This window comes from Serinus canaria, chromosome 21, assembly GCF_022539315.1.
Source record: "Serinus canaria isolate serCan28SL12 chromosome 21, serCan2020, whole genome shotgun sequence".
NCBI lineage: Eukaryota > Metazoa > Chordata > Aves > Passeriformes > Fringillidae > Serinus > Serinus canaria.
The window spans coordinates 197,470-268,362 of NC_066334.1; the positions used below are offsets into that span (position 1 = coordinate 197,470).

The window sequence follows — 70,893 nt, forward strand, 5'->3', positions numbered from 1 at the left end:
GAGCATCATCAGGAAAATGCTCCTCATTTGGGAGTGTTTTTCTCAGCTGCTGCTCATGGTGGTGTACGTGCTCACTGCATTGGCATGGCAAACTGGTGTGAGATATACTGGGGATGCGCATGTATCTGAATCTCATATCCTGTGCACAGCTCAGTGCCTTCACATCCTGAGAGGTGATGACTGGGACAAGAAACAAGTAGATCTCAACAAGGAGCTGTGATTAAGACAGCTTTACCACAAGTGAGGCCTAGACAGATACAGTAGGGCCAGAAGTTGGTAAAACTATTACGCAGAGTTTAGGTAAAATTATCTGAAGACAGTGCTAAGACAAGTAAGATTTTGCTTGTCTTAACACACAAAACAGAGAAGAAAAGGAGAAGAAAAGATTTCCCCTGTGAAAGTCTCAATTGGTTCAATTTCTAGTGACAGTCAAAGAGTTAAAGTGATATGTTGGGAGTTATGAGTGTTTATCTAAAAGAAAAGTGGCAGGTGAAACAGATAAAATAACACAGTTTGTACAGCAATGCAATATGTTTGAATTATCCAAGGATCAGAATAGGAATTTGGAAGGTAATATTGGACAGAAGAAAATGAGAGATGGAGACAGAAATAGGATGTGGCAAAACCAGCTTGAGGTGGCTTTCCCATTGGTTACTGCAAAGGGAAAAAAAAAGGAGTTGGTATCATTTAGGACCACTGTGAATTTGTCTGTTAGAGGGGCTTTTTATTATACTTTTAGAGTTAAGCTCAGGGTCTCTGCTGTATCAGGATGCAGAACAGACCCTCCTGAGCTGGGTTTGGCTTGAAAAACATGCGCAGAGTCTGTCACTGTGCTCAGAACATCCCTGAACAGCCCTTGTTCTCAGATGACCTGTGAAACACCCAGTGCCTTTCCTGACTGAGTGCTGCATTCTTTGCTTCCTTCTTGGTGTGCTCAGTGAGTGCTCAGTCCCATGGCAGAATTGGGTTCCCCCCAGATCTCTGGTGGGCTGAGCACTTCTTCAGCATTGCTCTGCTTTCCATCTGCCCAATCAGGTGCTTCTGCTCTTGCCTCCATAGCACGAGAAGGTTTTCTTCATGGGGAAGCATGTGGGTGAAAGAGTGTTGGCACCAGGGGAAGATGCATGGGATGCAGCTGGGAAAGTGCTCTGCTAGGAGAGCTTGGGCACTTCCAAAGAGCTGCTCTTAAACTGTGGCAGAACCATGCAGGAGGATTTAAAATAGATGTGTCTCACTGCCCTCACTCTTAATTGCCTTCTACAACTTTGTCTTCACCTGCTCTTCTGGAACCATCCCCACTAGCCTAGAGATCAGCTTTTCCTGGGCTGCTTGCTTGGTTCTGGGACGTTTCCAGCTCATGCTGGCTGAGAAACTCAGAGAGTGCTTGGGGAAGTTGCAACACCTGCACCATTGCCTCTGCCTGGAGCCTTCTGCCTGGACAGCTCTGAAATCTCTCCCTCCACAGCCAGATCTTCATCCTTACCTCTGCTCCCATAAATGGTATGTTGTTGCCTCCAGCATCTTCATCTGACAAAGCCCTTGGATGGCAGCTCACAGCTGTGATGTTGGAAGATGCTTTCCCATTCCATAAGTGCCTTTTCTTATCATGGCACTTATGATTTTGCACTTTGGCACTTACCAAGACCAGGACTGTGTTCCAGCCTTTGTGAGGTTTACAGGTACAGTGACAGACACCAGCTTTCTCTAACCAAGAGAAGGTAAAAGAAAACAATTTAGGCCAATGAGTAATTGATGTCTTGACTTCCTGAACCTGCAGGCTCCCCAGAGCAGGGGCTCCAAGGTCACCATAACCCCAGTGACATTTCTTATCAGCCTGACATTTCCTAGCTATGTCACATGGAAAATTGAGAGGATGAAGTGACTTTACTGAGAAAAAATGTCACAAAGGACTGATTTAATTTGCATCTAGCTCAGCTCTGAGGCCCTCCCAGATATGCTAGGTTCCTTGATGGAAATTAAATGGTGGCATATGTTTCAGCTGGTCAGGTAGCAGAGTACTCACCCCAGGCCAGGTCTCAGATGAGCTATCTGCAGGGCTTCCACTGCTGCTTCTTTACTCTGGTTGTTCAGCCTTTTCCCATGGTGATTTCAAAGTTCACTTTTCTTCATAGCATCCTGGAGGTCTGGTCTGTCCCACTCTTCCCTTGTGGTCCCAGACCCCTTGAGAGTGTAATCGTTCCGTGAGGTTGCCCAGAGAAGCTTTGGCTGCCCCATCCCTGGAAGTGTTCAAGGCTAGTTTGGATGGGGCTTGGAGCAACTTGGTCTAGTGGAAGGTCTCCCTGTCATGGCAGAGGGTGGAACTGGATGAGCTTTAAGATCTCTTCCTGTCCAAAACACGTTGTAATTCTGTGATCTTCATGGTGTCCTTGAAAGTGGCTGCAGGCAGACCATCACTTTGTATTGGCCTCATAGAGGTTGTCTGTGCAACATCTTAAAGCTCTGTTACCCCGGTGATTCTGAGATGCCACACGAATACTAATGTTCCTTTTTATTTTTCCTCCAGAATTCCATGTTTTTTCACACTTCAAATTAAGCTACATAGTATCAACAGTGCCTAGACCCTCTGCTCTGTTCTGAACATATTCTATATTTCTGTGGTCATTCTTGTACATCTTGTTTTACAGGCTAGGCCTCTATAACCCTGCTACATTAAATTTTCTGCAACAACTTCCTTCCTGGACAGTAGCTTAACAAGAAATTCTGAAGTACAACAGGATGCCTGGACTGTCTTTTTTCAGAAGCAGCCTGAAAATTCCCTTTTGAAAGTTCTAATTCTTGGGTTCACAAGCTATTTGCTGATAAACTTCTATACACCATCTTCCTGTCCTTCAGAAAGGTGGAGATTTTGAGGTTATAAATTTGATGATGTCAGGTGCTGCTCTCCTGGGTGTCTTTGGTGGAAGCTGTAGATATGAGGGAAGATGCAGCAGCACTTCTGGTTCCTACATCCTTTCCTGGCCACAGCAATTTTTCTGACAGTTCCTTGGCATGTTGTGGGGTCGTGCATCTCTTGTATCTTAACCAATGATGTATCCAAAACAAAGATGTACATGAAGGTAGTTGAAATGATCTTGCAGACCAAAAGATGGGAGCTAGAGAAGCCGATGGCTTCTCAGATTATGCTGTAGTGAAGAAGTCACAGTCCATTGTGCTCTGACTTGGTGAGCAAACAGCAGGTACATCATTGTGGCAGAGGTTTATATAGCTCTATGAGATTACCTATGGGCACCTAGGGATGATAAGATAGGTGAGAGGTGACCAGCCATAATAGTTTCAGTTCCTATACTATAGTATAGTCACCAATGAAGACAGGTTGGCTGCTCTGCCACCCTGCTTGATAGTCTTCCTTTGGAAAGGGCTTGAGGTGGTGGTGAGACTTTCTCATGGGCTGTGTTTGGCTACCCCCAGCTCAAGAACCTGAGACACCTGAAGAGACAGGCTATTGCATTTTCCCACCTCTTCTTATTAAGCCTTGCTGTAATAGCCTCACAACCCTCTGGGTAAAGAATTTCTTCCTAACACCCAATCTAATCTCACCTCTTTTAGCTTAAAATAGTTTCCCATGGTCCCATCACTATCTGCCCATGTAAATTATGGGAGCAAAGCTGTGACAATGCAACAACTGTCCTAGACCAGAGCCAAGAGGGACAAGTAGGCTCAACAGCCACTGAGGGGTTTGGGGCGGGTTATTTTTTTGCACTGCTGAGCAAATGACTCTAATGAGGCTTGAAATTTGTGATTTCATTTGTGGTGATGAAGAGCTGGAAGGAGAGGATTCTGGTGGATCATTTAGGTCCTTTGGACCAAACATCTAGCATTGAGGTGCTGCCAGAGCAGTCTGGGGATCCACAATGGTATGGAGCTCACCTAGGCATGCACTCCTTGCATGTGCACTTGAGAAAATACTGATGGTCAGATCTGGGATGGGAGAAGGAATGTGTTGCCAGGTCTGGAAGCCAGCCTAGGAGAGATCATAGCTCCTGAGGACTGAACACAGGCACAAGGACGGGACTTGCATGTGGCTGCATCTCTGGATCCCTGGTAAGGAGCTTGGTGGCTTGGTGGCTGCAGAAACATCCTGGGCATACCTGTGAGGGATGAGAAGGGCTAAGCCTGGTGCAGGTGCTGCTCGAGCTCCAGGTGTGGTCCAGCCTAAACGCTGTGATGCAGGGCCTAATCCTCAGCCCAGCTCCTGCCCCTTTCTCCCCTCCACCCACATTGAGTGTTACAACTCAGTCCAAGGTAGGTTGCACAATTTATTTTCCTGTGCTTAAAGCAGGATTTTGGCAGTCAGGGTTGGGAGGCCTCTCTGAGGAGCGCTGGCTGGGTGCCCTCCTTTTGTCACGGTATCATGCTGCTGTCAAAGGCTCTGCTTCTGCTGGATGTCTGTCCTTCAGCATGGCCTTGTGCTGCAGCCTAGTGCTGCTGATGGACACACTGCATGGCCAAGGCACCACTGACATCTTCAGCAAGTGCAGGTGGAAGTGATGGTCACCCCAGTGTGGGTTCTCCTGTGCCAGACTGACGTGAGGCCCACCATGCCCAATTACAAGTGGCACGATGTGTGTGGTATGGCAACTCTAAGGAGAACTGAGCCTCTTCTTTACCTGCCCATGCAGTAAGACACCATTCTGTCCTGGAAGTATCTCTTTGATAGTCCTAGACACTTCTTTCCTACTGTCTCCATCACCTTGCTTCCCTACAGCCAGCTGGTAAAGTCATGTGGATAAAGGGAGAGAAGGAGATGCAGGAGAATTACTGTGCTCATTGCTGAAGGAATATGCAAAGGGATTTGCTGTAATGTTCACTAATGATGTGAAGGAGGGAAAGGATGTGAGTGCTAACTTATGCTCCATCAGCATCATTAATGTTACCCACAGTGATTTAATTAGTTTGCAAGGAGCAGTGGGTGAGGCTGAACATGCCCAGGGAGGGAGAATGAGATAGTTGGGAGTGATGGAAGTGTCCTTGCCTAGTAAAAGGCATAGGCATGATGTGGTCAAAACAGCTGGAGAAAAATACCAGCTCTGCACATGTGCTTGGCTGTGCCGGGCTTGGACTGGATCCGGGATGGAGAGTTGGAAATATGAAGCCCAGAGTTTGAAATAGCTGAGGCTGAAGGTACATGCCACCTAGATGGATTTTCCAGTAGAAAAGGCAAAGAAAAACAAAGAAGCAGATCATGGTGGTAAAGTTGTGAGTTTTGGGAATGGGAAAAAAATAATGACTTTACCCTTTGGGACAGGGTGGAGAGGACTTGGAGGTGATGTTCTATTTTTGCTATGATGATCTCGAGTTGGCAGTGGGACATCCAGAAAGGTTTATGAGGGGGAGAGTCTGGGTGGAGATGTCAGCCTCAGTGAGTTCTCAGAGGAGGGATGAGCTTACTAAGGAGAAAGTGTTGGGGGACTGAGGATGAGAACCTAGTTCTGGGCCTGTGGGGCTGGAATGGGGCTGAGCATGTGGCAGGATGCAGTGCTGGGGAGAGTCATAGTGTGATGTGGTCTGATGCATGTGGGATGCAGGGGACAGGCAGAGTAGGTAGAGGGCTTTGGAAGACGAGAACACAGATATCTTACTCTGTCTGTGGTCACAGAGAAGCTAGTGTCTCCATACACCTTGTTTCAGGAGAATAGTGAGGCATCTTTTTTTTCACTGGAGACAATTCCTTACCTGAGGCTGAAGCTGGAGTGGGGAAAAGAAGTGCTGGAGGAGTGGGATCCACCAGGGGAAGAGAGAAGCTGTTGGAAGTAAGGGTTTTTCAAAGGGTCAGTCATCATTTTCTCCCATCCTACCATGGTCTCTCTGCAACAAGTTGAACTTAACAAAATATCCCTCAAGCTCTGCCACCACAGAGGCCAAAGGGAAAGAAGACATTGGTTTTACCAGGAGCCTATGAAAAGGTGAGCTTTGAGAGCACACAAATGGAGAGCTACAGCTAAGAAAGGAGGTGAGGCAGGGTGTACAGCTGAACCCAGCAGCAGCACCTGCTGAAGCAAGAAGCTTTAGGGAACAGTGAGAAAAGGATGCAGCCAATGCTTCTGGCTTGGAGGAAGCAAAGGGACAAGCAAAATGCACTTTGTGGGCAGCTTGGAGCATACCTGGGTATCAGGCACTGCATCCACTCCAAATCCAGCAAACTGCATCACAGCGATGGAGGCAAAAGGCAGCAGGTCCCTGACCTGGCATCTATGGTCAGTTCTTGCCCCCTCCCAGCTCAAATGCACCTCGAGCCCACTGGCAGGATGCTTCCAGCAGCACACAAGGTAGCTGTGGCTCCTTGGCTGTGGGCAAGACAGGGGAGCACTGTTCTAAGCAGATGGATATTGATATTGATGCCCTTTCCACAGAAGGAAGTCAGACTTACTGAGATCTAAAATAAGTTGCTTCTTAAGCCAGTGGTGTGTCAAGTGGTTAAGGCAGAAGCAAGCTGTACTTCCACTGATGGGAAAGCAGGGATGCCGTCTGTGGTCCAAACAGCAGCATCTCGCGAGGAGAGACTCGAGGAGGGACAAAGAGAGCTTTAGTGTTCTCTTTGCATTGTCAGGAGGCACCATGTGGGCACCTCTCTTCCCAGCTAAGGGCTCTTGGGAGGAGACCAGCAAGGATGAGGTGTCTGCAGCACATTATGGTTTTACACAGCCCAGTGGAGCTGATTTCAGGACAGGAAAACCCCATGGCTTGTTCAGCACAAACTTATTATTTACTAGACAAAGTAAATATGAAAACACATTTCTAAACCCCCCTGTGGTGTTGGAACTTAGTTTTGAGAAGAACCAGAGCTCTGCAGAGCCAAACTAACCCTGGGTGGCATTTGCAGGGTTTAGCTTTCATTGCAGCCTGAAAAATCCCATGTGCGGAGATTATCTCCATGCTGATTTGAATTGTCTTGTTCAGCTCTGGCCCTCATCCTAGATGGACAAGGAGCAGAAGACTTGGCCAATGGCCTGAGGTCTGTGACCTCCTCTGCATGAACTGGAAAGGGAAGAACTTGTCTCTAAGGTATTTGAGGATTTGCAGCCTTGGGGGGCTGATGAGATGGAACCATGGGAGGCAAATCCTAGTTTTACCCCTCCCCCCCCAGCGATTTAATGCTGTACCTTTGGCCAACTGAGCCAAATGAGAGAGGCAAACCTTTCTCTGGTTAGGCGATCTCTGGTTTGTACTGAAATGGATCAACCCACAGTGCTCCACCTCAGGACCCACCTAGGGTGTCCCTCCCCATCATCTGTCACATTTTGCTGGAAGTTTATTTGAACTGGTGCTGAGCAGGCAGGAGAGAGGCAGCTGGGGTATTCTGGGGTTTGCCCTAATGCAAACCTCCCTCACCCTGCACTGCTTCAAGTCACTTGTCAGCAGATGGTGTCTGGAAACCTTCCAGTGACCACAGGCTCTGCCCCAGCCCATTGCCGCCATGGCACAGATGGGGTTTCACATATGCCTGTGCATTCCCCCAACCTCTTCCCTCTCAAGGAAGAGCAAGAAGACTGCAAGTTTTGCAGAAACCCCCTCCTTCAGCTGGGAGGGTAATGGCCACAGCTTAGTTTTCCTGGACCATGCAGGGAGCTCCCTCCTAAATAGGAGGGCTCAGCAATACTGAGCCTCACCTGTTGGCTTGAGGTGTCATTTTGAGGTTTTCCTCTGCTTCCCTTTTACTTCTTGACTCATATACCGGTGGGTGAGGGAGAGAGGAACTGGTTCACTTTCCACCTTCCCTCATAGTGTCCCTCTGCTTATTAGTTCTCCAAATATTTCATACTACAGCCCAACAGCAAGGACTCTGCACTAACCCAGTCCTAGGCAGAGGGAAGCCAGAGCAGGCAGGACAGCGCCTTATCTTCATGGCAGTGTCCCAGGGAGAAGGACTGCCATGGGGCCCTGTTGCACTAAATCTCTGTGATTTCAGGGCACGCATGGCAGCATTCCTCTGGCTGAGTCCTTCTCTTGTGGCTTCCTAGGGGTGACACAGCAACAGTGGCAGAGCACCAGCACTCCTCCACCCTCAATTGCTCCACTTTATACTTTTGCTTTTCTCAGCATTCATCAGGATAGGGACTGTCCCCCAGTGTTTTCCTGAGTGAGGAGAACAGGTGCATGGAGAAGAAAGAGGAGACCTGTTGTGGAATGCCTGCGAGGTGGGGGCAATTATGGGACAGAGGAGAAGAATTCTACTTGGTTTTTCTCCCACCAGTTCTTAGCTCCATTAAATGTCAGTGGATTGCAGGTATCACTGCCCTTCACTGTCTCCAGTGGAGAAGAGATAGGGGGAAGGGAGCATGGTGGGACCATCATGTCCTCCAATAGCCCTAGGCAGCCACTGAGGAGCTTCTGTAAATCAGAGCAGTCCTGGAGCTGCTCCAAAATCCATCCATTCCCAGGACGCCTTTGAGCATCCCACAACAAGGGGGTGCAGGAGTGTCTCACATTGCCCTCATGAACTAATCACCCTGGCTGGACTCCACGTGGAACTTAACTCTTGGAGGACAGTGCCAGACTGTCACCACCTGCCTGTCCCTTGCCATGCACCTGGCTGCACAGGCTGGCTGTGCTCCTTCCCTTCCTGAGGCTTAGCCAGGCCAGTGCCTCTCCAGGATACTCAGCATGTGCCTTTAAACAAACAAAAATAACTACAATAGAAGATTTCAAATGCTGTACTACCCTTGCCTTAAACACTTCTTGTCTGCAGCACTCCAAAAGCAGCAGGAGCCGATCCAACAGGAGCTGGCATCACATAGATCCCCAAACAGCCAGAGAGCAAACATGTCTGCCGGCACAGGACACCAAGGGGCTCTGGCTTCAGCAATACATACAGCAAAGCAGACAAAACAAAATAAAAAAAGCCAACAATGATCAGGTCTTTTAAACTTTAAATATTTTTTTCTTTAAAATCTGTTTTTCTCTGTGGTTCTGTCTCTGTAAAGAGCTGTGCTCTCCCTGCAGCATCTGGGTCACTTCCTCAGTCCTGGCTGTGGGGCAAGGGAGAAGCAGGGTCACTTAAAGAGGATACAGGTGGGTGCCCTCCCCTATTCATCACCGGCATGTGTGGATCTCCACCACCCGATGGCAGGGTTTGCACTTGACGGAGCAGCACCAGTGGAATTTGCAGCTGCACCTTTCCACAATCTCCACTTCGTCCGTGTGAAAGCCACGGCCGCAACACATCAGCTCACAGCCATCAATAGCCTTGGAGGTCTTGTTGCACTGCCGCCCACTGGTGCCCAGGACCCCATTCTTGAGGTCATGGTCACAGAAGTCGGGACTGGAGTCTAGGTAGACGAGGTCCTCGTCTGTATGTGGCTTGAACTGGGAGTTTTTGGGCACCAGCACTTTGGTGGATCCAATCTCGCTCTGTTCAACCTCTGTGGCACCATCGAATTTCTCCTTCAGGACGTTGCCCACTTTGCGGAAGGGGGGCATGGCTTTCCAGCATGTCTTGAACTCACATGAGCCTGACACACCATGACACTTACATTCCACCCGCATGTTGTTCAGGATCGCCTGGAGGAAGAGACAAAAGGAACAAGATGGGATGATCAGTGCGGGCTGCACATAGCAGGGAGGGCGCAGTGGATAGGGCCTGGGAGGACTATGCAGAAAACACTGCTTGGTGGGTATGGGATTAAAAGAAGCCCAAATGGCTCAAGCCATGGCTGCAGAGCCTGGCTGGGATGCTGCAGAGTGGTGCCAGCTGCCAAGGTTCTCTCCATGCCATTACCTTCCTCCCTGCCTCGTTGTTGTGGAGGTTCATTAATGCTCTGTTGGAAGAGGCCCCTTTGCTCCTCTCACGGATGTCGACGAAGGACTGCGAGAAGGCCACACCATAGGCGATGTTATCGGAGCAGCCCGACCACTGGAAGCCTGAGGCAGAGAGCACAGATGAGACAGGTACTGCCACCCTGTAGTGCTTGAACTCTCCAGCCCTGCTCTTCCTAAAATCCAGCTGGCCTGCCCTCTCTGTCTTTCTGCCTACTAGTCTGCGCCACATGGGAACAGGGGAAGCTAGGGAGTGTGGCCCTGGGGAACACATGGACAAGATGTTTTCAGTCCAGTGGGTGATGCACCCCAGGTGTCTTTCTGAGGCAGTCACGTGGACTAACCAGTGCTTTTTTTTTTTTTAACTTTTCCTTCTTTTCTGGATGGCTACAGAGAGTGGGTTTGAATAGCAAATTGAGTGGGTATTTTGGCTACTTTGTGTCCCCATGCAGCTGCAGCTGCTCGCTGTTCAGACACTCACCCTGTGGGCTGCCCCCCTGCACTGTGCGGTCACATCCACACTTGTCCAGCTCGCCACTGCTGCAGGCGCGGGTCACGGCAAAGGCCACCCCTGCTGAAGAGATGGCATAGACGAACGCTGCCTCTCGTGTCCCTGCAATGGCACAAACCATGGTGGGAAAGGTGGCAGAAAGTCTGAGGCAACGTGAGCGGCAATTCTGGAGGCAATGCAGCCCGGTGGCCAAAGGCTCTTGGTAGACTGCCACGTGTCTCTTCTCTCCCCTTCCCTCTTAACTCTGGTGTGGCACATAAACTCCCCTGAAAAGCTGGTCTGAAAGATGGCTCTTGGCAAAACGTGCTATACAGAGCTATCAGGCTAAACTCTTTGCTCTGTCACTTCCTCCTAAGATAGAGGCAGCACATCGGACCCTCACTGTCCCCACCTCCAGTGATGCTGTTTGCTTATTGCCAAGCCAGGACCTGACTCATCAGAAATCCCTGGGTGCTGGGAGATGTTCTGCAGAAGTGACAGCCCATTCTTGCAATAGTGAAGAAGCTGGGAACTGGAACAACATTAAAAACACGAATGATGGATGAATGATAAAACCTGGCAATAGGAGAGACAGAGGCTGCACTGCCAGTGTGGGCAGAGCTCTCCAGAGCTTGTAACGGAAGACTGTCTTGCCTTGTGCTTGCAGGGCAGCTCTGCCATGAAATCTTTCCTGCATCCAGATTAGCTGTCTGCTTTCCACATCCAGGAACGTTCTCTGGAGCTGCAGATCCTTGCCATCCGTCACAGGGTTGTGCAGCTCGCAATGCCTCCCAAACTACCCTGCAAATCCCTGTTCTGCTCCCACAGCACTCACAGAACTTCACTAGTGTCCAGGGTGCAGTGCAGTCCCAGGTTTTGTGTCTACCTATGTGGTGCCATATGGTTGAGAAAAACTTGTTTGAGAAGTTGGGGGCATCCCTGGGCATGAACACAGAGAGTAGGAGGGGCAGGGATAAGCTTTAGCAACACACAATGCCCACTATCCTCTGAGGCTGGTTGAGGGCACAAACCCTCCATTTCTGAGCAAGGAGGGCTGGTATTTGGGGTGGTCCCATGTTTGGTACGGAGGGGCGATGTGAGCAGACATCGCTCAGCTTGCCAGTCATAGAGAGGGCAGCTACTTTGGTGGTCGCATCCCAGACTTTGGTGGCCCAGCTGGCAGTGGCTGGGGAGGACCCAGCCAGTGTGGGACTGAACTGCCTCCAAGTTAATCGAGGTTAATAGTAGGATCATGTTGGTCGGTTTGTGCTGTGGCTGCCTAAAAAGAGACGACTTTTAGTTTCTGGTATTTCTGGTATTTCCAGTCCCTGAACCTTCACAAGAAGAGATCTTCACCCCTGCATTGAGGGGAGGAAAGTCAAAAAAGGAGCCAGGGGGATGCTTTGGTCTAGGGGTCCTAGGATGGGAGGTGAGATAGTGCCTGAGGGGAGGCAAGGGATGCTTCAGTGATCTTAAGGGGTTGCAGAGGGGTTTTCCCCTCTGTATCCTCACTACAGTTCTCACAGGATTACAGTCATGTGCTTCTGGGAAGTCAGGGTGCAGCTGGGGGCTGGGGGCTGCCCTGGCCATATCCAGCCCTGAAGGCTGGTAGCAGGGGATGATGCTGCCACATGTTCTTCCCATGCCAGGCGGCACTGAGCCACATCCTCCTGATGGTGCCCCCATTGATGCTCTGCTCAAGAGTGGCCATGTGCCAGCCTGGCAGCAGCCACTGCTTCAGCACTGCCCAGAAAGAGACTGAGTAAATGACCCACGGCTTTATGGAGTATAGGTTTGGTGGGGAAGAGATGAGAGCAGGGTGACCTTAGGACCTTTGTTCAAACTTGGCATGTCCTTTACAATGGGTGTGGAAAAGGTTCAGGAGAGCTGAGGAGCAGCAGAAGTCTGAATATGCTGTACCCAACATACTGAATAGAGCTTTACTGAAGTGCACAGGGACCCATCCACCCCAAGATCCAACACTGGATGGGACATTCCTGACCCTCCCCAGGCACCAGCTCAGGGGCAAGCAGGCAAAATCCCACCTGCAGCCCACCAGACTGCTTTTATAGCCATTCCCCCAGCAGCATCACCCCAGACACATCCTTCCAGCTCACCTTGTGTCACCACCTTGCCGAAGACAGGCAGGGTATCCAGTGTGGAGCAGTTCCAGCGGCGGTTGCGGAATTGGTATTGGCATTCCTCAATGGCCAGCTGGGCTCCACGTCGCACCGAGTCCATCACCTCCAGGTTTCTCTTGCACATCTGCACCTGGCGCTGGATCAAGCCCTTCAGCTTCTCACAGGTCTCCTCCTCAGAGATGCTCCCCACTGAAGACAGCTTTGCCAGGTACCTGCCAAGACACCAGCACAACAGGTTAGGAGGCAAGGGCTGGGGGAGCCCATATTCATCTGGGACCCATGTTCAGCCTTCCAGAAAGCAAGGAGACTGAACCTCTTACCCCCTCCATAGCTGAGACCTTCTGCCCATCTGGGGTCACCTTTAAATGTACCACAGCAGAGACTCTACAGGATGCATTTCTGGCTGACAGAGAACAAGCCCAAGCAAAACAACCATCCCTCTGCAGCCTAGTCCCTGTCTCTTGGGGAGTCCAGCTGTTGGCTCCCCTTTGCCTCTGTTGCCTGCAAGGAAGATATTTTCAGCGCTGTCTGAATGTGCCTGGTCAGGTCTCCTGAGTATCGGCATATCCAAGTGCTACTAGGAAAAGCCAGAGTTCTCCAAGTCAGCCAAAACAAGCAGGACAGGCACTTGGCTGCCAGCTCCATCTGCCACAGCGCTCCCACAGCGTGGCTGTGTGCTCATAACTGGCAAACATTGCCCCCCAAACCACTTCCCTCCTGGAGGCTGCTTTTAGCTGCTCCAGACCCCAACAGGCAGGCATGGCCTCTGGGAGCTGCCAGGTTTCCTGTCACTTGGGATTCAAGCAGGGTTTGAAGCAGGGAAGCAGAATCAGGAGCCTGCCAGGGCAAAATTGCACAGGCTGGGCACTTACCTCCACCAGCCCAGCTTGTGAATAGGGCCATGAGGTCTTTGCTGATCTGGAAAAGACTGGTCCTTCGTGGAGGGGACTATGTGTTTTGCTTTCCATAGCGCCAACCTCAGCAGGTAAGAGTCACAGAGCTGCTCTTGGGTGTCAGTATTAGGGGAATGAGGGAGCAAACACCTTGAAGAGCAAGCATCTCAATACCTCTCAGTATTTCCTTGTCCAGTGTGTGGGTATGATGGTCCCTGCTGCACATCCTAGTAACTTAACCTCCCACCCCTTGTGTTGTGGGCATGGTGTCCATGCTTGCCCATTTCCCAGTTCTATCCTCCTGCCCCAACCTCTGGAGCAGAGAAGGAGCTTAAGATAGACCCAGTCAGATTTTCCAGTGAGGCTCTGCGATAATCCAATATCCTCTACAATTATTAGTGACGGTTGGCAGATGTGTATATGAGACTCCCTCTTTCCTGTGGCTGCTGATAGCCACTTCAGATGACACTGCCATAGTGGAGCCCTGACCTGCTGTGGACATGGAGGGTCCCCTGCATGGGACAGGTGTAACTCACACTTGCACCCATCCACTAACCACACTGAGCTTTAGTGTCCTTGGGAGCTGCATTGTCGCACACTGCTACCTTCTCTGCACCAAGAGCTGCAAGTACTGAGCTTTTTGGAAACTTCATTCCTTGACTGCATTTCCCAGCCCTACAGAACTTGTGGGTTTGTCTGTGTGTTTTTTTAACTCCTCCCAAGTTGCAACATCCTGCAAAGGATTTTTCTTTTGAAGCCCTGCTTGTCTCTGAGAAGTGACTGTGCAAAAGTGGCTCCTGCTCCCTGCCTGTTCCCATGTGTCCCAGGAGCCAGATCTGCTGACTTCAGCCACAAAATAGAGTTGTCACAGCCTCTTCCTCCCATTAACCCTGCCAGTCTGCCCCAGGAGGAGAAAACAAGATTTTCTCTTCTGTGCATCAGCAGAATTATTCACCAGCTTGGTTTTATGCTCACATCTGGGGGGGCTGTGGGAGCCAGGGAGAAAGCTGTCTTGGCTCACGGTGTCCGTGGAGAGTCTGCATGGCGAGATGTCAAAAGTATTCAGTTTTCCCTGTGTGTGATCATGGAGGCAATGCTTCTCTGACAGTGGGAAGAGGCAGGCTGTTGGGGTTTCAGAGTCAAGTGCTGTTAGAGCCTTTATACCAGCAAATCATCTTTGCCCAAGGCTTCCTGCTCCTCCAAGGGGACAGCCCTCTTTGCAGAAGACAGGACCTGATGTACACAGGTGGCTTGAAAAACCCACTGTGGCCAAACTCAGGACTGTCACCTTTCTGCTGGCCCCCACACCATGCAATGTGTATCCCCAACCCTGCGGTGCAGTCCCAGACATGGAGTGCAACTATTGCTGTTCTCAAATCTTGCTGCACTTGGCTGACCTGGGGTGAAGGCACCAAACCACTTCTGGGAGCTTTGAGGATGTTGAATGCTGAGCACACACAGGGTACCTGTAACAGCTGTCCCCTCCCAGGTCCAGCCATCATTCCAGTTTGGGCATGGGGAAGATGACACACAACAGAGTGGCAAGATTCAGCTCAAGACAGTGTGGGTTACTGATCAGCTTTGAGCCTGGAAGCCAAGAAAATCAGAATCTATCTCCAGTACCAACCCCTTGTGATGATTTGGCTTCCCCCTCTGCCTGGCATTCCCCCATCATGCCAGTCAAGCAGCTCCTTCAAAGCCAGTGAGACTGGTCCTACAGATGAGTCAGTCCCTGCTTTGAGTGCAGACACATTGGTGGAAGAGTTCTGTGACACAGATGTGGCATACACATTATTATCAGCTCTCCTTGGGATGGGGCATCATCTCCTTTTTTAATACATTCCCCAGCTTGAGATTCTCTGGGCAATGTGCAGTAATAAATTCAAAGCATGCTTAATGGAAAGTGTGACAAAAGCCTTTTAAGCTTATCCAAGGAGATGCACTTGATAAGGGGCCTTCCCAACTCACATTTAATGCTATTTAGAATTATAAAACAAAGGCCAAGGATGCTTCAAAGATAGGTACAGCTCTCAAGACCAGGTCTGGTAATTTGTTTTGCAATGCAGACAAATAAGATGAAACTATACAGAACAGTGCTCTGGCCTCTCTCCCTCTTGACAGATCCTGTGTCCTATCACCCCTCCTTGGTCTATGTTTACCAGCCCCTCTGTGGAGATGAAGAAAACTGTGCCTAAAATGCTGTGGCCCCATCATGCTACTAGTTTGTTACTCATCCAGGAGAACTATCACTGCTTTCCAAAAGACAAGTTTTTTGATGGGTGAGGACGCTCCCATCCTGATCCCTGATTCAGGATCCAGAGGCTGAGGCAAGGATTTAAGGAAGGACCTTGGCTGAAGGACCTTAGCTTTGAGGCTCTCACACAGCAGCTCATCACACCACGTTCAGGAGCACCAGGTAGGAATATCTTATCCCCTTCCCCTCTCTGGGGCAGATGAAGAGTTAGGTAAGAACTGGGAAACACACTCTGTCAGCACTCAAAGGTGCTTCCATCTCATGTTTCTCAGGGCTGTGGAGCACCAAGGCTGTCAGGAATCAAACACATCTGCAGCATCCCACGGTCTCCATGGAAACCTGACTGTAGCGCTTTGTCTGGTCGTTAACAAGAACTTTGCTCCAAACTTTGTTTCCCTGGGCTGAAGTGGTAGAATCTGCAGCCAAAGCCTTTGTCTACCTGCACAGAGAGCTACACAGGCACAGCAGGAGGAAGGCAACAAACAGCTCCTGCCCTCTACAAAGTCTCAATGCAGATCCTCCATCATGACATCACATCTTGATTGCTATGCAGAGCTCTAGATTATAATTTAAGTCTCACATGCAGCCTCAAAACAGCCCTGTTTGTGGAAAACAAACCCAAACAATGGCGTATTTTCTTCCTTTTCCAAGACTGGGCAAAGAATGTTTCAAGAGGAGAGCTGCTGCCCACACCATTTTTTAAAGTTCTGTCTTCTTGCTTCATCATGGCCTTGTATACTTCTTTTCTCCTGTCTTTAAATCCAGGTAAGTCATTTGCACCACAGACTCCCTCTTAAAAGTCATTGATTTAGGAGAAAATTGACTGAAAGCCCTTTCTTTTTTTTCCATCTGAAGTACTGAGATCAGGACTGAAGCCCATAATTTAAGCAGCTGCAGCTGATGCACTCTGCAAGATGGCAAGTAAGTAAATCTCAAATCCAGGTAGGTTTGGAAAGGTGGGGGATGTCAGAAATTCCTGCTTAAATAAAAATTATGATAATACTTTCATGAGGAAGAATAATTAGTGAAATGACAAAGAGACATTGAAGGAGCCATAGCATGTGGTAGATAGAGCCAGGAGGAGAGGAGAGAAGATTCCCTGCCATGGAAAGGTGTGGAAATTTCAGTCATTGACAAATACTCAGTTGAGGTGGGTCAGAGGAGATAGATACCTTGGGGAAAGCAGAGATCTCAAGTGATTCTTTTTTCCAAACAAATGAGTTTCAAGTGTGAACTCTTTGTATTGTCTCATTTTGGGAATATTTTCCTGAAGATGATAACCTTGAGACCCAGGCCACTGGCATCCCTGATAAACTACTCAATAGATGTTCTGAAATCAGGCTGAGAAGCTTCACCCTGCTCAGCGAATACTCAACCTTCCCACAAGGTTGAGTGGCCAAGCCTTAAATTGTAAAGATGATTTAGCTCTGCTCCTGTCTGAGAGGCAGCAAGCACCTCCATGCTTGTGGAGGGGTCAGCAAGAACATCTCTGTGCCTCCTGAGGGTGCAGGGACAGTCATCGGTCAGCACTTGGGATTGTCCTAAGAATTAAGACAGCTCATGCAGGCAAGCTTCTTCTGGGGAAGAACTAAAGGCTTGTTTATAATGTGAAAAATCCATGGAAAAACCCCATGCATCCCTGCATGCATCTATCTGTCTCCATAGATATATCCATACAGGGAAAGTTACTGAGCAGTGTTATGGCTCCTTACAAGGAACCATCCTGCAGATATGGAGAAGTGTTTTGTCTTTGCCTTGTTGCTTTCTCCAAGCAAGAAGGGTGAGTGAAGCCATGGAAAGATGTCTCAGTCTGGCAGGCCAGATGATGCTCTATGCAGGCCATACAGCTCCCATGATTTCTCATGGTGTCCCACATTGGGCTTAGTGCCAGTCTCCGATTCCAACAGCTCCAGGCCAGTAGGACCCACCACATCCATGGTTCCTCAAGCCTGCCAGCTTGGGAATGTTCCTGTAGGATTTGCAAGAGACCTGCAAGGTTGCCCTTGTCCAGCTGCTGGCTCTGTAGCAGACTTTGCCCTCCCAGGGACCAGGCATCCATCCCCTGGGATTAGACATCCTGCCTTTCTAAGTGTAAACCATGATTTACAAGTCATCATCTGAGAACCTGTCTGGTCGCTTCCTTGGAGGAAATACAGCGTCTGTCTCAGTCCTTCCTGTCACAGTTAGGGTACCATCTCTTGGCTGAAACCTGCTTTTCACACCTACTCTTCACCTCCAATTACCAGCTGTGGAGAGAGCCACCCAGGAGGAGGCAGTGCTATGCCTATACCTCCAACCCTCAGCTCAAGGGTGAGCCTACACTTCCTGTCCCCCCTCCCTTGGACCCTGAATCTCACACCATGCGCACGCAGCAAACACCCATGCCCCAGCCACTGGTGGTGGCTCACCTCCCTCCTCACAAGTCTTTGGGGACAGCAAGATGGCCAGCTGCTGGTCCTGAGCCAGTGCTGCTTTTTGGCTTTCTGAGCATGCAGGGGCAAAATCTCCACTTTTTAAAGGGGGAGAGCCGGATGGAAGCTGGGAAGAGCCTGAACAGCATCTGTTTTGGAAATCTGCTTTAAATGTGTAGGAAATTTCCTTTACTTCCTTTATAAGACAATAGAAGCGACTCCAGGATTCAGGTACAACACCTAGGCCTTGTTGCAAGGGGAGGCAAGTGTAGGCTGACTTCTGCCGTGCTTCAGGCTAGACCTCATTGCAGAAAATCTGATGAGTTTAAAGTTTTGGTCAGAATTTGCAAGTACGTGACAAAAAAAGCCTTCTACAGTATTAGTTTGATCTCACCCAACTTTCAACAGACCCCAGGCTGCTCTCCATTGGCCAACAGACTCAATTACTTTCCCCCAAGTAATTTCATGAAAGCACAATACTGGCTCCAGTTCTGCTGAGCCAGCCAGATCCTGCAAGGCAGCTTCCTTGCTGTGAAGTGCAACAGCCCATGGCAGCAGCTCCAAGTGAGCCTGGAGGATGCTGCCAGGGGTCACCCACAGGTGTCGGGGACAGACACCTCTGGGTAGGTAAGGCAGAGGTTACCTGCACTGAATATGCAGAACAGAGTCTACCATTCAAGCAGCCTTGGATGACTGCAAGTTTTCAAGCTTTAAGAAAAAAAAAATCACTAATTATTGTAAGAGCCAGTGTCATTGTACTTATAAGGAAATACAGAAGAATCTCCTAGAAACTGTCAACCTCCAGGATTGCTCAGCAATTTCATCATTTTAAGAAAGTGGCTGTAATGCATTTCTCTAAATCTACAAGGATGAATTAATCAAGCAGACAGTAGCTCTCAGCAAACTAACATAACCACTTTTTTGCTTCAGTGCAAAAGTCCAGTTTTTATTCATGGAGTCACATCAAGCCATTGCAAAAAAGAAATCTGCCTCTTGCTGTTGCTCATATTTGTAGCTTAACCAGTTCTTCACAGCCTGGCATGCAAAGTGGTTTTATCTCCTTCCTGTCCATCCTCCCTAGAGTTAGGTTCTGCTGTGAAAGACAGGGGTGTAATTTTACTTGAGGCTTTCTTAGGAAAGGGCATCTTAAGAAATGCCCATCATCACTGAGGAGCTAGAGAGCACGGGGCCCTCCTACACCCTGGCAAACACAGCCCTGAAGGGTGTCTGCCAGACAGGACCATTGCTCAGAGACAAGCCAAACTTGTTTGGAAGTCCAGTGCCAGGACTAATGTGTGCAACCTTCAGGGTGCAACCCACAACCAGTCCATTTTCATCGCTGAGATAAAATTAGCTGGTATTGTCAGAAGTGGTAAGACCTACAAATAAATAAAAATTAAAATATATTTCCAGCAGTTTCAATTTCCCACCTCACAGCCTTGGAAACAGGTTCCATAGGTTCATGCACCAACTTTGTGGATCTGACAGGATCCCCAGAGCAATGCAAAGGAGCCCTGAACATCTCAGAAGTGGAGAGCCCTTTGTCCAACCCACAGCACCCCTCAAAGTAAGGAAATTCCTCATCAAACCCAAATGGTGCAACCCACCACCCTGGCTGCTGGGTCCAGCTCAGATGTAACCGGGGAACCTTCCTGACACTGTCCTCACAGCAAAAATTAGGAGCATGGAGAAGGGAGTGTAGCTTGGCAGGAATAGCTCTGTGTTAGAGCCAGCAGCACCTGCCAAATCTGTGCCATCGCTGCATGGCATCTGAAGGGAAAATACTGGACCGGTTCCTCACCACATGGAAGACGGAGCATTGCAATGACAATGCAAAGAATATTGTACAAAATTAAACTATGCCAGGCTCCAGGTGAAGTGATCTCTCCCCACTCTCAAAGCTGTAGAGACTCACCTGAAAAAAATAAAGCCTGGTTTAAAACCAGAGGGATGCAAATGCAGGACCCAGGCATACTTCCTCTCAAATCTTCTGCATTGCATAATGGCCCAAACAAAATGAGCGTTCCAGCTGCTCTTGCAACATCCCTACTCCTAAGCTGGCAGAGATGGGCACAGAGAATTGGGCCCCCGTCTGAAAGCACTGTGTGATGTTCTGATGGAAGGAGGCCAGGGAAATCCAAACTCCTTTTATCCCTTCCTGACCAGCCCTTGAAAGTGGTTAGAAAGCAGCTGCTTAGCCAGGCATGTTTGGACCTTCACAATGTCTTCAAGCTTTCCCAGAGCACTCATATAATTATTTTTTTTTTTAAGGTTTTAAAAGCCCATCTGTGCTTCTGGCCCTTTAAGCCAAGTTCCAAGCCCAGACGGAGATTTTAAATCCCTGTAAAGAATGGGTAGACAGAGCTGCTGGTGGTACACCCTGCTCTAAAATGGCATGACCATATCTCAGACCAAGCATGTCCATATGGAAAGCCTCCTCCAGAGCCAGTTTTAGCTACAAGAAAATGGAGAGAGGCTGTAATGATTCTCAGATAGTTTGATAACCAGGGGTCTCACCCCTAAAGGACCCTACCCTGTTGTATCTGATGTTTTCTGTTTCTGTCCTCTCATCAGTCAAACCTCTGAACAGCTAGAGAGCAAGGCTGTGGGCCCCAGTGCCTCATGCATTTAGTGGATGCTTACATCCATAACCCACTTTGCACATTTTCTAGTTCACTTTTTCATGTGGACTTCCTTCTCTCCAAAATAAGTAAAAAAAATGAATAACTAAGTAACTAAACAACTGGACTAAAACCAAAGCCTGGCACTCCTGTGCCAGCTGTGGAATGATGCTTGTTTGGCTAGAAGTCTCTATAAAACACCCTCAGCATCAGGATGAGTTTGGAGCAGAAGAGGCCTTGCTTCCAAATTCAACCACATCACTGCACATGTGGGTTCAAGAGTCTACGAAGTGCAAGTTGCTTTGAAAAGCAACTCATCTGCTTCCCCTGTAAAAAGCATAGCCCTGGACTCCTTAAGAGATAAAGCAGAAGCCAGAGGGACCTTCCTGTGCACAGCCAACAAGATGTAAAAGGCTCTGTCTACAGCCCTTTATTTAATTTACAAACCTCTGCCTGAAGAGGCAGGAGGCAAATCAGAGCCTCCAAACGCAGAAGGAAGAGCAAGCCTGAGGCTTTCACAAGAAGTGGGAACAGAATATCTCTTCAGATTTGGAGAACAGAGGCTTTCTGGATAGGCAACAAGGCAAGCAGCAACTCCCCAGACTCAGAACACTGATAAAAACCACCTGAGGTTTGCTTCCTAACCAGGGAGAAAGTAGGTTGGTTTGTTTAATGAAAAGATTTGGGAAATCTCTTCCAGCTCAATGGCCACTCAATGTAGCAGAGTGATCCCTTTGAGAGATCCCTACATCACCTCCTTTTTATACTGGATGGGGCAGCTCATTGCATGGCCAAAACAAGCACTTTCCCCACAAAGCCAGGCCTACAGAAACACTTAGCTCAAGCATTGCAAGCAGCGTATCTCCAAGCACTGGGGGAATGCGAGTCTGTACAGGTCTAAAGAAGCTTTAGAGCTTTAGGAGGAGAGAAAAAAAAAAAGCTCACAACTGAGCTTAATCTCTAATCCAGCAGGTTTCTGGAAAAGCAAACTTCACTGCATGCTGCCAGTCCATGCACACACCTCTGTGCAGAACTATGTGCCTGGCAAGGCTGGATCCATCCCGTGTGCTGGGCATAAGCTGGCAGTGCCCTGGGATAACGCCGAGCATGCCGAGCCCACACACGTGAAGACATACAAGGCACACTCATTCCTCGAATATCTGATAATTCCTGGGATCCTTCTAACTCTGTTTATTGCCTCTGGCAGTCTTTGTTTCTGATGTGAGAAGATAAACAATGGGAATCGTCTTAATCCTAAAGGCAAAGAATAAAAAGCACTGTGCGGGGGATGATCCTTTTATCATGATACATTTGCAACATCAAAAAAAGTTGACCCCCTTCCTTTGAAACGGACTGAAATGTATCTGCTTTTCCTCCCCTGTTGGCAGGAATGAGCCCTCCGCTCTTTGCTGCCGAGCCCCCCGCGCCCACCCTTGCTCTGCCAGCACGGACGGCTGCACACAGCCCTCCCTGACTAGTGCGGCGAACCACTACTCCGCCTCGCCTCCCAAATCCTATTCCAGCTGCGTGTGGCGCCGGGGACCGAGGAGAGTCCCACCTCTGCACATCCGTGCGGAGCAGCTTGCCGACCTCACTCATGAAACCCCCACTCTCCGCCGTGCCTGTCCCAGGGCAGCCGAAGCTGCTCCTCTCCAGAGATCTGCCATCATCTCACAGAGCTTCCTCAGCAGGACTTTTCTTCCTGCAGGAAAAACACTCCCACAGTTCCCAATATACCTTCACCAGAAGCATGACAGCTTAAAAGACCACCTTGATAGCTGCTATGATCCACCCACCAGTTGCTAGAGACGTGCGGCATGCAAATCGCTCCATCTGGCAAAGAAGGAGGGGAGAAGGACTAAGCACTTAACGCATCCCAGGCAGCCACCTTTTCTCACAGGCAGGACACTCGGAGAGTGCCGCTGACCTGGCACTTTCCCCAGGCATGGGGGAGCATCCTCCAAAAACCACCTACATTCCACAGCCTCCAGCAAGTCAAAATGCAAAGGCAGGAGCTGTATCCGGATGCAGAGAGGACTCCTTGCACAGGGGATGTGTGCTCACCTGAGCACCTGTGTTTGGGATACACGACACTCAGGATCTTTCATGGTGACAATCCCGGGAACTCCTTAACTTGTGTGGTGTACTTGCCCCTGCCGAGAGAAATCCATGAAGGTGAGATGGAGGCGGCCCACGCTCCTAGCCGGAGAGCGGGTCTGCTGGGTGCGTGCAGGGGAACTAATTAGTTCCCGTCAGCCGGCAACACGGGCAGCGGGGGAAGCACCATCTCCCACCAAAGCAGATTTATTAGGAAGAACCGATGCCTTCGTTCAAAGTTAGGTGGGAAAGTGTTTTCATGCTACATCCCCTCTGACCCGGGAAGGGGGAAGGGGGGGGGGGTGTCCTCTTCAGAAAGTAGTCCCACCGCCTTGGCAAACACGTAGGAATTTTCCAGAACGATTTCCGCCCCTGTTTACCTAACACATTATTTCAGTGTTTGTTCAGCGGGTTCCCGATGTCATCGGACTCCTCTGCGGCGTGCAACAGCCCCCCGACACCCGTCCTCCTACCGGGAATGGGGCGCCGAGGCGTGGGCAGCCCTGCTCGCTGCAGATCCCCGGGCCCAGCACGTTTGGCCGCCCCAGCTCTGCCAAATTCTCCCCTGGACCGCTGGCCCTCTCGTGGCATCTCGCCAACACCCAGGCTCCACTCCGACCCGACGCCCCGACCTCCACCCGTGATCCGGGTGTAATCCGGATTCATAACTTAAGGACAAAAAATGGGTCAGGGGCTAGATAACCAGCCCCATTCCCATCAGCCGCGATAACACACCGCCACTGAGCGGCTGGGGAGAGTCGGTATCCCCTGCCGCCCACCTGCCTGCGGATGAGGGCTGCAACCCCACCGCCACGGCGGCAAGGGTCAGCGGGGACGGGACGGACGCGATGGCGACGGGCGCCCTATGGCCCGCCGGGGACCCGAGTAGCATCGCTGCAGGAGGTCGCGCCCGGTGCTGCCCAACCTCGCGGCACCTGCTCCACGCCCCCGGGGCTACCAACAGGTTGCGGCGAGTCCATGTTCCCCCTCTCGCTCCGCGGCTACTCACAGCCAGTTGCTGGCGTTGGCCGAGAAGGTGGCGAGGATGATGAGCAGCAAGGAGCGCAGAGAATACTCAGGGCTCATCCTGGAGGGCAGGCGGGGTGGGACTGCGCGGAGCCGGCGGCGGCAGCGCCCCCGCCGCCCCGCGCCCAGGGCAGCCGCCGCCGCAGGTGGGCGCGGGCAGGAGCGCCGGGCGCTGCCCGGCTGATGCTCCCGCGGCGGCCGCTGAGCCCGACTGTCAGCGCGGCCGGCCCGTCCCGGGATGGAGCGGCGGGGCCAGAGGCGGGCCGGGGGCGGAGGCAGCCCCGGGGGCCGCCCCGGCTCCGCCGCTCCCTGGGCGGGACTCACTGCTGGGGACATCCCCGGGGCGGGCCGGCGGCGGGGAGGGCACCGGAGGGGGCACCAGGGGGTCCGGCGGCAGAGAGGGCGTTAGGACTTTCTCCGGCGACGTGGAGTGCAGTGGGGAATCCACCAGCGCCCCCCACCTTGCTGCTGCACCCACCAAGCGGCACCTCTGGGTTGGTTTTCTGGGTGCCGGGAGAGACGAGGGAACCTCGCAGAGGGGAGGGGCGGGAGTTTCCGCATTTGATATTTTTGGGGTAATTTCCTAGTCGCTGTGAGGAAGCAGAGGCCTGAGATGTCCTGGCGCTGCCTGGAGTGCATCGCCCAGGCTGCCTTCTTCAACAAGCACCCCTTTGACTTGGAGTGATTTCCGAAATTCCAGTTTCTGAGGATTCACTGTGAATGCCAAAGTGCATTTGAAAATTTGCAACTAAGGAGAGGGGTCTGGGTGGCTTCTATCTGGGGTATCTCTCTGGGGTTTCTGTCAGGAGAACAGCATTTGGAGATGGAACAGGCATAAGTTTGCAAACCCTCTTGGCGTCTCAATATAAGGGCTGTCCTGTGGAGAGCTGCCAGACACAGTGGCTCGTGGCAGGCTCTAGAATGTGCAGATGGAGGGTGATGCTTGAACAAATATCAAAGCTTAAATTCACCTCTGGAAAAGTCAACTCTTGGGAAATCCCAAGAGCTCCTAAGAGGATGTCTTAACCACCCCGAGGCCAAGAGATGTGGTGGGGATCCCTATCTCTGCTCCATCTGCTATGCCTCTGTCTATCCATATGGGCATAAATGACTTAAAGCCAGGAGCAACATGAGCTGGCTGCCCGGTGTGAAATCCAAGATCCCAGGCAGCCACAATTGTGCACCAAATCTCCTTTTGACAATGTTGTTACTTAGGTCCATTACTAAAACCTCTTGCTACCACCTCTAAAATCTTGCCAAGCTGGTTTGGAGCTATTCGAGATTCCCTTTGTCTTTTCAGCTCTGTTTTTCTGTAGCTGGGGCACACTGATTCAAAGCACTTGTGCTAGGCTGCACATATGTCTAACTTTATTACACCTACTTTAAAATCTCTGCATTAGTTCCCTGTCAAAGTGAGGATTTAATTTCAAAGTGCTTTAACTTATATTCCAGCTCCTGACAGGCAGCAGCCCACCCTCACCTAGTCATTCATCTGGCTTTCACATCCTTGCTGATTATCCTGGGTGAAAATGGGATGCTGTCTGCTTTGCTGGTGACTTGGAGGTTGTTGCCGTGAGCCCTGTCTGGGTAATTCAGTGCAACTGGAGCTGATTAATCTGGCTCATCATTTGAGACAAAGCTGATGCCTTCTGGCTTCTAATTGCTCAGGGTGTTGAGTGAACTTGTCACAAAGGCAAGAACTAATTGACAGGCTAAGGGGAATGAGAGGTTAGAGGGCTGTGGCTGGCTGACCAGAGCCACATGGGTCTATGGGAATGTCATACTTCTGAGCCTCTCATGTGTTATTCCTCTCCAAGGTTAAACATCAGACAGAAGCCAGAAGGGTGGGCATGGATCCTGGGGTCCTATCTGGCATGGACATCTTCAGCCCACATAGCACTCTTGGCAAAAATGCTCCTGGTGCCAGAGCTGGTGGTGCTGCTGGCAGGCTCAGGGCACCCTGCTGCTCTTTTTGGGGTAGCTGTAGTGGCAGGATGGTGCAGTGGGTGCTTGACATTGATCTGGAGGACCTCTTGAGACTTCTCTTGGCCTGGATGAGGAGTTGTAGATCATGTCCACCTAATTCTGCAGCAGCTTCAGGTCCTGTTTCCATTGTAGCAGGTGGAACAGAGGGGACTGTCCTGACTTAATCAGCAGGAGAACAGGAAAGCCAGGCCATTGCAGCAGTCACAGTGTGCATTGGGGATAGAGTGTCACATGTACAGGATGCACTGAGGATAGAGTGTCCATGGACTCATGAGTGGTACTCCCATGCCACAGGGGAGACAGATCCAAACATCTCTGGAGTAAGTCACCCCGAAAGGAAGTGCTGTGTGAGCTGCCTGTGGAGATGATAACAGTGCACCAGGACAGGAGGGGTGTTTATTTTACAGTCTCTGGGGTGGAGGAGGTGATAAGTGTGAACAGAGGACAGAATATCGAAATGGGCACTCACTTCAAGGGTGTGGGTTCCTTGGTCATTTCAAAGATGCCCATGAAACACTGCTTGGTCATTACCTAGAGCTTTCTGGAAGCTGGGTTCTTTTGGCCTCTGATTCAGAAGGTGCTAAGGTGCTTTAAAAACCTAAAGCCCAGCTGATTTGGAAGAGAGGAAGGCCCAGATCCAGGGGAATGTTTAAGGGACACAGCAAGTCTCCTGGCCTGTGCATTGTTGCAGAGGCCTCTTGGCCAGCAGGGCCCCTCCTGTGTACTCCTCTCAGGACAGCAGCTGGTGATGAAGGCCCCTTGTCACTGCCAGTGTGGGTTGGAGCTCAGTGCCTGCTGACCACCCCAGGCTGCAAGGCATCTCTCTTTGTTACTGACTGTGTGTTGCTTTAATGATCATCTAACTCTCATTAGATAAGGAAACTCCCTTTGATGTGTAAATATTTCAGTGATGGGAAGAGGAATGAAATGCACCCCAAGGCTTGCTCAGGTAGGTATTTTTTTCAAAGAGAAATTACTATCACCCTTTGCAGGGAAGGCAAAGGGCAAGCAGTGGTAACAGGAAGAGATATTCAGCCCAGAGACAAATGTGAAAGCAACAAAGCAACAAAATTCTAGCCAGACTCTGGATATAAGTAATGGAAATAAAAACTACACTGAAGAGTAAGTGCAGGCAGGTTGCACTCTTCCTCAGTTTCTGGATCTGACCAGTGCTATCAGTCATGGAGGTTGTGAGAGTTATTTTACAGGTTCTTTTCGGATTTCTGATGCCCCATGGGCTTACCAAATGGGATTGAAAGGAGGGTACTCTACAAGTTAGAGAATAGTCTCTACCATGTGGTGGGGAGAAGAGCTGCAAGAAAAAGGAACTGAGAACTCATGGGTGAATCTGAGGCTGTGGAGTTTGCTCTGAATAGAAATAAATTCTATTTTGGATTTAATGGAATATAGCTATCAGACACTCTAGCAACAGTACAGGTATTAATCCTGTCCCGGAGAAAGGAGAAGTTGTTCTGGAAGCCTCCATGCCAGAAAATACAGGACAGTTTTACTCCTTTACAGAAACCTGTGTTTTTTCTGATGGAATTTGTTTCAAACTACCCAAACATTTCCGAGTGGCACTAATGACTGGTTAGAGTAGGGACTGTATGGGACTGCAGTTCACAATCAGAAGCAGCTTTGCAAACATGAAGGTTGCTCTGATAAAAGAGCTGTGTCCAGTCCATTGCAGTCAGGGAGCGAGCAGTTGCTGTAACCCATGCTTACCTGGGCAGTTCGACACATCACAGTGGCCACTGGAGCATCAAGACCAGCCTTTTTTTCAGCTGCAGCAGGATGCCTTTAGCCCTGTAGCTATTCCAGAGCCTGCTTGGGAATGTGCATTTATTTGTATGAGTCTTCAGAAGCAGGTGCTCAGTTAAAATAAATCTTCAGTGGCATCACCTGAAATCTGGCACTGAGGCTGGTAAGACTCACTCCTCCAATTTTATTGTCAAATAGGGCACTGAAAAGAAATACAGAGTGGCTTGGGATTTAGGGACTTTTGGATGTTGTCTCTGAACACACCATCAAAATTTCTCTGGGAAAAATGAGTGTCTATGGTGATCTTGTGGGTGCTGTCCATGAGGGAAGTGAAGACCATCCCCAAATATTGTGAATACCTTCAAACCATACAATTGCAGAAAGAGCCAACTTTTCCACTGCTCAAATAGATCTTTTTCACCGGTCTGTGAATGAACTGTCCTCTGGATTGTACTATTTTCAGAGGAGATTGTCATCACAGTTCCAGATTCTGGCATTTAAAATATATCCCAACTGATTTCCTCACTGACTTGGGTGCCATCCACACCAAGCAGTGTGTTGCACTGCTGAAACAAACCTTGATCCAGGTGCCGGACTGGCAGTGCACGTGTAGACAGCTGACACTGGAGTGACAGCTCACAACTACAACATTTGCCCTACTCATTCTGCCCAGGAAGAAAATGAGATTTCAGGCTGGTTAGATACATAACACCCTGATTCACTCCTTTCCAGTGGTCATTATACCTCCAGGCATTTAAGAACACTGAGACGTCATCCCCCACTGTGGGAGCTGGGAGAGACATGCTCAGCTGAGCAGGATGGAAGGAGGGATGGAAGCCACCAGGACTGTAAAGGGTCTTCCAGGCTAGGGATGGTCAGGAGAGAACAGGGCAGGGGTGAACACCGTGGACTGTTCATGACTTGTGGTGGAGTTATCTTCAGCTTATATTCACATTCAGCAGATGTGGCAGATGATGGAATCCTAGACTGGTTTGGGCTGGAAAGGACATTAAAGATAATCTCATTCCACCCTGTGCCATGGACAGAGACACCTTCCACTATCCCAGGTTGCTCTAAGCCCCATCCAACCTGGCCTTGAACACTTCCAGGGATGGGGCAGCCACAGCTTCTCTAGACAATCAGTTCCAGGCTTCACCACCCTTTTAGTAAAGAATTTCTACCTAATATCTTCTATCTCTTCTCCTTTAGTTTAAAACTGTTCCCCCTTGTCCTGTCACTATCTGCTGTGTTAAAAGGTATTCTTCCTCTTTTTTTAAGCCCCTGTAAGTACTGGAAGGCTGCAATGACTTTTCCCCAGAGCGATGAGACCTACAACCACCCCAGGTGGCGTTACCATTGCCAAGGTGCTCAGCCTAAATGATGTCCACATCTTTCTTCCTGTGTGTGACCAAGGAGGTCATAGGGCTATGTCTTGCTCCATCTCTCTCCTTGCACCACTCAATCCATTGGTGCTCTTGCTGTTGTGGTTTTGGCCCAGCCAACATGTACCTTGCAGACAGTGGCTAGGCAAAGAGCAACGGATATCTTGTCCCAAGCCATAGGAGAGGTTTATTTATAAGACCTGTTTATTTTAGGTCCCTGACTACTCCTTACCATTTCACTCTCGGTGCCACAATTCCCTTGTCTGCTTTGTCTTGTAATGCAGACATGGCCTTTTGGGGATACAAACCAGAGGTGTGAAGGAGCAGAAAAAAATCAGTGAAAAGACAGGTGCTGATTTGGATTATTTGGTCTACTGGTAGTGAATAAAATACTGATGGAGAAAATCTTCTAAATCTCTGGAAGCAAGTAAAACTATGGCTGGAAAGAAATTCCAAGCTTTGTCCCATGACAAGGGCTGACAGAGACAGAACTTGTCTGGGCCAGTGGAGAAGTCCAGGACCAAATTCTTCTGCTGCTTCTCATCCAAGGTTTCTGCTTGTCTGTGTGTAAATTCCTCCTCTTTCATTTGGCAAAGAGGATGAAGATTTGCATTGGCCAAACCATTTGAAAGCCATGTGAAATATCAATAAGGACAGAATTTTTCCTGTATTTGGCTATCAGATAAAAGTCAAGATACTGACCTTACAGCAGAGCATGGCTATGTTTGGAGGACATTAAGTTGCATTTCCCTGGCCTGACTGGTGAATGTTTTAAATGGGGACAGCATTCTCCCTCCACACCCATCTTCAAGAGGTCCCAGTGTTTCTGTTGAACCATCTCTTCCTTTGGCTCAGTTTGCATCCACCAAATGGAGGAAAGGGGAGGCTGAGATATGAGCAGCATCTTTGGGAGGTCTGTTCCTTTCGTGGAGATGTGTGTGAGCAAACTGCTGGCTGTACAACTTTTTCATGCTAGTGTCAGATAGATGATGCAGGTGTGTGGATAGGGAATTCCCTCCTGACTGGGAGGAAGAAGCAGATCTGGGCTTTGGGGGACAGGTTGCTGCACTCATAAGTTTGAGCCTGCTGCTTTGCCAAAATGCAATTGATAATTGAACCTGATTCCTGAACCAAGTCCTTGTTTCTCCTGAAACACATCAAGAGTGAAGTTCCTGCAGAAGCATTGGGCTGTCTGAAGCTCATCTATTTAATTTTCTTTTGTAGTGGGAAATCTCTTATTTTAAGTTAAGTTCTTTTCAGAAATTACTAATTAAACTACAGAACAGGAAATGTAAGAGACTGTAAAATCCCCTCAGCTGTCCAGTGCATTTCTACATAAATATGGTGGCAAAATGATGAAAACAAAACCTTTTGGAGACAAAGGCGAATGAGAGACCTGGTGAGGCAGCACTGAAAAATCTATTGTTTGTTATAATAAAGTGAAACCACTGTGTTTATCTTATGTCTTGGAGGATTTAGCACAATTATTCTTAGGAAGGGAGGGAAGCCACATAGAAATCAGAATAGCCCAGATTTTTTGCTAAAATCTTTGTACAAATCAGGTAATTCAACTACAGAAAAGGACTTCTTTGGGGCTGTTGCTTCTGAAATTATCCTGCAAAACTGGAAGGACTGTAAATGTTTGGCTTTAATAGCTACATACAATGCAAACCTAATCAGTGAAGCTTGAAATGTCCATAGCAGGGAAGAAAGGTAGAGTTTTATGGCTCTATGGAGGTGTGCAGAAGACCAGACACAAAAGCTGCCTAACACTCATGTAGGAAGGTAGCCGCTGCTCTCCCATCTGACAAAAGTCACTCTGTGATCAGAGACAACTGGACAAATTTTCACACCAACATGATCTGCTTGTTTGCCTGAGTTGGTTGTGAAGGCTGGAGGAGGTATAGCACAGATTCCCCTTGCAACCAGCCTCCTCCCCCAGGGCACTCAGGCAGCCTCATTACCCCAGCTCCCACCCAGGTTGTGTGGCTGTGGGGCAAGGACCTGGCAGAAACCATCCCAGCAATTTGGGGAGGAATTACAGTTGTGCTGTCTAACTTTTAGTTTTTGCCTCCAGCAGAGGCTAAAAATGTTCCACATTGCTTAGAGGTGTCAGGTTCTGTAGCCGTAGGCTGGGAACAGCCCTCAGAACCTCTCAGTTACACATTACCCTGAATATCTCAGCAAATTACTTGTAGCTAATTGAAATAAAGGAAACACAGTGGCTTGGTTTACCTGGCGGACTGTATATAGCAACGCAACCACTGCATTTTGCATTGGTGATAAAAACACGATTTATTATCCCACGGGTCAAACACTGACCTTTTTTTCCCCCTCAGTCTGTGCTTCCTTCTCATGTCAATATAGCAATGTTCATCCCAACTAATGTCAATAGTTTCTTATTAACATTTCAGCTCTAAAAGTGCAGAGCCTCCAAATAATCTTAGACATTCCCTAGAATCCCAAAACCTGTGGTCAGTGGTTTTCAACATGCTTCGGTTTGCTGCGTCTGAAAAATTTTCCTGTGGCAATGCGGACCCTTCTAAAGCAACTTAACTGTACTGATAACAGACTCCAGGTTGATGAGTTACTTTGTGTGGACTCCGCATAAGTAGGAATTTGTGGATCAGAAGTTCAAAAGTGCAGATGCAAGAGATACATGGGAGACAGGTAATCAGTCAGATGTGTGTCATTTTGCATGTTGAATTTAGAGGGGTTCTTTAGTTCCTAAGGCAGGTGTGCATCAGAAAAACTCCTAACAGAGATCACCAGGAATGTGGGTACCTGTATATGTTTGACTTATGATGATGCATATATATTTCAATAAATCTCTGTCTATATCTCAGTGTATGTATGTATGTATGTATGATCTATGATCTGTGAATCCAGCTTGAACTTCAGGAAAATGTCACATGGGAAATCAGTCCTGCACTGGCAATGATGAATCCATCACCTGTCCCCTGCTAATGGGAATGCTTCTAGAGACAATGTGGTTGCTGGAGCTGACTTCTGCAGCATGGGGATTTCTCCAGAACAGAATAAAGAGATAGGTCAAACATACCAGAGAACCAGGGAAACAAAATGCAGAGGGGCTCAGACGCAGGAAATTTTGGGAGGAGATGGGATCAGAAAGGCACATGTTCACAGTCTCAGGTTAGTGACAAAGAATGAAACTGCTGGAGGAAAGAGCAGGGAAGCTCCACATGTTTGGGGGACAAGCCGTGGGCAGGTAGAAGTGGAGAGGAGATTAAAAGTGACAGATTGTGTTGTCCATGTACCTGTGTTTCTTGCACTCAGGGTCAAGATGATGGATGGCGATGGATGGTGGAGCAACACTGTGTCTCCTTGATGTGGGGAGCTGTACCTCCAGAGTAACTCCCTGGGGACTTCTATGCAAATGCCAGTGGAAGGGTGGCTGTTTCAGAGGAATGAGACACTCTTTAGGCCTGCTAGACCAAATGTCCTCTCCCATCCAAGGGGTAGCATTTGGAATTTGTGCCCTGGATGCAGTATGAGCATTGTAGGCTTCTAAGATGGCAAAATGTCCAAGCCACATGGTGGACCACTGAAAGCTGAAATGCAGGAGCCCTGCCAGGATGGTATTGGCAAGATGCCAATACCAACATGCTAGCAGAAATGCTCTGGAGTCACAGCTGATGAAGAAGAGATACCAGGAGCACAAAGGCATGGCACAGAAGTCCAGCAGTGGAGATGGAGGAGGTGAACTTCCCATCACCTTTAGAGGTCTGGGTAAGCAGTGCCTCAGAGGGATATTATGGGCACAGGATTTCCCTAACACAGATATTTTCTGAGGCAGATGCTCAGCATCAAGGAAAATGTGCTATGTCCTGACCCTCTGTAATAAACAACCAAGTAACTGAAGCTGAGAGGTGGCCATGTTTCTTCTCCCAAGGTTTGTTCAGTGTCCTTTAACTTTGGACCCCAGTGGGTTCCTACCCCAAATGGGTCACTATTCCTTCTCCTGGAGAGGGAGAAATAGCAGAACACATAGGGGAAGGAAGGCCTTGGGAATACTGAGTTCTCAGATGGGAATGCTATGCTAAGATGTGCAACATTCCACCGTGTCTCTGAAACATCTGATAGCCTGGAGGATATTGTTGCCCTGCTGGATTCTTTAGTGATCCTTAGATGTGTCCTTTGCTGTGATTTGAGAATGCACCATCCTGCAAGAGGCAGATCCCCAGCACCCTGTGGGAAGCTCATGCAGGACAGCCCACCACAAAGGGTTTGACACATCTTCCATAAGTGTAATTACCTGAAAAATGGATGTGAACTGTAAGATAATCATCCAGGCTCCCTTCTTAACCCATGGTGAAATGCTGGCCCCTTCATCTGTCCCCCACACATTCTTGCAGAGGCTGTCGCAAGGCTTGGCAAAGCTGTAGAGCAGAGTATGCCAAAGTTCCAAAGACTGGATTTTTTTTTTTTTTTTTTTTTTTTTTTTTTGGTGTATGAGTGGGTGAGATGAGCTCACCCCTGTCAGCCCTTATGAGGAGGACTCAAAAGCAAGATTTGTGAACCACTTGCTGATCAGAGGCATTTTCCCCGGTTTTCTCTGAAGGGGAAGTTAGAGCAGAAGACGCAGAGACCCAGTCCCACAGAGCTGCTGTCACTGATGCCAGAATTTGTAAATGAAGCCGTGGGTGACTCAGAAGTCTCAAAGGACTCCCAGCTGTAGATGTTGACATTGATATATGGGTCATCTCCCATCCTAGAACAAAGTTATGGGCATCATATAGCCTACAAATGTTACATGACTCAGGAAATATCTTGGGGCACATCTGGCATTGAGGGAAAATGATAGGGAAGACATTTAATCATCTCTCTGGCTTTCTACCAAGCTGAGATGAGCAGCACAGACTGAATAGTGTGGACTCAGGCCTGCTGAAATGAGTAGAAAGATGCTCAAAAGTATTAGGGTTTTTTCTCCCTTCACAAACTGCATTTTTTTGTAATTTCTTCATTTTTCAGATTACTGATTTCTGCCACTTCAGGAATTTCTATTTTTAAAGAAAATTGAGAAATATTTGAAGCACTCTTATCCAAGCAGTTCCTCTTCAGAGGTGCAGGAGATGATGGCAAGAGCCTTATGGTGACTGTGAACAGGGCCTACAGCACTCATAGCATCCTTTTCAGTGGACCCTCTGATGCTAAGTGTTTCAGGGTGCTTAGTTTGAGGCCCCCAGTTAAAAAAGAAATTTAAACACATTTTTGTGAGTTGAATTTTTAACAATATAGCTATATTCCAGCATGCTTAGCAGATTCCCAGTGTGTCCCATCTTCTCTTAGGGCTGTTATGGTCACTTGCTTTAGCACCATTTCAAGACCAAGAGTGGGTCTACTCTCCCACCAAAGGAAACACCATACTTATTCCACACAGTTCAAGTCTCTTGGGCAAACCAGGGCAGTTTTCTTTTTTTACTCTACCAGGCTATATGGAAACATGAAGCTGTGAAAGAATTGCTGTTTAAGAGAATCAGCCAGAGAAAACAACTAAATGTTTAGGAAAGTAGGAACAGTGATGTCCCACAGCACACACAACTAACAGGGAAACAGACCTAAAGTGTTTTTCAGGACTAAGCACAACTGACAGCCATGAATGCATCAAGGATATAAGTTTTGATCCTGCCCCTGTTGTGATACTGTGGATAGGGAAAAATGAAACCAGAACTGCTGAGTAAATCTATCCAAATTAACAGTGATAAAGAGTGCTACATCCTTGTTGGGGTGAGGAAGCATCTTGCTGGCTTTGCAGCAAGCACTTATCCCTCCATCTGCTGGCAGCACTTGCCAGAAGAGAATTCCATTTAATCATCCCAGTCCTCCCAGAAAAAAGGCCTTCAGAGAGGCAGGGAAGCATAACAAACTTGGATACCTCTGGCTGGTATCTGTAACATTGTCCTGATTTTTCAAGCCATCCTCCAGCCCTTTCTAGTCTAGCTCTGGAGAGGTCTGGGGGACTTGGGAACATCCTGCTCACTTTTATGGACCAGTGTCTCTCTACAAGAACATCTTGCCCTGCCATCACTGATGGAGGATGGCATTCATACAGAGCAGCAGCAGCAGCATGTCCTCTTGGAGGTCGTCTTTGTGCATGTCCTCTTGGAAGTCCTCTTTGTGCATGCTGCCACGAGTACAGGACCTGAGTCACGGCATCACGAATTCACGGTGACCATGCCACAGCGAGCACGTCTGGCTCGCCACGCTGGCCAGGGCCGTGCTGGCTGGGACACGCCACTAGAGGGGGACACAGCCACACGTAATAGGACTTGGCCACGGCCACCTGTGGGGCAAACTCGGTGGCCCAGTGACCAGGTGGTTGGCATGCGCCATGACCAGCTCAGATCTTGTGGACCTCCATCACCAGTGATGCTTCCAGCCAGCTCACACCCAACCACAGCATTGAAACATGCACATCAGACTCTCTGGCACTTCTGATGGTGAAGGCAACGGCTGTGGTGTGGGATGCATTGACCTTCATCTTTGCTCTTCCCACTCCTCATTGGTCTGACTTCAGAGGTTGTTTGGCATTTTCCAGATCTGAAAATCCTGGAAACTCTGCTCTGGGTCTGCTCAGTATGTGGAGTGGGCATAAGGTATGGTGGGATATGAGTTGTGGGGAAGACCCCAAAATTGCTCAAATGACAGGAAGAGTTTCTAGAGTTTTGTCTTTATCTTTCCTTTTACTATGGCATCTCTTTAAAAAGGTGCCACTAATATGGGATAGCCAGGCTGCATGCATGTCTGGTTTCATGAGCTGCAGCCTCCTGCTTCTTTTTGCTTGCAGACCTTTTCCTGAGGGCTCTTAGCTGCAGTATCTTCTAATGGTACAGCTGGTTTGATCCTGGATGTACTCCTCTGTTGAGACCTGAAGGTGGGGCAGGGTCTCAGAGGATGGAACAGGATTCCTACTAAATTGTAATGGGCTCAGTGCTTAATTCTTCAACCAACTTTGAAAGCTACACTGTTGAGGATCAAATTCTCCCATAAAGAGAATGAAAATGATAACTAATTATGCTTATGATCTTCTGCTTCTTTGAAAATGAGGAATTTTTTGCATGCCTGCAAGGTCTATCGGTTAAGTGAAGGCAGAGGTGTGATCCCATGCAGTGAGGAGAAGAGTAGGATGTTTAGAGAAGAATGTAGGCTGGAACCATGAAACTTGATGCAGAGGGTGTCTTGCAGATGCTTGTTCAGACAGATGAAGGTCTGAGGATGGGGTGAGAAGAGTCCCTTTTGGCTGCTTGTGAGTGTCAGTGGGGCATCTGTGGCTTTGGTGTTCTCCTGTTGAACATCAACAGCATGGACAAGGCAGGTGTGAGTGGATGTGGGACTTGAAGAGCACGGGTTTGTGTGTGTGTTTGGATGGGATCCACTGACCTCATGGCACGTCTCTGGTGGAGGAGTTTCATGTGGCATGTCTAATCCTGTGCACCATTTATCTCATCCTCAGCAAACCACACAAAAGGCCTAATAAAGCTGACTGATATCAAACTGAATGATTCTCTTACAGGTGAGGGGCAATGGTGGGGGATCCTGGCATCTGCAGGTGAATGCAAACATGCAGAAATGCAGCAAAGATGTCTAGGGAAGACTAAAGTCTTGGTATCAACATCTCCCATGGTTACGTTTTTCTCTGGCCAAACCCAAGGCTGTTGCAAAAAGCAGTGGCCTGTGAAGTTTGACTGACAGATCATGATTTTGTCAAAAAACATGGGAACACCTGTATATTCCTTAGAGGTTTTTCAATCAGCCACACAAATTTTGTTTTGTGTCTGAAAGGAAAAATAACTTAAAATTCCAACTAGAGTACGCGAATTTAAATGGGTGGCTTCAAGTCCCAGCAGAAAATAAGGAATGAAATTACTTTGCATTGTTTTAGCTAATTTGCTGAATTTTACAGTAATTTCTCCTACTCAAACGGTAGGTATTTTATTTAGTATATTTATTGCTAACTGAAACTGTCCATAACAGTGAAATTACTTAGGAATTATTTAGTATAAATTATTATTAATATCAGCAATTGATTGCACAATGAATACTCTTTTTATCACTCCAGAGAAATGCAAGGCTGGGATTTCATAACATTAATTTTTATGGGAGTTCAATGTCAGGGCTCCTTGGGGAGCTTTGAAAATCACAGCCCCTAATTTTTAATTTTCAGTCCTTATAAACAATGCTATTTATTTGGGTGTACCTGTGAACTGTGGGCCAGTCAAACACCGGTTCTTCATAGTCCCTGCCAAAGACTGGGTCCTTTGAAGTTTATTGTTTTAATCTGTAGTTACAGGGAGGAAGCTGAGCCCTGATGCACAACTTGATACTAAATGATCAAATCGGCAGCCAAATTTAAAAAAAAAAAAAAATTAACAAAGATTTATTAGGTCAACAACAAAAATGGGATTTCAAAAAAAACCCACCACAGCCAAGGCAGCGTCAACCCCGGAAGTCGACGCTGGGTGAACCTGGATCTGACTGACAGAGTGCCAGCATCTCCTTAGCAGTTCAGCCCGGCTGCTCTATGGCGCTAGCTTATATCCCGTTTATTCTGCCTGAGGCAGAAATGACAGAAGGGTTTTTTTGTGTCCCTTCACATGCATAACTGGGACCATACAGATGCAGAAGTATACAAAAGCCAGTCCAGATGTCTGGATGGCTGTCTGGACTTCTTCAGAAGAGCCTTCTTTCACATGTAACAGGGTGGTGCCAGTGCTTGAGTTGGTAGATGCAATCTCCCCAGGTGCAAGTTCTTGCAAACGGCTCAGATATTCCTGGGAAATCGGTTCATGGCCCGGGAAGGTTTCATTCTTACGTTAATGGGCTTGATATTATCTGAACGATGTCCGGAACTAGTTGAATAGAAATAAGACTCTGATCCCAGCCCGGGTGGTCAAAGACATAAGTTGGATCTCACAAGATTTTATATACATATACAGCATGAATTTTCTCTACTATATACTACACTACTGCTCTCCAGTCCTTCATCCGCTTGTCTTTGATGCATTGATGAGCAGGACCTATGTAAGGCCTTGGAGATGTGACATATAAGAGCCAAAAAGTGTTATTTAGAGGGGTTGGTGGGGTGGACTTTGATCCTGCTAGGCTGAGTCTGGACACCTATAGCAACTGCAGGGGCTTGGAGGAGTTCAGACTGGGTTTTGGAGGAGTCTGTGGCCATGGTGGGCCCTGGGAGATTTCAAAGTATCTAGTATGATCTGCAGGAACCAGGAAAAAATTTAAGAAAATCAGTGTGAAATCATCTGTCTGGATGTGGCAGAGAGGGGGTAGGAGGCAGGATAAGTTTGGAAAAGCCTCTCTGCAGCATTTGGTCCTGTGGGGATCATATGAGTTTAGCTTTGTTCTTTGTGACCAAGATGGAGCTGGCATCCCATGCCTGAAAAGTACCTGAAGCTTTGGAAATGGCCAGCCATACTGTGATCTTCACCTTTCTCAAGAGAAATGGCATTAAATCCCCTGTTTTGCCTTAGGGTGCAGGCATTTCTCCCAGGAGAGTCTTGACTGGCTCCCACTGCGATGACCTTATTGTCCTGACTCAAATTTTCCTGGACCATCGTCTCCTCTCCCTCCCCTGCATTGACAGGCTGCTAGGGGCCCAATGGCTGCCAATGCCTCCCTCTACAGTCTTGGATGGTGGAACCCATGATGCAGCCTGGCACCACATTTACTGTGCTGCTGTTCATCCTCTGAGGAGCAAATCTTCCCCACGCTGTCACTTGTGGCCAATTCAGCAACTCTTGTCCTCTGCAGCAGCTCTGTGGCTCTGGACTAACTCAGAGGTATTTGTACCTTGCTGAGTAGTGGATGTGGGTTAAATCCAATTTAAAAGATTGGGAAAGTCACAAATAAACAATGCAAAGTAAAAACCAGGATCATCCCATGTCCATCAAAGGTAAAGCCCAGGGATGTGAGCTGTTTCCTCTACCTCACCTGAGCTGTTTCCTCTACCTCACCTGAGCTATTTCCTCTACCTCCCTGCTCCATTTCCTGTGCCAGGAGTACAATTCACACTGCCACTGGTTTGGGTGGGGAAGGGTTTAGCAGGGCTCCTTATTCCACTCAGAGACAGTCCTGGGTGATGGGTCAGGGGGTATTGGAGACTTGCAAGGAAGGGCTGGAAACTCCCAGCATCTGAAGCTGAGAGGCGGTGGAATGTGGGGACCCAGTCCTTGGGTGTATCTTTCTGACAAGGGGCATGTTGCTCTGGAATTTTGGATGGTGATGAAGGACCGTGACTATGGAGGACTCTGACTTTCTTGCAGCAATGAGGAATAGGGTAAAGAGCTTGCAAATGAGTGAAGGCATTTACCCCAGGAAAGTAAGCTCACGACTTGGAGGCAGAATCTTCATTGGTCCTGGTGGCCCATTAGCTTATACTTGACTCTGGCATTCAATACTGAGGTCCCTGAGACTGGGCTGATGAAGTCCAGGACCCAGGGGAGGCTTTAAGGGCTAGTACTCAGGATCACCCCTCACCATGCACCTATTCATGCACAGTGGTCTCACATGGGAGCCTTTTTGGTGACTCCTTGCTGCCAGGTGAGCTCTTGTTTGTGCAGTTGCCCAGTGGATGAGATGTATTTATAGCTGTTGTTAAATCATAGCCATGCAGCTGAGGGACTGGGCCGCTTCCAAGGACTGCTCATGATGATGTGGTGGGGGATGGAGGCAGGTTACATATTTACACATTAGTTTAAAATGTGGATTCTTTCCCCCTGGGGGCCCAGAATAGCTCATAAGCAGCTGCTGCAGCCATCAGCTCAGCTCGTATTTATTTGTGTTTTTCAAACATTTAGTCAGTATTTACACAATAGATGCAATATTAGTAATATCTGAAATAATTTACATGATACCAGATGGGATTTCTCATGGCCAGTGGACTGCCTGAGGACTTGGCCCCTGTTCCTTATTAAAAACTCAATAAAGTAAAAATTAACAAGCTGTAAAATAAAATCTTCATAAAAGAATAGATAAAAAAGGCCAGATCCTGGGATGAGCTGAGTGATCATGACAGCCCTGAAGGCTGCTGGCAATGGATGGTGTGCAATACCTGTGCAAATCAGGGCTCTGCTGCTCTGCAAGGAAGAAGAAGGGTCGTATGTAGCTCTCCTGGCCTGGACCTTGGCATTTCTCTGTGCCATGGTAGGAACTGGAGAAAACCTACCACTGCATGCTAATGGCTACTGCTAGAATCCCTTTGTCCCCCAGGCAGTGGCTGGGACCACATACCACTGGGCTGGCCTCGGGCTTCTCCATCTCTGTCTTCTGTAGGTGCTCATGGTGAGAGGAGTGGAGAGGAGGCAGCCAGGCTTTCAGGGAGAGGCGAACCAGGGGCACATGCCAGAAGCATTGCTTGGGAGGGAAACCAGTGCATGTCCGTCATCTCCATGGCTCCCTGTTTCCACCTGGTCCTCTGGGCACAGTGCTGCTACAGGGACCAGCAAAGTGACCACTGCACCTCGAGGACATGTTTTCCTGAGAGATGGACTAAAATGAGAATGTATGTGGGACACCTAAACATAGGCCAGTGTTTTCCCATCTTTCTCCTGAAAAGCCAAGAAAGAGAAGCATTGCATGCCCTTAGCACTGCCAGGGTGTCCCTTCATCAAACATCCTTCCTCCCATTCACCAAGCATCCTTTCTTGCACCTCCAGCAGCTGCCTGGCACCATTAGCCAAGGGGGTCTATGTAGGCAAGTCTTGCAAACTCCCATGTCTTCTTGCAGCCTTTCAGAGTCCTGGTCTTGCTTCACTAGAGCCCCTACGAGATCCCTAACCTGTGGTGACTGCAGATGAGAATGAAAATAAAGGAGGAATAAGAGCATCTTCTGTTCTTAGGTGCAGCCCTAGAGTGTTCCCTCAGCACCTTGCACCCATTGACATTTGACCAAAGGTGACTTTCCTCTGATGAAATTCTCCTGGCATTGGCTCTACCTCCCTCTAAGCAAGCCTCAGCACCCTGGGGACAAATTGGCCCCAGTGCTTTCATGCAACCCCCACAGCAATCACATGTCACTGCTCACAGGCTGACCTGGGGCTCTGGGGAGGGTTAGAGAAATAAAACTGTGGCATCCAGCCTGCTTTCTTTTCCCTTTATATCTCCCCTCCGAATCTTTCTCAATTCCAGGGAAGGTCAGTACTTCATCTGTGTTATCCACAGCCATCCTGGCCATAACAGCCCATCCTATGGATGTTACCCCCTACTGCTCTGAGGGGTTGTCCTCCTCCTCCTCCATGTCTCACTCCTGGCTTTTGGCCAGGGTTATGAACTCCTCAGCAGTGTCAGGGATGTGGTCATGTTGGCAGTGGCCTGAGATGATCGCATGTGAAGATGGTGGAGAAAGTTTGGGGATGTAGGGTGGGGTCTTTCAGTATGATGTAACTGCAGGGCACATGGTCCATGGGGGCTGGAAGCATGAGGAGGCGTGTGTTGTATTTCAAGCATGTCCACACTGTCTCTGCTTCTGCCCCCACTTGCCATATTCAAACCAGATGCAATATCCGCTTGTCAGCAGTGTAGTGTGCATGGCGGGATTTCATTCATGTGTTTTGGACCTATCCCAAGCTAAATAAATGATGGAAAGGCGCAATTAACCCAATTTCAAATCTAATCCACTCTGAGTGCCTCTCTGTCCTGGGCCCTGCCTGTTCCATGTAGTGGTGACTTGCCTCCAGATATGTGTGAGGAAACATTGAACGCTTTGCCAACAAAGTAGAGTTGGTGATGAAGGACTGGTGCTGGTGTTGCTGCTGTGTTAGGGTGAGCCCGAAGAGAAGGTCACACACTTGCGAGGCAGCATCCTTGCTCCAGTGTGTGGATGGGGAAGTATGACACAAGACTGGGATAATGAGTGGAAAGGGACCAGGCAACACACTCCACCATCTCCATGGCCACGGTAATGGCTGTGGAACACAAAAGTAGGGATGCTCTCATGTGGACTCCCCAGCCCTGTTCACCAGGTCTGTTTTTGTGGCCAGTGAAGAGGAGGCCTGCTTCCCCTCAGCTGTGTTCAGGGCTGGCTCCAGAGCAATCAGATATTCCCGAGACTGAGCTGTCCCACTGAGCACCTTTTGTCCTGGTCACATCAATTTTTCTTTTCATTTCCCTCTTGTTGAGAGCCATTTGGATCTTCTTCCACTGCCAAAACACTGCACGAGGACCATTCCAAAAACATCTTTTGGCAGATCCAAAGGCATTGCTTTCTCTTCAGTGTGCTGAGGGAAGAGGCTTTTGTGCACCTCTTCATCTGCAGGGGAGAGGAAAGGCTGTTGTGTAGCTTGTCCATGGGCCTACTGACAAGGGACATCTTCTAAAAGCAAACTCCCTGCTCAGTTTTCCAGCTTTCTATCTTTTTGTTTAGCATTATCTGAGGGGCCTTGAGCTCTGAGTCTGAGTTCAACTGACTCTCATAAATAATCCTGGGGGATGCTCAGGGTTCTTTCAGGGGAGCATCATTGTGAAGAGATGTTGCATGGAGAAGCTGACTGTGGTTCTGGATGTGGGAAGCTCAGTGGAAAAATCCCTGGGGACCACCACTAACTTTCACCCAGCCTCAGAGGTTCTTTCTCCATCTGGGGTGGACTTCAACCCCTGGGGAGATGCTGTCTTTGCTCAGACCCCAGGAAATTTGTCTGGATTTGGGATCTGCAGGTGGTGAGAGGGGTTTGTCTTCTGTTGGGATGGGCTTGCCATCTCACAAATAGCTCAAAACTTGTAGCATAGAGCTTCCAATCTGCTGCCAGCTCAGAGAACCTTCTGTCCTGACAGAGATCCTCCAGCCTCCTGCATCATGGGAGTTGCCTTTCTAATCCAGCCCTGCTCATGACAGAAACTACATCATGGTGGACATGAGATAGGAGGAATATTAGGGCAGCACCTTGGTGGGAAATGGACCCAGGAAAATCACTGATCCCAATGGACCCATCCCAACGCCATCTTCACCTACTGCTTTCCTTCTGCAGGGCCAGGTGTGCACCCATTCCACCTGCCTTGCCTACACCTGCAATGACAAATCTTCATTTTTTTCCCATAGTCCATCTTCAGCTGGCTCTATTCCACATGTCCGTGTTCTCCTGCCTCTCTTGTCCAGCACAGGTTGCTCTTGCTCTTACCCCACCACTAAGGCTGCCATTGCCCTTCTTTGCATGCTGCCCAACTGCAAGGGGCAATCCTTCTCTGCAGATGTGAGCTCTGCTCTCCTATCCCAGCTTCTGGAATTCCAAAAGCTCGAAGGAAGGTCAGGACAGACCCTTCAGCTGCTGTCAGCCTTGCTTTCTGCCAGGGCCTGCTAGTCAGCTCAGCAAGCTGTTTGGGCTGGATTTATCTGTCTGGGTCTCTTTACAGCTCATTTCATCTGCCTGGATTCCTGGCAGATGAACAGGCACCATGGCCCAACTGTGTCAGCCAGCAACTTTCATGAGATCTTCAGCAGGGACTGGGTGATGAACTGTAGTCACATAGCATCTTTTCACCCAGGACGTTAAAACTTAGAGCTGCTCTCCAAGACCCTCTGTGGGTCCCAAAGCCTCTGAGGCAAAGCCTCCACAGGAATCTGTTCAGGAACATCTTGGCCAAGCCTTCTCCTTGATTTGATACTCACCATGAGGACCATTGCCAGGGCACCTTGCTGGGCTGACTGTGGATTGTTATGACAGAGTCAAGGAGTGCCAGGGGGGTTCATCCAGACCAGGCTAACTGGTGTGGGTCATAACTGGTATTTCATCCAAACTGGATAAGTTTTTCTGATTCTCCTTCTGCTGATGCTGTGGACCATAGGAGCAGGAGAGTGTTTGTCTGTCTATAGGCAGACAGACAAACATGCCAGAGGAGAATGGAGATCGAAAACAGCCCACACTTGGGAGTAAAAAGAGAAGTTGAATGTTTTCAGAAAATATTATCTCTGATATCAAAAGGCTGCTCTGTGTGACGGTGTGATCTCTCCTGATGTGGCTCCTCCTGGCATCTCCAGGTATATGAATAGAAACCTGTTTTCTAAATAGTTGAAGGGACTACTCCACCCTCACAAAAACAAACCAAAAAAAAAGTCCTATTGTGCCCTTTGCAGCCATGTACACTTTGGATAAAATCATACTTGTCCCTGTCTGTGCTGCCACTTTTTGAAGATGCATGTACACTTCTGCCTGGCCACACCTGGCATGCAAAGAGTGCCAAAGTACTGAAATGCTAAAGTGGAGGAAATCACCAGCTCTCAGTAACCAGGTGAGCCTGGAGAAGGACTATCCTTGCTGCTCCATTCACATCCCAGCAAACAAGCCTGTGGATGCAATATCTAGCTGTGTTCCTTATCCCCCCCGTTCTCCTTTCTCCTCATCTTCTCGCCTAATCTTTGCTAGTCTATTCCTGTAGGCTGCCTTCACAAGCTTGCATGGAGAATTCCAGATGAGGTACACACCAAGTAAGACAGAGGTCAGGATTCCTTGTGAACTTGCTTCCCTCCACTTGCACTTCATTACACCTGCTCCCAGCCCAGTGGAGCAGCTCTTCAGGCTGTGCCAGGCAGCCACATGTGCCAGAACCCATAGGCAACTCAGCCAGGGGACTAAGGATCACCCATAATTTCTTCCCGGACTCCAAATCATGTGGAGCTCTGCAAAGATCTGCAGAGTGAACACCATGGCATGGCATCACAACAGAGATCTGAGGGTCTGCTGGCTCAGGTGAGTGGTGGTCTGGCAAGAGAGAACCACAGCACATCTTCTCTCTGCCAAGGTCTATATGGGAAGGGAGCCAAAGGCAGCAGGGAGTTTGCAGTGAGTAAAGTGGCTTAGCATGTGATTGCAATGTGCTCATGTGTCAGGTCCTGGCAAGTCTGGCTGTAAAAATTAGATTAAAGGAAAGAAACACACTACAGGCTCCGTGGATGTCATCTGCCAGCGGTTTTCTGTAAAAAAGCCTCTGTGGATTTGACACAGAGGAAGAAGTTAGTCTTCCTTTGGTAATCCCCTGATTCCAGGAGCTGGGTCTTGAAGGAAACAGCAAGTCTTACAAAATGTGCACTGAGAGTTGGCCAGACTGCAGTGTCCTTGGATGCCTGGTTTCTTCCTGCACTGCTGGGCATTGCTTGGTCCATCCCAGCTGGGGGTTCTGGGCGTGGCCATGGCTATTGGGTCCCTTCATGCACACAGGGCAGTAGTTGATGCTGGTGCTTCCTTTTGCGTGTGAACTGGTGGGAAGGTACTGGGTAGGATTTCCATACAAGGAAATGTGTTTCCCACTGCAGGGTCTGTCTGCCAAGAGCACATTGTGTGACACTTGCATATGTACACAGGATGGAATGGCTTCCTCTCCGCTGGGAGTTGAAGTTCTTTGCCAGTGCTGGACCTCAGAAATGATCTTCTGCCATTACAATCAGAGACCATCTCCAGTGGAGACCATCCCAGGAGCTGGACAGATTTGTGGGGCTGTCTTGCTGTCAAACACCATCTAGTAGCATGTTTGGATCTCAGGCTGGTCAGACCACCTCCATTCCAGCTGCTCCACAGCCTGGACACTTGGAACAGCCAGCTGGCCCTGTCCTTGGCCACAGGAACTGAAACACCAGCAGATTTCTCCCTGCTCCTCTTCTCTGTCCTGAGGTTGTCTTGCTGTGTGCTGGACAGCTTTGGAAGAGAATTTTGTAGCAGTGATCTGTTTATGAGCAAGGTAAACAGCTGATGCAGCAGGGGCATTTTCAGGGAAGACTTTGCTTCATCATCCAGTCAGGAGAGCCAACAAAAAAGCATTTGGATTTGTCCATTTCGATGGAACAGTCCAGCTGGCAAGTTGCGTGCATTTGTCCCTTCCAGAGGTTACAGATGTGTGCTGGACACTGTGGGAATGGGATTTTATAACAGTAATTAGTTTATTCCTGAGGTAAGCAGTATAAATAGGAGAAAAATTTGTTTCCTGTTCCAATGCAAATAACCAACTGGCAGCCAGTTGGATAAGGGCCATTGAATATCAAAAGCCGAACAGGGGACTGTGTCAGCTCTATATCCCCTTCTGGCTTATTTGCATGCTGGTTGGCAGTGGAATGTTCCTCTTTAGGTTACTAAATTTACTAGCTTACTGTATTTTTTTAGCTTGGGCTAGTTATTTGAGTGGCCACTGGCCAACTGGCTGCCTACTGTTTATTTGAATGGCCAGTAGCCAGCATTTGTCACTGGTCCTCTGAGCATCCCAAACCCAATTGGAGTTATTGACCCAGGAGAATGGGTCTGAGCTTGGCTGACCCCAAGACAGCAGCAGAGCTCTATGTCATGTCCCGACAGTCTTCTTATACAGCCATTAAACTTCTGCTTCTTTGTCTCTTGGAACCACCGACTGGTTTTTTTCTGCTTTTCTTGCTAGCTTTTAGTTTTCCCCACAGTGGCATAAGCCACAGCTTGAAAGAGCTCCTGCTGTTCTCTGCTGCATGATGCTTTCTAATAACAGTCTGGCCTGTCTCTGCACCTGGGCTGTGAGGTCCACCTCCTGCTAAAGTAAACACTGCATCTGTGTTTTCCCCAAATTTTCTTCATGCCCAGTCCCAGACTTGTACAGGATCCCCACCCTCTGCCCACTGTACCTGTTTGGCTTTGGCTCTCTTATGATGTCCAGATGGGACACAACTGCACTCCTGCAGAGGAAGAGGAACAGCTAATTGTTTTCCCATCAATAACCAACCAGACCAGAGGTCCCTTGTCTGGCTATTTGTGCTGGATTAGTAGCATGATGCTCCACTCCATCCTAATCAAGATCTGCAAAAAAGACTTTATTTTCCTTCCTCCACTAGAAACATGTGGCCTTTTCTCTGTGACTTTCTGGCCATTTTACAAGCCACTGCATTTTCCTTCTCACAGTGGTGTTTTTACATGACAGGATGCAGCAAGATTTGGGGAGCCTTGACAGTTCCTCAGGCCCTCAGAATCTCCCTTCTTGTCTGCTGACCTACTTCCACCTACTATCTGGACAGCTTTCTTCATCAGCTTTGCAGGGACAAGCAACTTTTTTTAGAAGGGCCAAACGAGCCTACCTTCATCTTCCTCCATAGTCACAGTCTTGTGTGTTTGGGGTTTCAGACTTCTCCATTTCTCTATCTCCCTGCTATATGTGTCTAGCTAGAACTCATTTAGTGCTAGCAACATCCCTGGTTTTTCATCTCATTCATGTGGGATCATCATGCAGGACAAGACCCTTTCTTCATGCAGACCCTTGGCCTGTGAGGGCAGTGCCATAGTTCATGTCCTTCCTGTAGTTAGTGACAAAGACATTTCATGGGAGCTTTCCCCTGGCCTGTGGCCAGGTCCATAAATCCCTCCTGTTTGCCTGGAGAAACTCCACCCAGCACACAAAGGTCGCTCAGTGTTTTCCACAATTAAAGACTTGCCATTGAATGCTTTGCAACACTGCCAGCTCTCATAGCTGAGGCTGGAATTATCCCTAGGATGGTGTTTGGGGTTTGTTTTTCCTAGAGAAAGTGGGATATTGGGTAAAAATAATCTCTTAACATAAGGCCAGGAGAAGTGTACTGTGTGACCCAGGTTAGGAGCAGGCTTGGTGCCTGTGACTGTGGAAAAGTTAAAGAAGGAACATTCTGGTGTTGGGAAGCTCTTTTGCATCCTCCTCTTGAACATTTTCCATGCCTGGTATCTGTCTTGTCTTGGAGACAGATATAGTGGATATAGTGTGTGAGACGTGACCTCAGCCCCCAGTCTGGACAGTGCTCCCTCGGGGACCTGCCAGGGGACAGGTTTGCTGCCGTTCAGCACTGTGGTTCTTCATTGCCTAGGGGCATGGAGGTTGATTAAGGACACTGCACAGACACCAACACTCCTTATTTACCAGGCTGAGCTTCCTGGGATCTTGTGAAGACTTAGTACCAATTCTTTTACATGGGGACTTTAAGAAAGTCCCCATGTAGGAATACTCACCTGCAGAACAGGTGTGTATTCCTAAATGTAGCCTCCCTTTTCCCGCCTTGAAAATGCACTGCAAGTGGCAGATGCTTCCACGGGGCTGATGGCACCAAATATTCATGATCCTTGTGTCCCTGGTGTCCCTAAAGACACAGCAGGAAATTGCTATAGTGACACCACATGCCTAAACCCAGACTCATCAGGGTATTTGGACATGCTGTGACGTTTAAGCCCCTAATGAGACCGAGCCCACACTTTCAGCTGCTCTGGAGTGAAGTGATGTGTTCATGCTAAAATACTTCAGGAGAGGCTGTTTCAGTCAGAATTAGAGGAGTTTTTCCTTGAAAAAATGGTAAATCCCAGACCTTTTGGGGTTATAGTGTGAAGAGTGAGTAACTGTTTGGTCAAACCCCGTTCATGGCTCCAGCCAGTGTGGCTGCACATCCCTGTCAGCACAGCCCATAGTATTGCACTTTGCTGTCTTGTTTCTAGACACACTTCTGGTACTGTGTGGCTCCACATGGATTTCGTCTCCAGAATCTCCCAACACATGCTGGTGACTTGGCAGATCTCTGGCTGCCAAGGAGGGGGTTAGGGCAGGGCCCCTGTGCTTGTCGCTTCCGCACCATCACCATGCAACTCCCACAACAGATAAGTCCCCTGTTCCTGCCCTCCCAGCCCTCTCCGCAGACATAGGCTGGCATTGCTCCCTTTTTCTGAGCTGAGTCTGCCTGAGTGCTGCTGGAGAGTCCTGAAGGGTCCGGTAGGAGATTTTGTACCAACCCATCTGGGATGGGAGGTGGAAAGCCAGACATGAGCTCTCTGCTGGGGCTGACAGCATGTCAGATGATGGAAGCACCTCTGCATGTGGTCTCAGAGGTGTCAGGAGCAGCAGCTGGTCCTAAAGTGCCCAAGGGGGACAGGGACTGTGCTGTTTCAGTAGGATGCTGGGTATGGAACAGCCTGTGCCAGGAGAGGACACCTAGAGTGGTGCTGGTCACATAAGCCAGCTGCTCCGGCAGGAGGCTGAGTGGCAGGTCTCTGAAGAACCCAAAGCCTACTTTGACTTCCCTTGGACACACAGTCCATGCGAGGTCAGAATAAGGATTGCTGGGGCATGCTTACACCTCATGGAGGACCTGCTATGAGGAGACAGGAGATGGTCATGGTCCCTGGGCCAATGCACAGCTGTCTCTGATGTGGATGGGTTTTGGAGTCCCTTGTTCCCAGTGCCAGAGGTGATCTGGCCTCAGTATGGGCTCGTGGCTCCTCTTTGTGTCTGGTCACTGCCACTACCATGAGTTCAATGAGAGAACTCCTTGCCATCCTCCCACTGAGGAGAGCTCCCACGAGGCTGCTGTCCAAATGGGGACCTGCCATCACCAGCCTAGTGGCTTGCGGGACATGAGGTTTCATCTCCTGGCCCTTAATTCCTCCATCTGATCTGCCAAATCCAGCCCCCACCCCACCTGCTGCTGGCTGGCTCTCCAGCACATTCACAACCTGCCACACAAACCCTCTTGGGATTATTTTGAATTTAAAATCCTATTAGTCTTAAATTAATTGCCTTTTCTTTTGAAGCAGTGGGTTGGAACTGGCGGGCCGGGTTTGTAATTATTAACTGGGGAAAGGCTTGCCCAAAGAAAAGCTGCTTCTCTCCTGCTGGGTTTTGCTCTATAGGCGCGGCCGTTCAGTCCTGCTTTCTTCTTTGGCTTTTATTAACCAGCTCATCCCCTTTCGCTGATTGCCTTTTTATCTGGGAAGGGATGGAGAAGCTTTGAACCCTGGAATTAAATTCTCCTCAGAGCCACGAGGAAGGGGCAAGTTTTGGTTCATTTCACTCTTGGGGAAAGTGGGAAAAGCCTTAATGGGAAATGAAATGTGTTGGCCGGAATGTCAAGGGGTTAATGCAGGGGGAACCACTGCAGCACCGGGGGGAGATGATCCCACCTGTAATGCAGCCAGAGCTGTTATGCACCAGACCCAGGATCCCTGCTTGCATCATGGGAGAGAGCTTCCCCAGAAGCAGTATTCTCTGCCTTTTTCTGGCATAAGGACCCTTGGATCCAGCACAAGCCACTGGGAGCCTCAAGCTGTTACTAAAACCAGCTCAGGCACAAATAGCAAGCAAAAATTATGGGTTTTTTTAAAGATTAAATTAGATTCAGGAAATTTCTGACACCAAGGCCTGGCATCCATATACCACTGAATCCAGATAAAGAGGGTTTGCATATCTGGGTCAGGGCTATGTGAAGGCATGGGTCTCCAGACTTTCTGTGCTCATCTGGAGGGATAGTGGCCAGCCTCAGGACACAGGTCAGGATAATGGAGGTACTTCCGCTGTGTCCCTGCTTGTGGTCTCAGATGTGTGAGGAGCAGGGGCTGGTCCTAAAGTGCGCAAGGGCACAGGGACTGTGCTGGATTCAGTAGGATGCTAGGTGTGGAACAGCCAGGGGAGAACACCTAGAAAGGTGCTAGTCACATAAGCCAGCTTTTCTGGCTTTTTTCCCCTCTTGGGTGGAGCGGAGGTCTGGCTGCTTCAGATCCCATCCTGATGGTACTGCCTGCATGGAACTGGCTCCTACCAGTTCTTCTTTGCCCAGAAGTCCTGGTGATGGCCAGTGCTGTTCTGCTGGTAATGGGGCTCCATGCTGGTGCCATTCCAGGTCATTCTCACCTCTGGTCCAGGGACACCGGAGGGATTTTGCCATTTCTCCAAGGATTCCGGGGATGTCTCAGGAAACTTCCTTAAACTTTAAGCCTCAGTGACCAGCTGGATCAGCATTGGTCAGCACGGACCACAGCAACCCCAACTGCCCTTGGGTCCATCTCTGGGCAGACAGCATGGTGGGGGAAGAGCAGCCCAGTGAACATGGCAGTAGTGGTCCAGGCTTTTCCATGATTTTTTGATTCCCAATGACAAATCTCTCTTCAAGTCTGTGCATGACTGAAATTCATCTTGGCTTGTGGGAGCTCAGTGAGCCCAGCCAGGGAGGAGGAGCGGGGAGGCTGGGCAGCAAGCAGCCGCTCAGCTTGCCCAGCCTGCTTGCCAGATTAGGCAGAAACAGCTCTCGTGACAACAGCTCATGGCCAGGGTGAAACAGGAACTCCAGCTTCACAGACATAGTTATTTTTGTAGCTGTGTGCAAAGCCCCCACTGGAAAATGTGACATGCTTCTTATCCCCTTGAATTTGCTCACAAAACACTAATTAAGGCATGTAATGAACACAGCAGCATCCATTAATAAAGAATCGTTATGGGGATGGATTAGTGAGCTTATCAGAAACAGGTGAAAGTGAGCTGGAAGTCTACTCTGGGCAGCATGTGTGAGTCAAGGCTTTCCCAGCCCTTCACTACAGCATGCCAAGAACCTCTGTGGGATGCACTAGATGGACGGGGTGGACTGGGGGATGTGCATTTAGGAAGCTCCCCTGCCTCACAGTTTGTTTTAGGAGCTAGCTCTTCAACCTTCCTCAAACAGTCCCACTTCCTGGGATAATACCAGTGGCCTTGGGTCCTGTCCTTTGAGAAGTCACATCCATCTGGTGCAGCAGATAGGACTTGCTGTGGAGAGCATGATCCCCCAGGAAGGAAGGAGGTAGGGATCTGGAGCATGGGAAATATTAACTTCTTGGAGCAATAATAGCCTCTCAGACCAGGGGAGCATGGTGTCTATTGTGCCCTTGTTAGCCCCGGACAGCTGCCTGGCTTCTGTCTTACTATTAATACAGACCTGATTCACTACAGCCCCTCTACTCAGGATTTCGGCTGTGAAGACACTCTCACTGGTTTTACAACCCTTGATCAGGAGATGTTTCCATGCAATCCTGTACTGCTGCCTGTGTGATCAGGAGCTGCCTGCTCTCCTGTAAACTGGGGACACGGCAGCCCTTCTTCCAGTCACAGACCCTGGTAGGACCCCATCCCACCTCTCTCTGCTAACAGCTCCTACTGTGTTTGCACAGGCCACCAGCAACCTCCGTCCCTTTGCCAAATGGGGCCTCCCATGCTCCCTCTGACTGTCTCCTCTTTTCAGCTCTGAGGTCCCAGTCTACCCACACAACTCTCCCTGTATCCCCAGTTTTCTGATCAGGTGCACCCACACACACCAGTATCTGACATCCTTCCACATTCTCTTTCCTTAGAAATTTCCTATTTCCCACAGGGTTCAGACCCACCTGGGGTGATTCTGGCTGCATGCTCTGATCTTCTGTCCCATGGATGGTTACATGTGGGCTGGAGGTCAAGGATGCCTTCAGGAAAAGGACTAGAAGCCTGCACTTATGGACTTGTTGGGGAAAGCTTTCCCAAAGCCCTGTCTTTCCAGAGACAGGCAAAAAGGAACTGCTTCTTCTTTCACAAGTATCCTTCAGTGTGGAAGCTGGAGCTTCCTAAGCACTTGCCAGGCTGCAGGGGCACATGAGGGTGCAGAGGCTGTGCTCCTTGTGGTTGTTCCAGGAGGGAAGCAAAGCAGCAGGTGTTTCTTTTTGGCTCAGGGCATGATGTCCTGTGAAGAGCAGGGGAAGGTGTGAGCCAGCCTCCTGGAAAAAGAAAACCAGAGAGGTGAGATTTATCCATGGGCGTTATGTGTGGTCTCTACTGGTAAAACTGGTAATGCAGAAAGATCATGCATTTAACAGAAAGGATGTTTGGCTGGTGGTTCAGGAATATTCTGTATATTCAGATGGATTTTTTGTATACCTGTTAGCGCAGCAGAGGAACTGGGTCTGAGCAGCCTTGCTGTAGACCTGGAGCTGCATCCCAGAAGAGCATGACTTACTCCCAAGCAGGCCACCCACTTTCCTGAGAGGGAGAATGTTCTGGCTTCCTCTGGAGCAACTGGGACAGAGCATTTTAATGGAAGGGCAGTCCAGAGTCCAGCCTGCCAAGCTCAAAGAGCATTTGGACACTGCTGTCAGGCACATGGTGGGATTCTTGGGGTTGTCCTCTGCAGGGCCAGAAATTGGATTCAATGATTCTCATGCCCTTCCAAGTCAGGACATTCTGTGGTTCAAGGATGCAACAGTGCCATGTAGAGGGACAGGACTATACACCCAACGGTAGGACCAGGCTTTCCAGGGTGAGAGGATGTTTTGTTGTGAGTATTGAGCCCCCTACTCTGGTGTCTGGTCTGCAGCTGAATGGGTTACACCTGGACAGGCACTTGGCTCTCAAGTGCCAAAAGAATCAGCAATTTCACATGTTTTCACTTACCACCTTTTTGTCTCAGGTGGATCCCTTAAAAGCTAAGCCTAACTCTCCAGTGTGTCTGGTTTTTTGGTAACATTGGCAGGTATTGGAAAAAGCAGAACTGTAACAGGTCTCACTGAGGTGCTGCTGTTGGGATAATGCAACGCGCTGGCAGCCTGAAGACCTCTGCACCATGGAAAGACTAAGGGAACTCCAAGAGAAGTGGCGTGTTTAGTGCCAGAGGCTCTTTTATTTTGGGAAGGACTTCTCCAGGAAGCACCCCCCCAACATCCACCCTACAAGGACCTGCTGAAGCTCACCCAGGCCATGGAGGGCTGGGGCAGAAGCACAATGTGTGAAGATATTATTGTATTGCATTTACTTCCATGTCTCTGAAAGAAAAGCAAAATCTTCTTTTGTTTTGGTGGATATTTACCCCTGCCAGGAAAGCTGTGGCTGGTTGACAAAACCTTCTCAGGAACTGGTTTCATGGCAGATCTCATAAGCAGTGGCTATCTCCCAGCTCAGTCTCTCCAGCTATGCATTCCCACTGGTCATGCTGTGGCTGGAATCTTCAAAGAAGTCTCTACTCCCACTGCATTCCTGTGCCTGCACTCATCTGTGAATAGGCTCCTGCAGACCAGCACAGGGCTGGGCAGGAGGTGCTGGCAGGAGAGGAGGAAATGCCTGCAGTTTTTTTTTTACTCCAGACCATCTGCACGTCTTCAGTCCAATGTGCTCTGAAAAGTCTTCCCTGGATGAGAGTGGTGGTCTCCACTCAGTCCAGCTCATGGCATCCTTTTGACTTCTTACTGTGTAAACTGTGATTTGCAGGGGGAACAGAACCTCTCCACAGGATTTCCAAAACCCTTGCTTTTTTGGAACTGAAGTGAGCTGCAGAGCATATTGCTGGAATGCAGAGCTTGGCCACCATCTCTGTTGCCCTTGGTGCCAGCAGTAAATCTCCATGCACTTCTCCATCCACCTCAGCAGAGATGTCTGTCAGAGGTAAATTCTTGGTGGAGCTCCTGCCTGAACTTCATACTACCAGTTTCTGAGCTCCTCTTTGCAAAATTTGCAAGGATGAAGTTTCCCAGGCAGGGAAGCCAAGGGGAGGGTGAGGAGAAGAGCAGCAGCCTTCATGTTTTACTGACTTGCTTTCGTCTTTCTGGGGGATTTTCCTTTCTCCCTTTTGCTTGTTGTTGCTCTCTTCTCCTGTCTGCTTATGGTTTGTGTTTTCCCCTTAATGTAACCTGAGTAGATTATGTGTTTATCTGTGATTATGCTACATGTTTTGGCTGCCTCCTTGGTTTCTGAGGTTATTTGTGGAGCCTTAGCCCTGGCCACCCCCAGGCTCTTTGGGGTTATGCTACCCTGCACAACAACAGTCTGGTATAGCATGAAAAAGTTTCAGTGCCTCATGTTGTCCTGTCCTGAACATGCGTGGGAAGTGTCTTGTGGTTACCAGCCTGGTGGGGAAGAGCCTAGATTCCTCCCACATTGTAATACATCCTCTGCTGTATGACGCTGGTTCTTCCTCCTTGTAAACCTCCCTCTTCCTCCAGCAGGCTCTGTTGTTCTCTGCTTAGCCACTCTCCTCCAAAAGATCCTTTCTGCTCAGTCCAAAAAAGACTATTGTCCTCCTCCCACCCTCCAACCTTGATGTTCCTGCTACAGGGGCTGGCCAGCCCACCCTGGCAGGCAGCTGCCTGACAGCTCAGTTGTGGGCTGCCCGGCTGTGGGTCCCTGCCACCAGCTAGCTGCTGCTGGCACCCTGCTCACCCCGCTGCCTGCACCCTGCTGCCTGTGTGCACATGCAGGGGCAGGGGCTGTTGCTCCTGCCTGGAGGTACTGGCATCTGGGCAGGGAGTGGTGGGAGCATTCAGAAGGCAATGGCACATGTTTTGGTAACATTGCCAATATTGGAAAAAGCAGAACTGTGACAGGTCTCACTGAGGTGTTGCTGTCAGGATAATGCAATGTGCTGGCAGCCTGAAGACTTCTCCACCATTGAAAGAGCTAAGGGAGCCCTAAGAAGGAGTCGGGTGTTTAATCTTTGCACCTTTGAATCTTTTCGGTCTTCTTCTACTGGCTGTGACTGTCTTTGGTTCCCAGATCCTGTTGCCCTTGAAGATCCTCTTTTTTTTCCTCCATGAGGAGAGGATAGAAAAGGTTGTGCTGCCCATCTTGAACTGTTTTTTTTTTTTTTTTCTATAGATGTCAAAGGAGCTGCAGTCCAGCAGTTTCTTGGACTCTGTACAACCTCAGTTCCTTAGAGGTGAAGCCAAGCTGTAACCTGTCAAGAATAAAACTCATGGAATATCCTGTGCTGAAGATACCCACGAGGATCATTGAATCCAACTCCTGGCCCTGCACAGGACATCCCAACACCACCACCCTGTGCCTGACAGCATTCTGCAAATGCTCCTGGAGCTCCGGCAGCCTTGGTCTGTGGCCATTCCCTGGGGAGCCTGTTCAGTGCCCCACTACTCTATGGGGCAAGAAATACATGAACCAAGGTCTCTTGCTGAGGCCACCATGGTCTGAAAGATCAACCAGCAAGCCTCCTTCTGCTTCTGCTCTCCTGATAAATTGCTTTCCCTCAGCATCCCATCCTCCAGCCTATGCTCCATGTTCTACCCCTGGTGGTTATTTATTTCCTTTGCAGCCTTTTAAGGACTTGTGGACTTTCAGATTGGCGAGAAGTTTCATCCTTTTATTTGTGCTCGTGGAGGGCAGGCTGGTCCCACTGCTTAACGACACCCTGTTTGCCAAAGGCATGGCTGGGCAATACACTGACTGACACTGCTTGCTCAAAATCATAGGCCTTTCTTTTATTTGGAAAAGTCTAGATTTTCTTTTTAGGACAATAAAATGAAAATACCCTGTGTTGCTGTGATCTAAATGAGCAGAGGAAATGCAACCATTGGAAGTTAGAGGGTGATACCACATTGAGGGTGACACCACACTGGAGATCAGAGCTGTTTAGAGGAACACTGCCATGCTCAAGAGGCTGGCAGAAAATTTATGAGGTGTGGGGCAAATGCAGATCCTGGGACAGAGTATCCTCCTGCAATGGGAAGCTGGGAAGAACAAATAGGATTCTGTTCCCCATTTTGGCACTTCTACAGAAGAAAGGGGTCTGCAAACTGAGGTGGGTCCAGCTGAGGGCCGCAGAGGTGGTTGGTGGCTGGAGGATGTGATGCCTCAGTGGAAGGACACTGTTTTGCTGCATGTGGAGAAGAGGAGCTTGGTGGGGATTTAACTGCCTGTGCCACTACTAAAGACAAGTTTGCAGAAGAAAAAAAGCCAGCTCAGGTGCACAGAGAAACATGGGAACATGTTGCACTGAGAGAAACTCTGACGGGACATAAGGGAAAATGTCTTCATCCTGGAAGTGTGAAGCACTGGGAAGAGACTCTGAGAGGCTGTGACCAAAAACTCTCTATATCCCTGGGGAATTTTGGAACCCTAGACAAAGCCTGGTTCTGAGTCAATCAGATCTAAATACAAGTTTAGCCATGTGTTGAGAAGAGGCTTGGACGAGAGACCTCCAGAGGGTCCATCTAACTTAAATTTTTATATTAATTTCTATAATTAACCATGTAAAATAATTTGCAAATTGCTTTTTTCTGAGTATTTTTACTTGTACACATGCTGCCTTGCAAATCACAAACTGCAGCTAGAGGCATAACCTGCAGTTTGCCTAGGACATCTGTAATTACTCAAGTGTGCATTAACTGAGACAGCAGGAAAGTGAGCTGGAGCTAAGGTATTGGATAGGGGTGTGCCCTATAGCTTAATTCAGCTCCTGAGTTTGCGCCCTCAGGGGTTCTGGAGAAGTTTTTAGGGAATAATAGTTTGTACTTTACACTTACTTTAAGTGAATTTCCACAACTTAACAAAAGGAGATCTGGATGGTGGGGTTTTTTTCTTGTTTATTTGTTTGTTTCTTTTTTGTTTTGTTTTGTTGGGTTTTTTCTGTTTGGCTGTTTTTGGTGGGTTGTTTTGTTTTGTTTTGTTTTTTGCACAGTAGGGATTGGAAATAGTACCGTGGGAGCATCAGGAGGCAACAATCTTTCTAATCTGTCCAGTGCTGAAAGAAGGTTGCGCCTATGCACTTCTCTGCTTACATGGGTGAGATTTCCTCACAGCTGTGAACATGCACAGGGACACCAGGAGCAAATCTATGTAATTTCTTTATATAAAATGGAGCTCCTATATATTCCATAACCTTCCTGTGACAAACACAGCAATAATGCATCTGGAGTGTCAACTGCAAGTTTGAGTTTATTCCATGACCGAATGCTCAAGTCATATTTGGCTTTTCAGGTGCATCAGCCATACTTCCACCCATGCAAATGTTGCTTTGTCATAATGGGAACATCTGTCTGGCCAATGATACTATTACTATTACTATTCTTTGCCTTCAATCTCCAGCTAAACCCACCTCCAAACCTTGGCCAAGGTGCTGGGAGGAGTAGGGTAAGATGCCACTGCTGACACCTAGGTGGCAGGATGGATGTTGGACTGTGTTTCTCAGCCTTGGAGGAAATGTGGAGACAACGTTTTGGCAGGTTGAGAGTGAAATCCCTTGAATCTGCCATGTTTTCTCCATTTTCTTCATCTGCCTGCTCTTGGCTCTCACATACCTAGAAAAAAAGGAAGGACTGGGTTGGGGAGGGTCTTCTCAATCTTTAGGTGCAAATGCCCCACGTGTCACTCCCTGTCATAGGGTGTATAATCACACTTGCAAATGCTTCCAAATCCCATAAGACCCACTCACCTTTCAGCATTGTCCCCTCTGGGACATGGGGACAAGAGTCCAGGGTGCAGAACCACACAGTGGAGCCTGAGCAGACATGGAAGAGGTTTACACCAAACAGCTCTAGGCTGGGATAAAGAAAATGATGTTTTTGACCTCTTAAAGGGACGATCAATTGCACAGGTCTGTCTATCTGTTCCTTGCTCTCCTCCTGTTAAAAAATTTCTTGGTGCTTCCATGTAACCAGCTCCAGCTCATGGGATGAATGCAAACAGACAGCACTGGGGGTGAATTCTCTAGATGAAAATGAGACTGCTTCTTGTGAGCTATTTGGAGCATTTTCCTTTGGCCCTGCATGGCTCCTAGTCTCTCAGACGTAACTTGAAAATGGCGATGGACATGGAGTGGCTTTGTGGCCATTCCCAGACAGTGGGAGAACTCCCATCCTTGACCAAATTCAAGCAGAGGTTGGGATCTGATCAGAGAGCGAAGCTGCTCACTTGCACGGGGTGAGCACCCTGTGTCATCAGAGGTAGTGGTGCATTCATTATTAAGCACTGCCAGGCAAGGAACATAGGAAACAAGGAGGAGGCAGTGTTAGGCTGGTTTGATACCACCTTCCTTAAGACCTGGCTGCAGTTGGTGCCTGCATCTCTGCAGGGGTGGAGAAGCTACCACTGGAGTGGAGGAGGATATGGGGACAGCAGCACCTTCCCAGCCCCGCCTGGGGCTGCATTATCCACTGTGCTTACTTGGCAGGCCTGTGTCTCTGGAGCTTGAGGGGTGCCAGGGTGTATCCTGGCACCAATCCAAAGTTATATCCAAAGCAGCCTATACATGATGTTCAGTGCTGCAAACATAAGCCATCAAGTCCTCAGAGTTGCAGAGGGTGGAGGCTCTGATTTGTCCATTTGGCATTCCTGTCTTCAAGCTCTGTCTTATCACAAAATATGTGTGTGTTTTTTATGAAACCTGTGATTCCAGGTTGCTATAGGGCTCCAGAGGCTGAGTTTTTAAGAGCACCTACTGTACTTTAGGTGTAACAGGCACTGAGGATAAATTTCTCAGTGTTAAAACACTCCCTGTGGTTGCTGTCAAACTTGTCCTGGGGCTGTAAAAAGCAATCACTCTATTGAAACCTTCTTAAGTTGTTCCCAGTGAAAGGTGCTGGGCTAATTCAATTAAAGGCCTAGCACAGATGGATTTAGGAGCTGGGCTAGAGAATGAAAGAAGTCAGAGAAACAGAAAGATCCCTGTGGAGGCAGGGAGTGGTGCTCCCTGGGCTCTAAGTCCATCGTCTAATTGCTCTCTGCTTTGAATCAAAGGGACAAAGGCTGCCCCTTGCCTTCCACTCCCAGCATGGCCTTTTCCTGGGTGGAGGCTTGGGGGTGCCATCTCTGTGTGTGCAAGGAGAGAGCTGCTTAGCTCCCCTTTGGTCTCAAAGGATTTCTCCTAATCCTGACCTCTCCCTGTGCTGCTCAGATGCTGCTGTGGAGAGCAGGGTGTTAGTGCCAGCTCTAATCCCACCTCACTGCTCTCCGCTCCTCAGGGGGCACTCACCCCCTTCTCAGTCCCTGTGTTTGGTATTGAAAGACTTGCAAAAACCTTTGGAGATAGTTCAAGAGCCACATTCCTCAGGACACAGACCACTCCCTGGGAGCCAGATTGCAGTGGTGAGGATGGTGCTCTCCTAGAAACCCCGCTCAGATGCTGAGGTGATCAGGGTCTACAGCAAGCACCAGGTCTTGCTGGTAGGAGAGCTGAACCCCCTGTTTTCTTCTTGGAAAGCTCTGATGAAGTGGTGGTTTCATCTGGCTGAGAATGCTCTGCCATCAGATTTATGTCTCATGCTGCTGAGGCTGCTATTGGCAGACACAGCTTCTTGCACACAAAATTGTTTTCTCCCCTGCAAAGCCTGGCAAAGAACGTGCTTTGCTGAGGAACAGGAAGCACAGATCAAAGTGACTGTCTGTCCACAGACTTTTCTGTCATTTTTCATGTGGGTAGTTGCTGTCTATTGATGTGTGAAGCCCTGAGCAGCATTTTCTATGAGAGGACAGGCTGGCTGTGCTGTCAGGTGACTACTTGGGCTAATCCAAGGACACCCAGAGGAAAAACTAGGGATGTATGTCACCATGCACGTGATGGCTGGAAACACTGGAGAAACGTAGTGTCAGGGCTGCAGGATGGTGGAAAATGGGATAGAGGGTGTTTTCTCCATGGTTTCCTCACCTGCAGTTCTTTCTGCCAGCAGTGTCTCAGGCTGGAAAGCAGAGAAGTGAATTCATGGGCAAGCAGAGTCTTTTATAGGGAAGCAACTACAAGGCCATGAATGACCAGGTATAAGCTGGGCAGGGAACAGAGTAGCACTGTGGCCTTCATGGAGGGGATTGATGGCAGAAGGGACTCACAGCATGTCCCCAGGTTGGGATCATAAATGCAGTGCTACTGGTTTTAGTGACTGCAATGGGGAGCAGGGATGAGGTCACCCTGTGAACCAGGGCTACTCAGCTCCATCCTCCTGCCTGTGAGCTGCTATTCTGGTCAGGCCCAAGACTGGACACAAGGTACTGTGTGAAGTATTTTTCATGCATATGCAATGGTGTTCTTCAGCTAGCAGAGCTGCATCTGCTGGTCCCTAACAGGCATGGCTGGGTGACAGACAGAAACTCTGCTCATCTCTGCTGCCATAACATAGGTGGCTGTGAAAGAGGAAGGTACTCAGAGGTTTGAAAGCTGCCTTTTGGGCAGCTGGGGAGCCCATGAATAGGGTGTATATGCCAGCCTGAATGCTACCCAAGTCCTGCAGTGATGCCTGCAAGCCCTAAGACTTTGTTCAAGAAGCCAGCATTAGTAGTGATGGGAAGGAAACACTGTGGTCTGCACTGCAGTGAAGACTGCAGTATCTTTTGCAAGGGGTGTGGAGAGATATTAATTGTCTGGATTCACATGGCTTTAGCTGTTTGCTCACTGCAGTTCCTTTCATCTTCATCAAAGGACAAGCTTCCACTATCAGCCTATCCCAGAGCATCTCATGAAATCCCAAGGCGTCATCAGACCTACTAGGAAAGAACAGGCTGCAACGTGAGGATTCCTCCTGATATAAGACACTCCTCCAGGACAGGATAGCTCAGGAACATTTCGGGAGTGCTGCAAGCTCTAAGTGATGCTGCGGAGCTGAGTCAACCCTAAATGAATTCAAGCGGTCAGTGTCAGGTTGTGGCTGGATATAAGTCAGGGAATCACACTCGGCACATCCGGTGGCCAAAAGCTCTTTGTCTCTTCTTGTTTGGGCCAGGGAAGGCTGCAGAGATGAGGTTTCTGAGGTGCTCTGAGCTACTCAGTTGGGAGTGTGAAGCTGCAAAGTAGTTTTTCTGCTGCCAGCCGTGCTTCACTCAAAGACCTCAGATTGGGCGCTGAGGAGATGGGGGCATTTTGGACTTGGGCCATACCAGCACATTCAGCTGCAGATGGTTACAGGAACAGATAACGGGTCCTGCAGAAATTCCAGGAAGTCTGATCACCCTGGAACACAGATCCTATTCACATAGTCTGTAACCTGAGAACAGCTCTTCGGAGCTGGGATTAGTAAAAGTATTTGGCTTCACCTGCCCTACTCCTAGGGAGCTGGTGGGCCAGTGCTAAACCCCTGTCCATGGGGAAGGAGAGGAAGGGTTTTCTGCAGGCTAATGTTGGTCCTGGCATGGGAAAAACTCACTTTGCTGGGGTAATAGCTATGGAGAGGTGTGAGCAGAGGCTGCACCTGGGTAATTCCCTGCCTGGATCCCTGAGGGCTATGAAATCCATAGGTGATGGGTCACATGCACAGCTTGCACACCCACACTTGTCTGCAGGGTGAGCCATGTGCATAGGTGTGTGTGGGAGGAGACCCTGGGCACTGCAGGGAGGAGATGCCGTGGGAAGGAACTCCCCTGTAGGTGCCCGTCTTCCGGGGCTCCCTCCTCAAGTTCTAGAAAGCTCTGTTATCCCCCTTTCCCCGACTGGCCTGCGCGCCAGCTCCGCCCTTCTCCCTTCTCCCCATTCGCTCTCCCCCAATCACCCCACATTTGTTCCTCCCCTGGTCCCTCTCTCTATTGGACCGCTGCGCCCTGACCCCTCCTCTCCGCCGGTCCCTCTTAAGCCTTGTTCCCGGCTCTGTCGGGGCTTCTACAGCCAGCCAACCCTCCGCACGGGTTGTTGTCCCACTTCTCTCTGCCCCTTCCCGCCTTCTCCTTCCTCCACCTTCCTCAAATAAACCTGCTTTGGAAAGTGACTGCGCGTGTGGAGCCCTCCTTCACAACTGGTGTGCCAGAGTTAGCTGGGACCGGGACCGCCTGCAGAGCAGTTGAGGAGACAGCTCTCCTGGGGAGTTGGATACACCCGACTGCCCAGGACAAGGACCCTTGCGGGACTCCCACACCACCGGGGACCGCAGCACCCCGCAGGTGTGCTCTTGCCTTACCCCCCTGAATTAGCACAGGCTGCATGATGGGATAGGGTGAACAGACTGGCCCCTGGAGCAGGAGAATTGCTGAAATCTGCACCTGGAAATTGTCCTTTTCTTTGTTGAGGTGTATCCTGCTCCCTCAGACTAGGTAGAGACCTTTTTCTACTCTGGATGGGATGGCACCAGGTCCCACAGCCTATCCAAGGAGATGATGTGGCTCGTTTCTCAAGGGACGGGTTTTAGGCATCCCAGCAGTGATGCTGCCTGGGCAGGGTGATGCCCTATGCCCACCACTAGAAGAGGTGGGTGGGAAACCCTTGCCTGTCTCTGGAGTTTGCAGCACTGCCTCCCAGGAAGAGAGACAAGAAATTGCCTGGTGTCAAGGAGTTGAGTGGGAAAGTTTAAAAACTAGCTGATAAACTATACAGAAAATCACCAGAGCATATGGAGCTCACCATGGCTGGAGCCAAGTTAGGTGTTCAGTGGGCTCTGCTATCTAAATTTCTCTCCCAGAAGGAATGTAAATATGATACCAGGTTTTTGAAATAAACACCTAGGAAACTAAAGGTCACCGAGCAAAGTATCAATATTGTAATCGAAACTTGTATTAATAGACATGTGCATATTCACCTGGAAGAAGGTTGTGATGACTGCTTGCTGCAGAGATGGTGCATCTCCAGGGCAGCAAGCTGAAGGAAAAAACATATGTAAATCAGGGAGAATCACTTAGAAGATTGTCCTTGGTTTTCCAAAAGCTCCATCACTAAAAGGTCTTATTTTGTCACAGCCTGAGCAAGAAGGGAATTTTGTAAGTTAGAGCAGGTGAAGAAGCTGATTTGCCAAGGGGAGATGTCAGCAGGTGTAAATCCAGCTAAAGGAAGGGTCTTTCTACTGTGTGTAACTAAACAGTAGCACTCACTGACATGCAGAGCTGATAAAAGCCAGGTGCATTAAAAGCTCTGGAAAGCAAGCAGATAAAGCCACGGGGGACAAATTAATCCAATATCCACAGTCTGTCAGCTGGAAGGTATCCAAAACACAGCTGGGACACAGATTTCAGTTTCTGTGATTTGTGTTGACCTATGTCATGTCCCATTGGTTATGAGGAGGAAGTGGGATGAGTGACCTCAATTTTTCTTTGTACCCCATAATTCCACCAGTTGTATTTTGACATTACTTGGGCTTTTCTTGGCAGTTGTTTCTCAAAGACCCATTTTGCTTATGGCTGACCTCAAGGCTGGATGCAGAGAAATCCTTGTGCTGTTGGAGTGCTCCTGAATGCTGCTGGGTCTGGGGCAGACTGTGGGGCAGGGTAGGGCATGCACATGAGGAAGTCAAGGGAGCTGGATTGTGTGATGCTGAGGGTGCCTCTGGAAGAGCTCAGCAATGACAGTCTAGTGGCTCAGGCCCTGAACACCTGGGGTTCACATGGAGGTGAGGAAGGACTCCCAGGAAGATGGATGCCCTTTGAGCCCTGGAAGTGCTGCTGCCCCAGCAGTTTCTTCTCTGGCAAGCTCTGATGGACAGCACTGGCCTTGGCAAAACCTGAGGCCACACCATGTTGATAACAGTATTGGGGAGATGGCTGTAGGGTCAGAATATCAGACCCAGACCCTGCTATACCAGGAGGGCTTCCAGACCCTCAAAACCAGCCATCAGAGACATGCTCAGATGAATGGCAGGTGCTGGAGAAGACATGCATTCAGGCCAGGCCAGGGAGCCACATATTTGGAGAGGGATAAGCCTTTAGATCAGTTGTTAGACAAAGGTGGGCAGGCCTGAATGTTTTGCTCCCACAGACAACCATGTAGTGCAGTTGGCCTGAGGGCAGCAGCTGCATTAATCTTGACCCGTTCTTTATCTAAGTCTCTGTCTGAAAAACACCCCTGTATGTGCCTTGCACACCCTCCTGAGCTATTTGTTCCCTGTTCTGTGCAAGGTAGAGACTGTGGCACAGAGGGACAGCTCTGATGCACTGGTCTGTCCTTCTTCCAGGAACTTCCTGTAGGATTGTGGTAGTGCATCTCCTACTCCAAACTCAGATCTATGGCTAAACCCAGGACAGGGCTTTGAAAGTGGGATAGTCAGCCTTTTGCTCAGAGAAGCAGTGTTCCACCAGGTCCCCAAGTCACTCGTTCCTATATTTTATTGCTTTCCCTGCTGCTAAGCATGTGTGTCTGCTGCATCTGTTCTTTGCAGAACCAAAACCCACTTGCTCTCAAACACTTCCTTGCATGTGAGCAGTTGGGCCACACCTTGAGCACCTCTCTGATAACCCAAAGCTGCTGCTGCTTCTTGCTTGGAGGCAGCTTTTCTAGACCTTGACTTGTTCTTGTGCCCTCTCCTTCATTTCCTCCATTTGCCAACAAGTGCCAACAATGGAGCTGTGCCCATATGGCAGCAATGGGCTTGCTCCTGCCATGCTCAGGGATAGGCTGCTTCTCCTCTATTCACTGTCCCTCTGCTAAAGCCACCAAGACCATTTGCCACATAAGCTCTCCTTTGTCCTGGAAGATTATGCTCAGCTCAAGTTGTTTCCACAATTGCCTAAGGCCCTTTTAGTGCTGCTGCTTTCCAAGAGAAAAGACCTGGCCTTGTACACGTGACCCCCAGCCATCCTTCCCTGAGTTATTTGGCCACGTTCAGTGCACAGCCTTTGTAAGCCCAGCTTTCCATTGAGTCCAGAGCAGCGGGGAACATACCTGCTGGTGACACAGTTTGTAACTCCCTCACCTTTTGATACTGCGCAGGACCATAAATACAATATACCCTTACCATCTGGGCTGGCAAGCTCAGGAGGGGTGAGTGTTGGTTTGAATGACCAGGTTGGTAACAATATGTAACAAACAGTGCAATAAAGGGGATGTATTCCAGCCCTGCAGAAAGTCCACTGTTGCTGCGTGGGGTGTGGATTATTCAGTGTCAGAAAGGATGGAGGAGAACCAGGCTGGGAAAAAAGTACTGAGTATGTTCAGAAATGTGGACTAGGAGCAGGTGGCTATCCCAGTACAAGAGCTGGCCAGCATCAGGAAGGCTGGTACCTTGGAGGACTGAGTATTTTGTTGCTTCAGACCTCTATGTTTCTCCATCACACCAAAGTAGTCACTAGGATGGAGTTACTCACAAGCACTCTGGGTCTGAGTCATTGACCATTTCACATGAGCAATTTGCACCAACAATTAATTATGTTACCTGGTCACAGATATGGAGAGTGCCATGTACATGTGCTGATGCTGAGCCACTGAATAGTGGCTCAATGAGCTCTGAGTTTTGGCAAGTTGGAAGCGGCTGCTTGTCTATCCACATCTGGGGAAGCCTCTGCCTCCAGGCAGGCTGATCCCATGAGAGCTGCCCATGCCAATGAGAAGGCAAAGGCTTTATATATCACCCACTCCACCTAGTGTTCTCCAAGTGGGGAACACTTCTTTGGTGGTCTCAGTGTTCCCAGTTTGGACACCACCTTAGCCAGACTACAGGAAAGATAAACCTCTGTGACCATTGGAAAGCAGGATCTTTGGTTTTAAGAGGACAGATTACATCAAGGCAGGCAGAGTCAGCTAAGGGTAAGCTGATCTGTCTCTTTCCCCCCAGGTTGTCACTCTGGATGGACTCTATGGACAGTGGCAGTCTGCACCAAGCCTTGGCTAACTTTACAAACCCACTGTGCAGCAGCATTTCACTTTGGGATAACCTGGGATCCTGCCAGGGGACTGAAGGTCAGGGACCAGGGTCTTACCAAATGAGCACTCTGTCATTGTGTGATGAGAGCTTTCCCCTGCTACCAGAGTCTTCTCTGACTAGAGAACTCCTAGACTCCTTAGAACTAGGCAAGGAGCTGCCATCTTCTCCACACAGCCAGTCTCAGGCTGTCCATACTGGGCTGATAAGGAGTTTTCAGCTGCTTGATGGAGGCTTGGACCAGAGATGGAACAGAAGGAAGCACAGACCTAGGAGCCAGAGGAATGGGTGACTCCAAGACTAGACATTTTGGTTTTGAGGGATAAGGTCCAGCTTTGTTCAGAGTTCTTCATTCTGGCAGCACCAGCCAGTGACTGGCACAGTATATTTTCCTTTAAGATGTTGAAAGTTTCAGGCAGAATCTCTTGGAGCAAGCTGACATGTAGACAACTGGGATCTTGATTTGGACAGTTTCAAAGTGTCCCTACTTAAGGGATTAAGTTTTACTGTAGCAAGGAGCAATTCACCAGGAGATAAGGACCAGGTGTTGATCCTGGACCCTCTTCATGATACCCTTTCTTGCTCTTCATTTGGGTTTTAGGTGCTAATGGGCTGAATTACTGACTCCTCCAACCCTGGCACCAAAGGAAAGTTCCAGGTTTCCCAATCCTCTTTGCCAGGTGCTAGAAATCACCATCTTTTCCTTCCTTCATGCTTCCTTCATGGCCCTGGGCTCAGTGCCATGAAGCTCTGCACCTTCCTGCTACCAAGGGGCTGCAAAGCATCCACATCTACGCAAAATCCTCAGCACAGCTGGGACAGATGCTGATCCTGGATCCCAAAGTACCTTTGGGTGAGAATGTATTAACTTTCCTTGTGAATGATGAGGAGGTACTGCCTAGACAATTGACCACAAATATTCAATTACAATTTGAAATGCATTTGTGCCAACCTGCTCTCTTAAGAATGCACTTTCATAGGCAAACACTCAGGAAAACCACATTTTAAGGAATTTGATCATTCATAGGAGGGTTCTAATTATCTCTCACTGGTTTCTCCCCTTCTATCCTGGAGAAGAGGATATTGTGTTTGCACATGTCAGATGCTGTTGGTTAATAGCAGCAGGCACAATAGTGAGATCTTCTGTGGATCTGTTCTGAGTTAGCAGTAGGTCATTCCTCCCTGCCCAGTCAGGGGACACCTCTCACCCTCCTGTGATTCATGTTTTGACAAAATCCCTTTACTTTTGTCTACTCCATACTTTTCTGCTTCCCTTATCCTAACTGTGACTGTGCTCAGGACTCTCTGGGTCTTCACATCTTCCTGTCTGGATGGCAAAGCACTGGATACAAAGCATGAATGGTGCCCAGGGGACACTCAATCCATCCATCCTTACCCCTCTGTTATCTGGAACCTTAGCAGCCATGGCCAGGCACTGGAGTTGGTGATTCAGTCAAATGACCCAAAGTGTTCCCAGAGATGCCCAAGCCTGCTGGTTCACAGGGATGCTGTCTGCTCACAGCTACCCCACAGGTTCTAAAAGGTGAGACAAACCACAATAGCTCTCGTAGATCTGTTGGTGGAAGCAGATGGCTTCAGCTCACCATTTCCATTAAAGGCTTCTTTGTACTGAGACAATACCAAGCCCAAATGGGTCCTTGCAATTGGTACCTGCTCAAGCTGTAACAAAACTCCTTTTAATAAAGGGTTGGAATAGGAACACCAGTCTCATAGTGTAGTTGTCCCTGGAGTCCAGCAGGCCGAACAGTCTCCACAAGGAGTTATGGAAGAAAGGCCTGAGAGAAATGGCGTGAGCCCACAGACTACAGCATGAGCAGGCTGGTCATGCTGAACTGAGATAGAATTTGGTGCAGATCATGTGAGGGAGGGTGATGAGACTGTGATGAGCAAAGTGTGAGCCCATGTGAATTTATATGAGTGAAATGTACATGCACGGGGAACGGATGCAGACATGCTCAAGCCCAAAGGGGTATTCATGTGCGTGTGAGAGGGCATCAATGGGTTGTACATAAAATGTGTTGGGCTATAAGGACAGATATGGAAGAAGTGCATGGCCCCATAGTAATTTGGGTGGGCTCTGTGTGGGACATCGCATATGCCATAGGCTATAGGGAGATGAGTTATGGAGATGCAAGGGTGGTGCAAGTTCATCGGGCACGACATAAACACACACTAGTGAGCTGAGCATGGAAGCATACATGCGAAGGCAAGGGGGAGAGGAAGAGGATGCCGCACACAGATAATGCTCAGAGACAGTGTGGATTACTGCTGTTAATACCTCTGGTAAGAACAGAAGTCTGCTGGCTGGGAGCAGGAGCTGAAAGCTGAGCCCCTTGTTATATTTCCCTGTTCCCGCCTGCACTAATCCCTTTGAGCCCCGGGAAAAAACTGCAGAGAAATCAAACAGGCTGTTCATGCTGCCCCAGTGTCCCCGGGATTAATTAATTTGGGATTTGTGGGAGTCACAAGGTCACACTCCCCCCACTGGCAGAGCTAGCTCTGCAAGGCAAAGGCAGGGCTTGGCTCTGAGTCTTTCCATTCAGGGAAATGCCCCATCAGCCATTACATGGAGTAAGTCCCATAGGCAGCCACCCTGGGAAGGTTTTGAGCACTGGGTGACCAAGGCTTACCCTAGGTGCCAGGGCACAGAAAGGCACCAGGCTGGAGGGACTGACAAGCAAGAAGTGTGTCCATATCTGAGAGGATCAGCCTCCAGCTAGAGGCAGCAACTTGGACAGATCCTGCCTGCATCTGGCCCAGTGCTCCTTGTGTCATCATAAGTACACATGTTCAGGACAGCAAAGAAGCAGAAACATCCAAAAACGACAGAGAAACCCAAGAAATGGATTCATCTCAGGTGTGAGTCTTTCCATTCTATGGCACAAAAGAGGATGAGGAGCAAGGGTTGAAGACCAGGCAAGATGACCTGTTTGACCCACTTATCCATTCCAAGAAGGGAACTCTGCCTTTTGAAGATTCTGTCTTGGGTGCCAGATCCCAGTTCCCTCCACTAGTGGTTACTTAAATGATTCTGAAATTCATTTTAAGGGAGCAATTGAGCTTAAAATGTGGTTTTCCTGAGTGTTTGCCTATGAAAGTGCATTCTTAAGAGAGCAGGTTGGCACAAATGCATTTCAAATTGTAATTGAATATTTGTGGTCAATTGTCTAGGCAGTACCTCCTCATCATTCACAAGGAAAGTTAATACATTCTCACCCAAAGGTACTTTGGGATCCAGGATCAGCATCTGTCCCAGCTGTGCTGAGGATTTTGCGTAGATGTGGATGCTTTGCAGCCCCTTGGTAGCAGGAAGGTGCAGAGCTTCATGGCACTGAGCCCAGGGCCATGAAGGAAGCATGAAGGAAGGAAAAGATGGTGATTTCTAGCACCTGGCAAAGAGGATTGGGAAACCTGGAACTTTCCTTTGGTGCCAGGTTGGAGGAGTCAGTAATTCAGCCCATTAGCACCTAAAACCCAAGAGCAAGAAAGGGTATCATGAAGAGGGTCCAGGATCAACACCTGGTCCTTATCTCCTGGTGAACATACAGTGTCTATCTGGAAATCTTCAATGCTGGGCTGGAGCTGATGCCTGGACTGAAAGCATTGCGCTGCCCACCTTTAGTGCTGGTCATGAACATCATGTTGTGGTCTTTGTGCTGCAAACACATGAAATAACTGAAATTGCCCCCATGAAGCTCCTGGGCTGACCTTAATTTTTTTTTTTCCAGGGGCTGAGTGGAGGGTTGCCCACCTGCTTTCTCATGGACATTTCCAGATGAGGGAGTTGGAGGGAAGACTTGTTATGCCCAAGCAGTTATGTCATTGTTGAGTACTGGGTGGGGAGTGACTGGAGGTGATGGACGCAGTTGCAGAATGAAGATTGTAAAACTGCATCCTGAGAAGCAAATGGATGCATGTGTGGGCCTACCTAGTGAACTCGAGACTGATGAGAAGCTGCTGCAGAGGTGGCACCACCAACTTCCTAAAGGAAAAAGTCCCCACCTAGGAAGTTTTATTTCAATGCTTTTCTCTTCAGGAAAAAAAAAAAAAAAAAAAGGAAAAAAAAAAAGAATTTTTCTTGTCTCAAACATCAGTGGAATTTACAGGATAAGGCTGAAAGTCCAGTTTCAAACTCAGCTTTTCGGGATGCATTTCAAAGCCTTTCTTTTGAAACTGGAAATAGGAAGTTTATTCTCTTTCATCTCAATTTGCTGCTGAGGGCAGTGAGATGATTCATGTCCTGGAGTCTGGCTTTACTGCCTGCATTTTACTTCCCCTTTGTTTTCTCCAACTGTAGGAAAGTTATCAAGTAAGAATAGGAGCATTAAAATCATGACACCATGTCACCTGATGACTTGTCCAGCACTGATGAAATTTCAACTGGAAAAGAACCAAGAAAGAAGACGGATGAATGAACCAGTGATTTATTAGAAATAAACTTCTTAGAGGCCAGCATTTGCATTTTCATTCATCTTGAATAAAAATAACTTTTCGTATTTGTTTCACATCAAACTTTGCTTCTTCACAGGGAATTTTTCTAATAGAAATGATCTCACTTTAATATTTTGGCAGGATTTTCCTGTGTATTTTTTCTCCTTGGAACTGCACTAATGCAGGGCAGTAAAAGATGACGGATTGGTGAGTTGAGTGGGTGCTGAAAAGGCTGAAACTGCTGCTCTATAGCTGCAAAACTCACTTGGACATGGAACCAGTGGAACCTCCTCTAAGGTTTTGCCAGGCCAGGGCTATGAGAAGGTGGGAGCACCTGGTGCTGCCTGCACTGCCTGATGCAAAACCTTCCCAAGGAGTTCTGTGGTGAAGAATTTTAAAACAGGACCCATTTCCTTAGCCAAGAGGGAGACTAGGAGCAATGGTTCATAGAAAACAAGTATTTCCATCACCCCCCAGCCACTGGAGATTGGAACAGCTGCAGTTTTCCTAGGAATTTTCATGGGTACTTAGTGTCGCAGGGCTGCAAGAAAGGGTTAAAGTGTTTTCAGTTACGAAGTGCACAACAAAC

General features: G+C 48.8%; 1 protein-coding gene across 3 annotated transcripts; it reads right to left on the reverse strand.

Moving 5' to 3' along the window:
- Positions 1-8,871: 8,871 nt before the first annotated feature.
- Positions 8,872-23,825, reverse strand: WNT4 (Wnt family member 4). 3 transcript variants are annotated; one of them, XM_009099379.4, is made up of 5 exons: positions 23,691-23,825; positions 12,382-12,617; positions 10,256-10,387; positions 9,737-9,879; positions 8,872-9,519 (listed from the first exon to the last, which is right to left on the reverse strand). In XM_009099379.4, exons 1-5 carry the CDS (start codon positions 23,765-23,767, stop codon positions 9,052-9,054), a joined length of 1,056 nt encoding a protein of 351 aa, XP_009097627.2. In that variant the 5' UTR covers positions 23,768-23,825; the 3' UTR covers positions 8,872-9,051. The 3 variants fall into 3 exon arrangements, with proteins under 3 accessions (XP_009097627.2, XP_050838584.1, XP_050838585.1); XM_050982627.1 differs by lacking the exon at positions 23,691-23,825 and adding an exon at positions 22,649-23,405; XM_050982628.1 differs by lacking the exon at positions 23,691-23,825 and adding an exon at positions 22,143-22,296.
- Positions 23,826-70,893: the final 47,068 nt, after the last annotated feature.

What these genes read in the sequence shown, in the direction of transcription:
- WNT4 (XM_009099379.4), bottom strand. Translation starts at nt 23,767, where the DNA reads ATGAGCCCTGAGTATTCTCTGCGCTCCTTGCTGCTCATCATCCTCGCC. An exon ending in CGGCAAGGTGGTGACACAAG is followed by an intron (nt 10,388 to 12,381) that starts GTGAGCTGGAAG and finishes GTGCCATTGCAG; the next exon opens with GGACACGAGAGGCAGCGTTC. An exon ending in GCAGGGGGGCAGCCCACAGG is followed by an intron (nt 9,880 to 10,255) that starts GTGAGTGTCTGA and finishes TCTCTGCCTCAG; the next exon opens with GCTTCCAGTGGTCGGGCTGC.